General features: G+C 32.2%; 3 protein-coding genes and 1 long non-coding RNA gene across 5 annotated transcripts; 2 read left to right on the top strand and 2 right to left on the bottom strand.

Moving 5' to 3' along the window:
* The first annotated feature begins 15,317 nt into the window (after window positions 1–15,317).
* Window positions 15,318–21,282, top strand: LOC143072640 (complement C1q subcomponent subunit B-like). Its single transcript, XM_076247682.1, has 3 exons — window positions 15,318–15,579; window positions 18,889–18,978; window positions 20,643–21,282. Exons 1-3 carry the CDS (start codon window positions 15,429–15,431, stop codon window positions 21,050–21,052), a joined length of 651 nt encoding a protein of 216 aa, XP_076103797.1. The 5' UTR covers window positions 15,318–15,428; the 3' UTR covers window positions 21,053–21,282.
* A 2,085-nt stretch (window positions 21,283–23,367) lies between these two features.
* On the top strand, window positions 23,368–27,372 carry LOC143072639 (complement C1q-like protein 4). Its single transcript, XM_076247681.1, has 3 exons — window positions 23,368–23,621; window positions 25,487–25,576; window positions 26,822–27,372. The coding sequence occupies exons 1-3, from the start codon at window positions 23,471–23,473 to the stop codon at window positions 27,229–27,231; spliced, it is 651 nt and encodes a 216-aa protein (XP_076103796.1). The 5' UTR covers window positions 23,368–23,470; the 3' UTR covers window positions 27,232–27,372.
* Window positions 27,373–36,868: 9,496 nt separating this feature from the next.
* LOC143072637 (von Willebrand factor D and EGF domain-containing protein-like) lies at window positions 36,869–54,913 on the bottom strand. 2 transcript variants are annotated; one of them, XM_076247679.1, is made up of 12 exons: window positions 54,546–54,913; window positions 53,993–54,142; window positions 51,002–51,217; window positions 50,162–50,367; window positions 49,065–49,455; window positions 47,296–47,448; window positions 45,205–45,391; window positions 43,597–43,781; window positions 41,619–41,870; window positions 40,380–40,407; window positions 39,529–39,637; window positions 36,869–37,894 (listed from the first exon to the last, which is right to left on the bottom strand). In XM_076247679.1, the coding sequence occupies exons 1-12, from the start codon at window positions 54,702–54,704 to the stop codon at window positions 37,774–37,776; spliced, it is 2,157 nt and encodes a 718-aa protein (XP_076103794.1). In that variant the 5' UTR covers window positions 54,705–54,913; the 3' UTR covers window positions 36,869–37,773. The 2 variants fall into 2 exon arrangements, with proteins under 2 accessions (XP_076103794.1, XP_076103795.1); XM_076247680.1 differs by lacking the exons at window positions 51,002–51,217; window positions 53,993–54,142; window positions 54,546–54,913 and having other exon boundaries at window positions 50,162–50,600.
* A 1,896-nt stretch (window positions 54,914–56,809) lies between these two features.
* On the bottom strand, window positions 56,810–59,762 carry LOC143070693 (uncharacterized). The gene is made up of 3 exons (XR_012976645.1): window positions 59,472–59,762; window positions 57,729–57,985; window positions 56,810–56,891 (listed from the first exon to the last, which is right to left on the bottom strand). It is a non-coding gene; the product is annotated as an uncharacterized LOC143070693 (long non-coding RNA).
* Between the last annotated feature and the right edge of the window lie 12,327 nt (window positions 59,763–72,089).

Here is a 72,089-nt window from a genome sequence, read left to right as displayed (position 1 = left end):
AAAGGGTTGTGTCTGCTTGAGATTGAGGAATTCAACACAGAAAGCCATTTGGTGATCTATTAGGGGTGTTAAAAATATCAAGTGTATCTCTAAGGCTAAAGACAATACTAGATATCTTTATAAATACATCTTTTTGCTTGGATATATAATTGTATCTCTAATGTCCGAGACAACGGTAACTATACATCAGTTATTTTTTGGAATAATACTTTTGCCGTATGTTAATACATTTTCATGTGTTGCTGTGAACCGTTTTAAGACTTTATTGTCTCTCTGAATGTTTCTGACCGCCTCAGTGGTCTCGTGGTATCATGTTCGCCTCGAGTGCGTGAGCCTTGGGTTCGAACCTCGGCCGACTTTAAAATTGGTATTTGCTGCTTCTCCGCATCCGTATGCGGCATAAATTAAAGTAGTAACTAGCTAGTCATATCGGAGTCAGAATAATGTGTCCGGATAAGGTGACATGTCTTCCGGTGGACTGTTACCTTGTGAACTTGCATGTTAAAAATCCGGCTCAGCGCGTCGGTCGTACAAAGCAATATTAATATTCATATAACATTAACATGTTCTTGTCCTATATATGCATATCAATTTGCCGCTGGACCTATTATCATTTTCATCTGAATGTTTCTTTCCTTTAAGAAACTACATTTCTTTATTAGTGTGGCTATTTACAATAGACCTATGATACAGTCAATTAGTTAGGAAGAATAGTGACTGCATGTAGCCACACAACCATTGAAAAATAAAATTAATCAGTAAAACAATAGGATAAATGTACAATTGTTTTTACTTGGAAGGTGGCAAACACTGTGCAATGCGGACAGACAAAACCAAAATTTATCTTTTCTCAGTTAAATTCAGTAGAGATCGTGTTAATTCCATTTCATTGATAAATATAAAAACACTCATTGTATTCTTGATGATATTTTTTCTTTAAATATAAATGAAGAATTTTCTTTTCATGCTGCTAAAATTAACCAAGGGAATTTCCTTCAGATAAATCTAACATTATCGTCAATAATGGTCCTTTTTCTAGATTTATATATTTAAGTTTTTCATGCAAAGATTTAAACCAAAAAGTACACCAAAACAAACGATCTTTTGTTCTATATAGTTAATTTTTCTTTTCTGAAACTTGGTGTTCTTTTGGTCCTTCTAACGGTGTATATAAATTTCCTGACTTGTTTTCTATATCCTTGTCTGTAATGACATTTTAAATGTGAATGTTCGAAATCTATACATTACTGGTAAATTATTAAAAACGTATAAAAGGAGTTTCGGGTTATTAAAATATTGAATATCTTTTTAACCAATGTTAAAATCTAAGTAGTATAATCGACAATAAAACTTTTTAATTCTTTGATACTAGTAGTTGATTGGAAATTTTGCCTGCTAATTAACTTTCAGGTTTTGGTGCTGAAGTAATACTATTAAATGAGGAGACCGCATTTTGTGTGTCGCTACTCCTCCATATCTAGCAGATAGGTGCAATATTTTAAAAAATTGAGCACTTCGTGTTAAAAGCACCAAATTTTGTTCAAACAAACTTCTATCTATACTCTTTAATTTTAAATGGAGGCAAGCTGGAAAAATAGTCAATTTCCGGTAAAGTTCAATATGGCGGATGCATGTTCTAGATTTCAACTTTTTTCTTTTTCTTTTAGAAATTTTAATGCGACCTACAAGAACGGATGTTTAAATTCACCAGAATCATATCAGATGGTTTTCATAGTTATTTTATAATGTTGAAGCAGTAATTGGGGAAGTTTGGTCCGCTTCCGGTCGCAACTTTGTATTACTGAAATACTAGAAATATGTCAGAAATTGAAAAGTACTGTTTTGTTTTTATAACACTTAAGAAGCTGGTACGCATGTTTGCCCCTGAACACGTCTCCTTAATTATCCCGGTCCCTCTCTTACTTCTTGTAGCATTCATTAAACTGTTAATCTATGTAGGTATCTCACACAACATCAGCTCGTTGTACACTATCAAGCTAGTTCCTAATGTATAGACAAACTATTGTCCCTGAATATCCATTAAAAGTTCAAGAGGCTCCATGTGTTAACATATTAACAACAGCTGCACCATCAATAACTATAGTTTCTACATTGGGTACATCACTAGTTGATTGTGTCCGTGTCTTTGTAAGCAAGTCAGATTTTTGTTTCCATTCATACGTGATACGATTTAAGTTTCCATTCCGACAAAATTCTGGTAGGTGGATATGATTTTCTTGTTTGAAGAACTCGTCAAAGTTTGCTCCTTGTGGTTGCTCAACTTCTGCTGAGGTAGCTATATCTTTAGTATCTAGTGCAAGCAGTTCGTTGCTGTCTTCGAGAAATGTATTTCCTACCTCGTCTATCACGTCTACCATTAAGGTTACATCAAACGACATTTGAACACTTTCCTTTTGCTCCTGATGGTGATTTATTTCCTTTTCATCATGAAATTAATCTATGCAGCTCTCAAACTCTTTAGCAAGTCTTTCCATTTCTGGTCAAGCAATCATCCATTTCAGAGGGCTGTTGGGTTTTCTGTTAATCCAAAAGCGGCTCTATCTGACTTGACAACATCATTGTTTTGTTCATGCGCATGATCAATAGCTATTGCCGGAAACATTTTCTTTGACTTACTAATTACACTCTTTCCGTTAGAAAATGCTGTGTAAGTGTCAGGAATCGTGTTCATAAGTGTAGCCATGTCACGCACACGAACTGGTAACCACCTGGAAAAATGAATATAGTCAAGGGCAAAAAACCGAGGAAGGATCTTACTGAAAGTTTCTATGTGCAACTTGACATTTCCTTCTCTGATTGCTCTATTAAAAGTCATGCGTCCAGTATAAGTTTAATGGTTTAATTCCAGTAATTAAAATTTGGCTTTTCATTCGCATATACAATTCCTAAAAACTTAGTGTTTCTCCAGGTTTTCTTTTTCAAGAAATTTATTGTACGCAGCCTTGAGAAGAATAAACATACTGTAATAAAATTAACGGTACCAATTTTCTTGCACCAGATGCGCATTTCGACAATACATGTCTCTTCAGTGATGCTCGTGGCCAAAATATTTGAAATCCAAAGCTTATATAAAAGATGAAGAGCTATAATCCAAAAGGTCCAAAAAGTATAGCCAAATCCATGAAAGGAATCAGAGCTTTGCATGAGGGAGATACATTCCTTAATTTATAATAATTTCTAATATTTTGTAACAGCAAATTTTAATAACACAAAAAATCCGTATGTTCATGCCAGTACCGAAGTACTGGCTACTGGGCTGGAGATACCCTCGGGGACTAATAGTCCACCAGCAGAGGCATCGACCCAGTGGTAGTAATAAAATTAACGGTAACAATTTTCTTGCACCAGATGCGCATTTCGACAATACATGTCTCTTCAGTGATGCTCGTGGCCAAAATATTTGAAATCCAAAGCTTATATAAAAGATGAAGAGCTATAATCCAAAAGGTCCAAAAAGTATAGCCAAATCCGTGTAAGCTGTCACTTGATGCGCACGTCGTGTTCTTGTTGAATGGCTAGCTTTAAAAAACGCATCTGCTTTTCCAGATGAAGCAATCTGGGCTTGAGTAATTACACTTGTCCATCCTGAACACTCAAGCCAATGCAATCGCCGATTGTTTTGAATAAAGCCGTCTCTATAAGTCCACCAAACATGATTAAAATTCGATCTTAATCATACCGGCCAATATCATTGAATTTAAGGCTGATCTAATTTTATCACTGATGTCTAGGATTTAATGCTTGAACACTTGTATTGACAACATCAAAGGTGCGTTTCATCATAACTACTGATTTTGCGTCCTCTTAAATATTGGTAATAGAGCTGTTATGGAAGGTTTAATATCTTTAATTGGTTCCTGTTTAGTGTAAAAGACACAACTGACATCTCTTCAATTTGATCTCCTTGTGTACCATGCAATTCAGAAGAAGCTGATATCAGAATCATAGTGCATATTGCAAATGTGATAAGAGAAGGACATACTAGAGTGATGAGTTGACAGCTGATACCGGTGTAGTAGTAATTGTTGTGTCTTGATTTCATGCGAAAAATGCAGCTGAAATATGGGTTGCCTGTGGGATTGGGAATCCGTTAAGATATATTTCTATTTATGAGCTTGCGAACACTTTTGGACTAGAAAAAACATATGCATTACCTGCCTTCCATACATTCACTGGATGCGATACTGTCTCATCGTTCGCGGATAAAGAAAAAAAAAACCAAAAAAACATGGGATACACGAATGGCATTTAATGATGTCAAAATAGCATTCACCGTTATGAGAGACCATGCAAGGACTTTGAATATCGAAACCACTCATGTTTATGCCATTAATCGAATGATTCGTTATTCTGATGTGTGATCGATCAAATATATCAGAGAAGGTCAATGAGGGCCAAAAATATCTTTTCGCTCAAAAATGCAGGTCCATTGAAAGTATTCCACTCACAAAATCAGCCCCTTTCCAGCACACCAAACGTTCTATCTATCACAGTGGATATGTGTTGTGAATGTCTCAGTTAGGAACCACAATTGACTAGCCCAAATGCATTTGGCTGGATAAAAGACAAAAATGATCAATGGCAACCATTTTGGAGCGATATGTCAGAGGCATCATCTTCATGTCAAGAGTATATTCACTTTGGATACAACTAGTCTGCCTTCTCATGCACTGACCTGTGTGCTTGTGGTGGTGATTGTGAATGACAGGTCTCTCAATTTGTTTATTTGACAAAAGAATCATAGTAATATCATTTTATTGGACAACTTGGAAAAACATTACTAATTTTATAAAACATATGTATTAATCCCAGTTTCTTTTGTGATATTTAGAACCGGAAGTGACAAATTCCTAATAAAATATCACGAGGTCTTCAAGAAAATGGGGGAGAAAAACAATTGTCCTGTCCCCAAGTAATTATGACTTTTGATACTTTTCCTGAAATTCTCAAGTCATTAAATATTTTACAAAAATTCTTCCTACAACACTTTACGTACTTTCAACCACGCTCTGAATGCCCGCGTAAATAATAAACTCAGTATATTTGAGCACCTGAACATAAGTGAGATGATAAAGCAATGAATAATTGTTTTTATTTACCTCTTCCATGCGTTTCTATTTGTTAAGTGAACTTTATCAAATTACGGAGCTTTATTCATTACCCCTTTTAAAACTTCATTCTCTGTTCAATTTATGTTTGGAAACCACTATTACAAACCCTTATTCAAACCCATACAAACTTACAGCTATCATTTTGGATATTGCAAGTCACTGACTTTTCAAACTAATGCACATTGGAAAAGATGAAAAAGAGAAAAGATCCTTTCTTATACTTTTCTTTGCCAACAAAGGTCTCGATGACGTCAACTTGGGCAATATCCTTCATCATAAATTAGTTAAATCGGAATATCTCCCTATTTTAATGATCAGTCTGTACCAATCATTTCTTATACCTATATCAAATCAATTGCAACTAAAATTTTCAATTACAAACATGTGTTGCAGGATCCCAAGAATGACGATCGAATGCAAGTCTAAACCTTCTGATTGTACCTGTGGTAGTTCCTCATTTATATATAAGCTGGCTGACCACTTATTACCGGTGACCTCAACATTGTCAATAACACTTCCCAGCGAAATGTGTTATCCGAAAATATCGTTAGCCTAAATCCAACAATCGGAAACACAACTTTAAAATACTGATGGATTCAGTCGAGAGTATGCCAGGCAATGGCGAGAAAGAAGACGTATATACTAGTACTCTTTCCGAATGGATTAAGGCTGTGAGGTCGTTGATACAAAACAGAATGAAGAAACTGAATAGGTCTATCAATACCCATTCTACGTCTTTAAATACCCAAATGTTGCAAAACACTTGGCCTACCTCCATGACAAATATGTTGTTGTCCCCGCAGGTAAAGCCCCAAACAACATCGTTTTGTGTGTAAATAATATTATATAAACTGCTTGATAAATGATTTGGGTATTGATAATTCTCTTGGGAACTCAACATATACGACCATGACACTTACTAAAGAGGAAATCCTGGATAATCATAGGTATGTTCTATGTTCCTTTGGAATTTCAACCAAAGTCGAAGAACTGGATCTTCCATCACTGTATTGGATATCTAAACTACATAAGTGTCCTTACAAACAACTGTATATTGCTGCATATTCCAAGTGCTCCACGAAACATCTTTCTAACTTATTAACAAAATATTTGTCAGCAATCAAAGCCGGGCCGGTTTCAAAGTTATTGTGAAACTGCATATTCTAGAGGTGGTGTGAATCAGATTTGGATACTAAAAAAATCTAAAGATCTTTTTGAGTACATACAAACTAAGACCCTTTCATCTTGCAATAGTATAAAAACATTTAACTTGTCTACACTTTATACACAAGTATTCCCCATTTCAAACTAAAAGACAAATTGACAGAATTGGTATTGCTTTGTTTCATAAAAAGAATGGCAAACGTAGATACAAGTATCTGGTCTTGGGGAGGGATAAATTCTACTTTGTAGAAAATCACTCTGATTCAAACCAAAAATGCTCTGAAACTGACATTATCAAGATGCTTGATTTCTTGATTGACAACATATTTGTTACGTTTGGAGGATGTGTATTTCAACAAACTATTTGCATTCCAATGGGAACCAAGTGTGACCCTATTCTTGCCGACTTGTTCCTTTATTCTAATGAGGCTGACTTCATACAGGAACTTCTTAGGAAGAAAGATAAGAAGTGAGCAATATCCTTTAACTTTACTCTCCGCTGTATAGATGGTGTTCTCACACTAAATAGTTCTAAATTTGGTGACTATGTTGAACGCATCTATCCAATCGAGTTGGAGATCAAGGATACAACAGATACAGTTAAGTCTGCCTCATATTTTGACCTACATTTAAAAATTGACAATGAGTGTCAGCTGAAAACAAAACTTTACGACAAAAGAGATGATTTCAGCTTCCCAATTGTGAACTTTTCATTTCTATGTAGCAACATTCCAGTATCGCTTGCATACGAAGTATATATCTCCCAATTGATACGATATATCCGGGCTTGTATTTCCTATTATGATTTCATGGATAGAGTGTTGCTACTCACAAGGATGCTATTAAACCAAGAGTTTCTATTTTTACAGGTTTTTCTTATGTTTTGCTGTTACACCATTGTTCCAGGTAAGGGAAAGATTGAGCGCTCTCAAACATTCTTTACGCTGCCACATTGCGTATGTGCCTGTCCCAAATCAAGAGCATCTAATGCAGTAGTGAACGTTAGTTGCTGTTTGTTATATCTGTTGTTTGTTTATTGGTTTTTGGTCATAAATCAGAATGTTGTTTGTTTGTATATATAAAAAAAGAAGATGTGGTATGATTGCCAATGAGATAACTATCCACAATAGACCAAATGACACAGAAATTAACAACTATAGGTCACCGTACGGCCTTCAACAATGAGCAAAGCTTATCGCATAGTCAACTACAAAAGGGCCCGAAATGACAAATGTAAAAGAATTCAAATGAGAAAACTAACGGCATATTTCATGTACAAACAATGAACGAAAAACAAATATATGTCACACATTAACAAACGGCAGCCACTGGCGGGGTTGAACATGTTAGCGGGATCCCAACCCTTCCCTTATCTGGGACAGTGGTGTAACAGTACAACATAATAACGAACTATAAAAATCAGTTGAAAAATACTTAACTCATCAGATGGATACAAATAGAAATACGTCTAACAAAAAACCCAGAGTGGACGTGGCCGGGGACCTGTACATCATAACAACAACAAAAACCAAAAGTACAGATCTGAAAGTACTTGCAGTTACTGACTGGTACATTTTGTAATTCAAGGCCACTAACAACTAAGAAAAAATAATCATGCATCTAAGACTAAATTATCAATCAGTACACATCAAACATCCAATGGATTTAGTGTAAAGACGTCATAAACTGTCGGAGAAAAACATGACCTTGAGCAATGCCAAATAAACTCATCATAGATACCAGGATTAAATTTTGTATTTACGCCAGACGCGCGTTTCGTCTGCAAAAGACTCATCAGTGACGCTCAAATAAAAAAAAGTTAAAAAGGCCAACTAAAGCACGAAGTTAAAGATCATTGAGGACCACAATTCCTAAAAGTTTTGCCAAATACGGGTAAGGTAATCTATTTCTGAGGTAAAAAAGCCTTAGGATGTCAAAAATACAAAAGTTTTGTAAACAGTTAATTTATAAATATGACCATATCAATAATAATTTATGTCAGGACAGAAGTGCTGACTACTGGACTGGTGATTCCCTCGGGGAATTTAAACTCCACCAACAGTGGCATAGACCAAGTGGTTGTAAATTAACTCATCATAGACACGTATTTACGCCAGACGCGCGTTTCGTCTACACAGGTTTCGACAGATTGTAGATCAATGAAAGTGTATATGTATATAACAATTATACTTAGTATGTTTTTAATTTACTGATAAAAAAATCAATATTAATACCAATAAAAACAATATTCAAAGATCTAATTACAGTGTTGAATTGGTAACCTTTCAGAATGAGTTTATTCAAAGGATCATTAAGTTTACCAGGATCGTTTCTAAATTTCCGGGCACGGTAAACAACATCTCCGTAAAAATGAGGATGTGCTATCCCGTTTGAAATGAATGAGTTTTAATCGTTTCATTGTTGTTATATCGGGTCCTATCGTAACTGACTGTATAGGGTATTGGCTTGTCTCATTGTTCAAGGCAGTTTCATAATATATAATTGCTTCAATTGGCAAAAGAGGTAGGGCCAATTTCAAAAAGTGCCAACAGAATGAAATTTACTATAAAAATAAAAAATAAAAATGCCTTTTGATCAATATCTCGATTTACATATATTATGATATGTGTGATAAATATTTAATTTAACCCTAAAAAAAGATGAAAGTCCAATATGCGGAATTTAGGGTGTTTTAGGTGGGACAACAGGGAATCCCTCAAGAAGGACATTTTAAACCAAAAAAAGTTATGTTTACGTGACTATGGCAATTTATACTACATTTTCCCTAAAAATTAAAATTGGTTTAGTGTGTCCTTATTATATATATAAAAAAAACTTTTTAATGAAAAAATTGTAACATCTCTGAATTGTACCAATATAGCTCCTTATTAAGAACATTATAGTCAAGTATCGCGGTGGCTCAATCAGTAGAGCATAGAACTACAAATGAAAGATTGTTTTCAAGCTAGTTCGAATCTCGCTCAGACTTTTTGCATTTTTTGTGTTGTTATGTTAAATTTTAATGTTTCTATCATATTTTTTCGGATGTTTGCTTAATTCATAGAGTCATTCTGGTTCATTTTGACTATATTATATAAATAATTTTATCAAAAAAATAATACTATATCGCTTATTTTGTGCATTCCTATGACTGTCCATACTCTTGACTTACTTTCAATATATGTGTTTACCTTGACATTAACATATATGCAAGAAACAACTGCCGTCAAACTGAAGTAGGTGCCTGTACATAACCAATAACACGAAAATTGATTCTATAGCAATGAATCCCAAATGTTGCGTGTGCAATATACACATAACATAAAATAAGCCCATTGTATACAAGTTTCAAAACAACACAAACAATTTTTCGAAACTTTTTTTGAACATGGTATAATATGTAACAAATGCAGTCAACAGCAATCAGTTTTGTCACCAATTCACTAACTGTGTAGATACTAGTACTGAAATTCTTACCACTGTCCCTACACAGGTACCTAAGTCATCAGAAAATAAGACAACACCACAGAACAAATCAATTAGACTACAAATCGTGATTGTAGGTAAAACATCAAGAAGCTGTTGCATCTGTATCACAACGAAGGGCCGATTTGTTAAAATGCCAGAAAAGGCCATATAACATGTGTTAGTAACACAAGGTGTTCTATGGCCAGCTGATGTAAGATGTTCTCCGGTTAAAATATATATTATCTTATCTTATCTAATAGACGATGAAACCTTATATTCAAAATGAGGAAAAAAAACATCATATTTGAATTTGTTCAATAGTATTTGTCTTCTTGACAAGTTACGTGCTATGGTACCTAATGCGCATAAAGGGTGTTAACAATTAGATAAATTCAATATAAAAAAAAATCAATAGTCTTGGCCTTGTTTTTTTGTAGGAATGAAAATAGATGATGTGACGCATTTTAATGTACTATAATAAGCATCTATCGGGCTATTTAAAACATGATTTACCTATCTTACCGAATGAAAAGAATTGAGGGGAAATTGGCCATTCCTCTTTCCCAAAATGCATCTCGTTTGCAAAAAAAAAAAAATGGCTACCCTACATAAAAAAACGGGTTTTCTCGATTCGCTATTTCCACAGACAATGTATGTACTACTGATGTCTACTACAGTACAAAATCCAAAGTAAAAATCTTTTAAAGAAATTATCGACCTGTAGATCAGCAAGAATGTGTATTTATAAGAATTCAAATATTTATTGTCATATAAACTCTGAACAATAAGTTTGTGACAAATAATATAAACATACACAAAATACATTTAACAAACAAAACCATGAAAACAAAAAAAGCAAAAAAGCAAAACAATCTATCTATATGATATATAAATATATTTTATAAATAAATCAAGAGTCCCCTGTCCTCAGTTCTAATGCCTGTTTAAAATAGGACCCTAAGCTTTCTACTTCTTTTGAGGTTGATGGACAAAGAAGATATTTAATTTTTTCATTTTCTTGCCAGGACATAAAATCTGGCATATGTTTAATTACATTTCCTATAAAGTTATCTCTTAGTTTAGCAATTTTTTTGCAGTATAAAATAAAATGGGCTTCATCCTCCATTGTATTACAGGATGTGCATAGTCTTTTTTCTCTAGGTATTTTTAAATGTCTTCCTTTTTCTATCATTAAATTATGATCGCTAATTCTCATTTTTGTTATGTTCCTTCTCTTTTCAAAAGATTTACAGTTTAAGTAGTTTTCCATTTCTAAATTTTGCTTTAAACTTTTATATAAATACAATTTACTTTTTTTATCTATTTTTTCAAATTTTTGTTCAAATATATTTGTGTAGAAATTTAAGAATTGATTTTTGAAGGTTTTTTTTAACAACTTTGAGTAATTTTTTCTTTTGTTTCCCTCAAGAATGGATGCGTCCATGTTTACCTCTTTCAAAATGTTTTTAACATATGTAAACCAGGTATAGCAACCTGAATTATCTAAACTTTTAGAAAGTAAAAAGGATTCGTATAATAATGGATTAATTTCAGAATTTAGTAATCTTGATAAGTAAAGTATACTTTGAGTTTTTATATGCATCTCTAGTGGGTATCTCCCTAGCTCTGTTCTCACAGCTATGTTTGATGAAGATTTTCTTGTTCCGAGGATATATTTACAGAAAGACAAATGTAATTTTTCTAAACTTGATTTATCAGTAAAATTAAGGGGGTCTATATTTGTTTTGGAAATATTTGCACGTTTTTCTGCCCTAAATTTTGTAACATAAGTATCCATATAAGTTATTTCTGAATTATAAGTGGCTATTGGTTTAACTATAGAATCAAAAAGACTGCAAGCTACTTTAACTGGCAGATTATTTAAGGAACCAGTATAAGTTTTAATGGCAAACATCACTTTCCTTGCTTTATTTACAAGCTCTTCAGAGCTATGCAATAAGTTTCCATTTGATTTCACAAGAATTCCAAGAAATGAATACTCAGAGACATTTGACAAACTTTCATTTTTATATTTTGATAAAGATGTTTCCACTTTTTTATTATTTGGCTGCAGAATCATTGTTTTAGTTTTATTAATATTTAAAGTTAATTGCCATTTTTCACAATACTTTTCTAAGTTGTTCAGACTATTTTGTAGGCCTTCTTTACTTTCAGATAATATTAAAAGGTCATCAGCAAATTGTAAAGATCCTACTTTAGTATCAATTAGTTCTAATGGACAGCTATTTTCATTTGAAAACTCTGCATCTAAATCATTAATAAATAAATTAAATAAAGTAGGACTCAATGAATCCCCTTGTTTAACCCCTTGTGTGATTTCAAAATATTCTGAATGCCACTCTTGATGCTTGAAGGCAGATTTTGTTTCCTCATACTGTCCTTTAATAATATTAAATATTTTTTTCCCTGCTCCTGCCTTATACAGTTTATAAAGTAAAGCTTTTCTCCAGACAGAATCAAAAGCCTTTTTTAAATCTACAAAGCAGGCATATATTTTATTTTTATTTTTGTGTAAGTATTTGTTTATTAAAGACTTAAGCACAAATATACTATCAGAGGTTCTGTGATTTTTTCTAAAGCCAAATTGAGTATTACTTATAGTATTTTCCATCAGTTTAATCAATCTTTCATTTAATACAGCATTAAACAATTTTGGTAAGCAACTTATCAGAGATATTCCCCTGTAATTATTAGGATCAGTTTTTACTCCTGATTTATGCAATAAAATTAAGTATGAGTATTTCCATTTTGATGGGTAAATACCTGTATTCAAAATAAGGTTAAACAGTTTAACAATACTTTTGATAGATACATTTTTACTAAATTTTACTATTTCATTTATAATGGTATCTGGCCCAGGCACTTTTTCTTTTTTTAGCTTACTAATAACATTTTTTATTTCAGAGTATTTTATTGGAGCATCTGTTTTCTATTAGATATTATGTTCTTTTCAATATTAACAAGTTGTTTTTCTATTTCCTCTTTCCATTTTATATTTACAAATGTGGGTTTTTCTTGGTCCTGAATATGCTTCGTAATTATTTCTTCATCTTTTAAAATTTCTGGCACTTCATTACCAGTATTTTTTTTGTTTTTCATTCCTTTAAGTATTTCCCAATAATCTTTAGGTTTCTTATCAAAACTATCTGTTAATGAGTTAAACATTTTCTCTCTGTATTTTGCTTTTTTAAATTTTACCATTTTTTTTAAAACTTTTTAACAATTCAAAATATTTCTGTTTAAGTTGATTATTTGGACATTTTTTAAGTTTATTTCCAATCCTGTTTATTTCTTTTTTTGTCTCATATACACAATTGTCTGACCATGCCTGTCTATATTTTTTTCTCTTACTTTTAATTATTTTTGTAATTTTACAAGTAATATCAGAGATATTTTCAAAAATGTTAGTTAAATTTTCAGTTGCACCATCAACCCCTTTTTGATTTTCCTGATACTCATTTAATTCAAACTTCATTATATCATTTTTTATATGCTCTGACATAAGAGCTTTAAGTAGTAAGTTATGTGAATTTTCAGTCCATTTATATCTTTTCAAATATTTCCATTTTTTTTCTATATGACTTTTAAGGTCAAAAGTTTGTTTTATATTACAATTTAATGTTAACTGAATCTGTACATGATCTGACAAGTAAGTAAAATCATCAGTTTTAAAGTATTTCACTGAGGACAGGAGACTTTCACTTATTAATGCATAATCTACAGCACTGTATCCATTTATTGACATATAAGTATAGTAGCTTAGGCTGTCCCCTATAAATCTACCATTTAATATGCGTAACCTTGAGGCAATACATAATTCTAATAAGGATTTACCTTGTACATTTGTTACATTATCTTGATTGTTTCTAGAAATTTCAGTGTCAACTTCATAATAATTTGGTATTAGATTTTTAGCATCAAAATTATTTATTTGACAAGAATCTCCTGTAATAAAATCAGGACATTTACCAGTCCTTGCATTCATGTCCCCCATTAAAAGTATTTTTCCTTGTCTTGCAAAAGTACTGATCTCATTTTCTAAAAAGCTATAATCATTTTCAAAATAGTTTGAATTTATAGGGGGAATGTATAATGCACATAAATATAAGTCTTCTTTGAAACCAAAGAATTCCTTTTCAAGTTTTAGCCATAATCTATTTTGTGATTTTGTACCATTAATATTGGTTATACCTTTTGCTATTTCTTTTTTGTAATAGACAATAATTCCTCCACTATGTCGACGTGCTTTTTTTTTCTTTTTGCGTATTTTTGAGAAAGTATTATAATTTGATATTTTATAATCTTTACACTCCCCTTTCCAGGTTTCAAGTAATATATTTATGTCACTTTGAATTTTATCTATAAAAAAATCATCTTGAATTTTGTCCCCAAGGCCACGCACATTCCAAGCAGAAATAGTTAAATAGCGTTTATTCTCATGAGTTCCCATGATCAAATTCCTTCCTCTTTTTTTTTTGGTAAACTAAATGTTTTTGTAAAATAATTAAATAAATGGTCTGAAAATAAATCATTATAAGTTTCATTGTTATAGTTTTCATTTGAGTTTTTCTACTGCCAATTATTGACTTAAGAAGATGACTTTGGTTTATCTTTAAAATATAAAACTCTTCATTGTCATATATATGATATATTCATATTTCAAAACATTTACCATACATTTGTACATATAAGAAATATCAAGCAATAAACAATATGTCATCATTTAAACAATATCTGAGGACAAAGAAAGATAACTCAAAATTTTTGAACAAGCAAGTAAAAAATGTTTGTTTTTTTTTCTTTTCTATTTTCTGTTTTAAAATTATTTCTTTACACTTACATCCAAATATATTGATTAAACATGTTGAATTCCAACTTTAAAATGATTGTTTATGAATTACTTTTTTAATATATATTAAATATGGTAAATTTTGTCATTGCCTTATGATTTATGGTAAACAATTAACATATAAAATAACACTTTTAAGTTTCTCTTTTGTCAGTTTGATCTCAGTTATCCAATTTTACCAACCTTCTTATTTTTAACTGTTCCCAGGTATATTATATGTATACACATTATAATATCTATCATATTTCTTTTAACACATCTACATGATAATATGAAAAATATTAAAAAAACTTAATTTCTTACAAATATTCTTAGGCTTATCTATTTTGCCTAGTTTAACATGTTTAACCAAAAATCAAATATTTAAAAATGTCAACAAAAAGACCTTTATTTCTTATTACTTAATAATGTCCATCTCTCATTCCACTAAACATGTATTCAAACATTTTGTACATGTTGTCCCTATCATTGTTCATGTACATGTGACTAGTATTTGTATTATCTGTATATCTGTTATTTGTATTAGATACATTATGTAGAAACTGACCTAAAATATCGTAATGCTGCGGTTAGAAAATGTAAATCTAGAAACTAATTAATGTTTTCCGTCGTCTGCACTAAAAATTAGTATTAACATGAATTACTTATAAATCATATGAAGTACAAAGTACTCTTAATTACTTCATGTGGCTTTCTTAATGTCGCACGTATTTATTTAGGAAAAACCTGATTAATATGATACACGCAGAAGTCAGCTACAAGCATCACGGATAGTTATTATACAAGCACCAAACATGGGGCGAATACAGACATTTTGGACCAACAATCGTACGTTGGTATATACAGTCAGCGGATTAATTCTAGGATATTCGTTTGCGATCGGAATGAGCTATCTTCTATTTTCTATAGGGCAAGAAAAAGGAAAAGGGCATATCCAGTCTTTTGGTAAGCATAAACATGTATATTCAGCCTATTGAGAATAAATTAAAATGCCTCACTGGTCTCGTGTTTGTGTGCTGGTGCATGCTTGGACTTGCTATAATTCCCTTTCTATTATTTCTCTCTTACTAATTTATATGTTTACTGATAAGTGCCAGCCTACTGATGGCCCTTGGAGCAGATGTCAGAATAATTGTAATCTCCTAGTTAGAGCAGTAAAATTATTAAAGGGGCAAATTGAAAAAAAAAAGAAAAAAACATAATTAGGAAGGGACAGGTAGCAAGTCTAGTGCATGCCCTGAATACTGAAAATTGTGTTTTCGGTCCCCATCAAGATGAAACTAAATTGTTCAAAATTGTGTTTTTTTTTAGCGCTACTGGAAAGCATGCATAATTTAGAAGTAATGTTCCTTGATGCAAATATTTTTGGGTAAGGTGTAATCTCTTCTAACGTACGTAACATTATGAGGTAACTTTGTAAATAAATAAACTCATCAAAGATACCAGGACTATATACGCCAGACGCGCGTTTCGTCTACAAAAGACTCATCAGTGACGCTCGAATCCAAAAATGTTAAAAAGGCCAAATAAAGTAAAAACTGAAGTTGAAGAGCATTGAGGACCAAAATTCCTAAAAGTATTGCCAAATACAGCTGAGGTAATCGTATTCAGGGAGTTGGTGGTGTAAATATTAGAGTTATTATATATATAGCAATCAGGCAAAGGGATCCCTAATCAAACTCGTCTATCTATTGTAAAAGAAAAACAAAGAATCTTTGGAATTAAACCATGACACAGATTTAGTGCATGCACAGCTGTACCTTCTATTACATAACTGAATTCCGAATATCACCTCAGTGGATATAAGATAAGCTGTCAACAGAGCAGAATGCCGTCATTACATTTTGTATCATGAACTATTTCAACAGGTCAACAGTAAGTGAATTTGAAGGATACTGACATAGATATATACATTACATATATTCAGGATTATTATGATTTTTACACTTGCATATATACTTAGTATCCGCTAAACATTTCACTGAGATAGGTTTTGGCGATCAGCATTACACTTTTATATGGACAGCAGCAATCTAAGGCGAGACACTATATACACCTTGTAGAACGCCACATGCGGGGTGTCGGCTATGATCGACACGAGGTGGCAATTTCGAAGCGAAGAAATACTATCAAAGAAAGTTCAATTATCAAAATTTTTTTTCTTTCTAGAATTCTTATTACCATATAATGTATTGCACGGAAGGAACTGAAACATAATCGATTTCCTGCAAACAGAAGCAGTCGTTTTCAGTGCTCTTTTTCCTCAAACACCTCTCCTTAGTTTTCCGTGTTGCAGACTTTGAGGCTTCATATGCAAATTTCTTGATAAAAACTACTTTAGACGACTTCCTCCCGAATCAATTATATAGAATTGAATTCCTATCATGGAATTTAAACCAAATACCAGCTTCTTACTTAAAATTAATTGGTTTTAAAACTAGTTTTACATCAAAATATAAAAGTGTTGCTCGGGGTGTCAGATTTTGCGTCTCAAGGGGTAGAGGCTTTTAATAATAAAAAAAATAGAATAGATTTGCATATAAATCGGTCTATATCTGATGCTTTTTAGTTAAAAAACATCTACTATATTATGATGATACATTACAAACTAAATGTTTGCCTTTTTTTTAGTCTTATAAGACATGTGCTTTTGATTTCATAAAAAGTAAAAAATATTTTGTTTTAAATCTGGAAAATGATTTCTTTTCTCTTTCAGTTACTATCATGGTCAGAAAATAGTCACGGCTGTGGCTCAATTCACTGAAACATGGAGGAAATTCACAGAGCAGACCTCCAGCTGTGACTTTTTCTGATCATGCTAGTAACTGACAAGGAAAAGAAATAATTTTCAAGCTTTAAAACAAAATATTTTGAGTCATTTTTTACTTTTTATGAAATCAAAAGCACATGTCTTATAAGACTAAAAAAATGGCAAAATGAAGTACCTTTAGTTTGTAATGTGTTATCATAATACAGTAGATGTGTGTTAACTAAAAAGTATCAGATACAGACCGATTTATATGCAAATCTGCTCTATTTTTTTTTTCATTAAAAGCCTCTACCCCTTGAGACGCAAAATCTGACACCCCTAAAACACTTAATATTTTGATGAAAAACTAGTTTTATAACCAGTTAATTTTAAGTAAGAAGCTGGTATTTGGTTGAATTCCATAATAGGAATTCAATTCTATATAAATGATTCGAGAGGATGTCGTCTTAAGTAGTTTTTTATCAAGAAATTTGCATATGAAGCCTCAAAATCTACAACACGGAAAACTAAGGAGAGGTGTTTGAGGAAACAGAGCACTGAAAACAACTGCTTCTGCTTGCAGGAAATGGATTATGTCTCAGTTCCTTCCATTCAATACATTATATGGTACGAGGAATTAAAAAAAAAATAAAAAAAAATTGATACTTGAACTTTAAGTTACTTTGATAGTTATTCTTCGCTTCGAAATTTACACCCCGTGTCCAACATAACCGACACCCTGCATGTGGTCCGAGAACACAATTATTTCGTAGTGCATTTCTTTTAGAACATAAATAAAAAATGCTTTCTCAATGAAATTTTTAAAATGTGTGTTGTACTACATTTTGGAGAAATTATATCAAAATTATAGAAAACTTCATCGGCTCTAACTCAAAATATGGACAATTCTATGTTTAGGGCGTCTTGAAATCTTTTGACAGCTTCCGAAGTGCTAATTTTCAACCTTTTTCAGCTGGACCAAATCACTACTTTCCTTTAAAATTCTGGACCCAATTTTTTTACAGTGTAGTTTCACCCCCTACTTGCAATTTGAGGCATAAAATGTGGAGAAATAAATTTGGAAGGGGTATAAAAACATTGGCAATTAACCCACTGTCAACACTAGGGACTATATTCGTTCGAAAATCAATCAAGGGACGTTGTGGTCTCGGACCATGTGGCGCGCAACACGGTGCTATAGGTTCCGAGGATTTTGTTTTGATTTGGTTAATATCCAAAGGACGACAACATAATTCCTTTCCATATTGTATTTTGAATTGAAGATGGACAAAGTTAAAACTAGGTGTTTCTGGCTACAGGTTTGTGAACATACAAACCAAATAACTGTACTCTGTTCACATTGGTTTTGTAATGTATTAACATTCGCAATAATTGTTTTGAAATACACAGTCTATACGTGTGGTACCAATAAATCTTTTAGGAGACATACATAAACTTTTCATGGCACTTTTCTAAAAATATATTAGAATCATGTTTACTTTTAGAAATAACTCAACTTATAAAAGATTCAAAAGAGGAGATATTAAATGTGATACGGGACTCGAGGAACTCTACAAGCAACGAAAATATTAACGGTAGGTGATTACACTACAGCAACTCTGCTGTCTTCCTCCTTATTTTATATTATATCTTACATGAAAAAATAAGAATATGTGGTATGCTTGTAAATGAGATAATTTCACCAGAGAGCAATTCATGCGGGAATTAGGGACAAAAAAAGGGTAAAAAACAAGCATTTTTATAGTTTCCAGACAATAACTCGTGTTAAAGAATATGGATCTCTCTGAAATCGTACTACAAGGTTCTATACTACAAAGGAAAGGCTGGGTTTGAATGTGGGATTAATTGCTCCAAGGAGGGATTCAAAAACAATTTAAGGGGTTCCAATCTTTTAAGGGGTTCCATTTTTTTTTCAAATTTTTTCAAATTTTTATTTTTTTTTCAAATACGGCTAAGGTAATCTATTCCTGGGATAAGAACATCCTTAGTTTTCCAAACAAATCAAAGTTTTGTCAACAAGAAATTTATAAAATGACCATATAATTGATATTCATGTCAATACCGAAGTGCTGACTACTGGGTTGGTGATAGCCTGGGGGTCGAAACGTTATTCAGCAGCGGCATCGACCCAGTGGTGTAAATAGTTATCAAAGGTATCATGATTACAATTTTATACACCAAACGCGCGTTTCGTCTACATAAGACTCATCAGTGACGCTCAGATAAAAATAGTTATGAAGCCAACAAGTACAAAGTTGAAGAGCAATTAGGACCCAAAATTTCAAAAAGTTGTGCAAAATACGGCTAAGGTAATCTATTCCTGGGGGAAAAAAATCCTTAGTTTTCCGAAAAAATCAAAGTTTTGTCAACAGGAAATTCATAAAATGACGATATAATTGATATTAATGTCAACACCGAAGTGCTGACTACTGGGCTAATGATACTCTCGAGGACGAAACGTCCACCAGCAGTGGCATCGACCCAGTGGTGTAAATATTTATCAAAGGTACCAGGATTACAATTTAATACGCCAAACATACTCTGTTTTAGTGATTTTACAAAACAAAATTCATGAGCTTAATATGACATACTTACTTTTCAAGAAAATCTTACAAGTTCGGTGTTTGTGTGATCATAGTGTTGGATCCATCCATTTGAAACTTTACAAACGTAAATCTTTTTCATTTTAAATATCAGAGTTAACGAACTATTTGAATTTAAATAATTTATTTAACTATAGAAATTTTAGTAAAACTATATGTAAGGTCCTTTTTTGGTAATATAGCTCTTCAACGTTTAGTTTTTATACAATCTTGGCTTTCAAGTATTCAACTTTGGGAGTTCCTGGTGAAGGTAAAACCAGAAAAGCAGGTTAGACGCATACAATTTATAAAGTGTTGTTTTTTGTGGTTTTGTGTAAATGACAAAGAATATCAAGTATTAATAAAGAGATAGTACTCATTGTAGATTATTGATTCACTTCTTACAGTGAATGTGATTCAAAAGATGAACAGCAGACAGAGATATAAAGTTTAACGCTGTTCGATTGGTCTTTGTTGTATTTGCCTGTATCGTGTTTCCAGTTATCCACATAATATCAATTTACTCATACTGTTGATAAAAAAACCAAACCATTATGATCTAATCGTATGATTCCACGTTTAAATATAACTTTTATCATTCTATATATTGTTGCCATGAATTTGCTATTTTGATGTGTTTTTTTTCTTCTTTTTAGCTGTGAGTAAGCAAGGAATCATCGCTTTCTATGCAATCGCAACCAGATCTATCGACCTCGAGCATAGCCAGACAATAGTTTTTGATCATGTATACACTAACATTGGTAAAAGTTATAATCCGAAAACAGGAAAATTCATTGTGCCTTTAAATGGATTGTATCGTTTCGGAAGTACAGGGATGTCGCAAAGTGATGATGTAGTTCATTTGCAAATGAACAAAAACAGTGTTGAAGTCGCCCGTAGCACTGCACAACAAAATTATAACACTGCTGACATGGAAGCCATTTTAGAACTCAAGAAGGGTGATATTATTGACGTCACACGTAGAACAAACAACAATAAACAGACAGAACGACTCCATGGTAACAGAATGGCGTCATTTACGGGGTTCCTAATAGCAACAATGTAGATTATGTAAAACGGACAAAAAATATTGGAAATACACTTCATAGAGCTATTACTTTGACTTATGTATAAAACAGAGACCTAAAAACTTACGTCTTTCAATCTATTGAAAATTTGCAGAGTCTCTTGTTACTAAGAATTTGACAATTTCTGCATTTCTTCTTTTTAGAGAATGTGTTGTTATTCATGTTGAATATCACCATAGATTTATATTACATCTGAATGTATTTTGTACTACGTTTATATATTGGGCCATTTTTATAAGTATAACTCGCCAAAGGTACCAGGCTTATTATTTTCCACACATGGCGCGAGTTTCTTCAGAAACTTATATAAAAAAAAATTAACAGGCCAATAAAAAACAGAAGTAATTACAGCTAAGGCAACCTGTTTCTGTGTTAATTTATCCATAGTATTTCGAATAAATTAATTTTTGAAATCAGCTTATGTATAAATATGAAAAAAGCATGAATCAATGATTATTCATGTCAACACAAATTCATTTTAAAAATGTTATGTTTTGAGTTTGTTAACGTGTATTATGTTGAAAAAAAACCAAATATATGCATTCTTCTAAAGAAGGTATATTAAGCTCTACTCACAGCTGTGAACCTAAATATGAGGATAAGATGTTTTACCTGAAGATATTTAAGAATGTGTTTACAGAATGGTAAGTGAACCCTTTTTACAAGGGTTTATTTTTTTTTCGAAAAATATTACAAATCATCTTTTGCACAAGGCTCGTATTAAGAACACTCTTTGAAAAGGCACTGGATACAATATGCCCCTTCCAGTGTAACTGAAACGATAAAAATTCGAATATCACCCTGTAGAATACAATAACAAAAACGGGGGGCATATAGACAAAGCACATTAACAAACATGAAAGACAAGAAAACAAAAAATTACCATAGCACAATAACGGGATGTATAAAACACAGATCGATATCACCAAAAATAGACTAAACAGTAAAAGTAATATTCAAAAAGACAAATAAGTCTAACATTAGCTACTAGTATGTCCACTCACGTTAGTCTAACATCATACATGTCCACTAATGTTAGTCCGTCATTAGACATGTCCACTCATGTTAGTATGACATCAGACAAGTCCACTAATGGTAGTCTGACATCAGATATGTCCAAAAATGTTAGTTTGACATCAGACATGTTCACTAATGTTCGTCTAACATGAGATATGTCCACAAATGTATGCTGGCATCTTACATGTCCACTAATGTTAGTCTGACATCAATCATGTCACTTAAAAGAGAGGGACGAAAGATACCAGAGGGACAGTCAATCTCATAAATCGAAAATAAACTGACAACACCATGGCTAAAAATGAAAAGGTCAAACAGACAAACAATAGTACACATGACACAACATAGAAAACTAAAGAATAAACAACACGAACTAATTTAAGTTAGTCTAACATCCGCATAGTGTGATATTGGAACGGTATGACTAGTGATATATGCACAACAATAGATAACTACAAATCCGTATCATTCTCTTTGGGGTTAAAGAAATTACTATTTCATAGTTTGGATGTTTTATACTTTAATGTATGACATTAGCATTACATAAACATCGGTATACTTGCGTTTTATTACGCCCTCGGAAAAAAATTAATACTGTTTTAAGTAACAAATCTGTATAATTGTGATCTATGATTTTTAATGTATTGTCTTGTTTACCACAAGTATCTGTAAATTGCTTGTATTCTTATTTTCCTCTATTTTTTTTTATTAAGTACCAGTTTAAAGAAAGTTCTTGTGTTTCGCATATAATCTTACATGAGAAGAAAATTCAATACACATTAGTTTCAATTAACAATTTTTTATAACCATCCCACTACAAAACTATATAATACCCATTACCTTTCTACAAATTGTTCTAACAAAGGAGGCATTTTTTTCAATTTTAGTATTTTTTGAAAGGGCAAGGAAATTATTGAGATATTTTTTTTCAAAAGTTAGAAAACTGTATTTTTTTTTATAAACATGCTACCGTAATAGAACACATGTGGACAATTGTGTTCTAAATGCCTTTCTAGACGATTCTTTAAAATCCGGATTGTTACTGAATAACTGAATACTAGTTATCTGAAAATAATCTTACATTCATACATGTACATGTTGAAATATATAGAATGAGAAGGACAGCCATTGTTCATACAGTATGCACATATAATAAAGAAAACTGTCGAGTGTTAATTAAAGCAAACCATTTCTTGCACTTGAAATTGATATTATAAACTACTTTAAATTATATAAACATATGAAGTACAAAGAACTCTAATTACTTTTTGTGTCTGTCTTTACGTTGTACTTGTTTATTTGGAAAAACCAGATTAATTGAATGAACGTTTGAAGTCATATTTCAGCTTCACAGATAGTTTATTGTCAACGCACCAAACATGAGCGGATTACAGACATTTTGGAGCAGAAATCGTACGTTGGTATATACAGTCAGCGGATTAATTCTGGGATATTCAATCGCGATTGGAATGAGCTATCTTTTATTTTCGATAGGGCAAGAAAAAGGAAGAGGGAATATCCAGAATTTTAGTAAGTGTGACAGTGATGTTTTCCATTTTACTTCAAATGTGAACCTATAGAAACACTAAGAATTATTTATTTAATTTCATTTATTTTTTAATTTATGGTATCCGAATTGATGCTTTATCTACTAAGAACAATATAAACTGTCTCACTGGTCTCTTGTTAGTTTGCTGTTCTTTGATTTAAATTCTGAAATACGTGTTTTCGGTCCCCGTAAAGATGATCGAAACCGAATATTTCAAAAATGTTTTTATCAGCAAGAATTTAGAAGTGATCAAGGCTTTTAGATGTAAACATCTGTTGGGTAGGGTGTTATGTGTTAACTTACGTAGCATTGTGATCTACCACGTTCAAAGAAGCCTTCAGGGAGTTGGTGTTGAAATGGTTTGGGTAATTATAGCCATCAAGTAACGTAAAAGTCACTATCAAGCGATAATTGAAAAAAAATCGGAATTTATAACTCGTACAAGTAAACTCCTTATCATGAAATTTGCCAGATTTCATGAAACTTCTTTTTTCATAATGCCGTTAATAGTGCCCAAGACATTAGAATACATCGTCGTCAAACTCATATAAGATATTTTAATAAAAAAAAACACAGGATATTTGTTATCCATCCATGACACAAAAGTAGTAAACATTTGTCCTTCTTATTACAAAACTAAATTCAAAGTATCACCTCATGAATACCAAACATAAAAGCTGGCAAATAGAGCAGAATACCGTCATTTTCATGATCTGTTTCAACAGGTCAACAGTAAGTCAATATGAAGGCAATTAACACACATACATACATACAGGGTTATCATGATCATAACAAATGTATAAGTACTCCGTATCCGCTAAATAATACATGAGATATACTTTAAATTTCACCTTTTTCTGAGCATGTGGAAAAACGCCACCTAAGCGGGATATAGCGATCTTACATTCATTGGTTGGTCGTTGTCAATTTTTAGGTTTAGTCTGCATTTAATTTGTTTTTCAACATCAATATCTTTATCAACCATTCCTGGAATTTTATGAAACTTAGACAGTAGATATTTTATGATCAAAATAAAGCATCCAGAGTAAAATTTTCAACATATGTTGTCATTTCCCGTATTCTATCAATTATTTAATGACTTAGTGTTTTTGCAGTATATATTCAGATAACGCCTCGGATAAAAGTTATATAGACATCAATAACTATGTTCAACCTTCATTTAATTATTCGGAAATTTTGGCAGAGTACATTTTATGATAATATATATATGGCACAGTGCAGGCGGTGTTGTCTCGATATCCTAATAGCATCAGTTCGAATCCCAGCGAGGGAACAACAAAAATTTCTTCGGCAAATTGGTGTGCTGATATTTAGAGTAATGATATATAATATACAATGTATTATAAAAGATAATGTCCGAATCTAGATTTTCCTATATGTTTTGACTTAGTTTTTTGGCGATCAAATTACACTTTTACCCAGACATCATCAATCGCAGGCAAAACACTACGATCTGCGGAAACTTTATTTTGTTTGTTGTAAAGGGCAAGTCTATGTGCAACCTGATTTTGTCCACATTGTATTTTGGACTGAATGATGGATTGAGATAAAACTAGGTGTTTTAGTCTCTAGGTTTATGAGCATGCAAACCAAATAAATGTATTGTTTTCTTCACTGATATTGTATCAATAGTTATCAAAGGTACCAGGATTATAATTTAGTACGTCAGACGCGCGTTTCGTCTACACAAGACTCATCAGTGACGCTCACAACTCTCGCAATAATTGATTTGAAAAACACAGGCTCTATATATGATACCAATAAACTGTTTAGGAAACATACACAAACATATCATGGCACGATAATGTATCATGTTTTCTTTTAGAAATAGCTCAGCTTATAAAAGATTCAAAAGACGAGATATTGAATGTCATTAGGGACTCGAAGAACTCAACAAGCAACGAAAAGTCTAACGGTAAGTGATTTCACAACAGGAACAGTGCTCTCTTATTCCTTTTTCTCTTTCATTTTTTACATTTGAAAATACGATCTGCGGTATGCTTGTAAATGAGACAACTACATTTGCAAACTCCGAACAGTGATCGTTTCCGTTCCGGAACTATTTTCCTTTACTCCATCATTAGTGTAGAGTAGTATGCGGACCCGTATGCGGATCGGAACTGGAACTGCCGGGGAGTTTGCTACATTTGTATCCACCATAAACCAATGCAGAACCATACTTGATTTTTAGCTCTTCTGTGGTTTAATTCCTCGAAATCTAAATTAACATTACAATATTAAGATTAAAATATCCATTGCCTACTATAAGCATTTAAGACAGATACTATAATCTTGTAAGAAAACTACAGTGTTGTAGGCAGATACAGTAAATCACATTTAACTATAATGAACACTTTTTCAACTAATTTGTGTAGTTTGTTCCTATGTTGTACCGGTTCACCACTGTCGAAGATTAGGGGGAAATGTTTGGCTCCAACAAACATGCTTAGCACCACCATATTTTGCATGTGCTATTCCAAGTAAACCAACCTGAAATTCAGTGATTGTCGTTTGTTCCTGTTTCTTTTTTTACAAGTTCGGTACATGTGTGATCACACTGTTGGATCCATCCATTTGCAACATTGCAAACGCAAACTTTTTTCATTTTAGATATCAAGGTACTTTACTTTTTAAATTCATTAATTTATTTAACTCTATATAATTTAGCAAAACAAATTAGGTCCTTTTTTTGACAAGTAGCTCTTCAACTGATTTGTTTCGTATACATTCTTTGCTTTGAGAGTTCCTGATGAAGGTTTATTCAGAAAACGCGTCGGACACATATAATTTATAAACTGTTGTTTTTATTTTGTAGTATTCAATGAACTTCGTTTTAGTGGTTATCGGTGAATATCAAATAAAATAAAAAAACGTAAAAAAAGAATTGCTCAGTGCAGGTTATTGTTTCAGTTCTTCCAGTGACTGTGATCCAGATGATGAACAGCACCAATAAAAACGCTATACGATTGATATTGCTCATAATTTCCAGTATCATGGGATTGTTGTAAATTGTTTCCAGTTATCCACATAATGTCTATTTCCTCATACCATTGACAAAAAACCATTATAATCGGACGATTATATGTCTTAATCTAAGGTAAATATTTTTATATATTACTGCCACTAAATGTCTATTTTGATGTGTTTTCTTTCTCTTTAGATGGGACTAAGCAAGGAATCATCGCTTTCTACGCAATCTCAACCAGAGATCTCGACCTTGAGTTTAGTCAAACAGTAGTTTTTGATCAGGTATACACTAACATTGGTAAAGGTTATAATCCGAAAACAGGAAAATTCATTGCGCCTTTTGATGGATTGTATCGTTTCGGAAGTACTGGGATGTCGCAAAGTTATCATAGTGTTTTTCTGCAAATGAACAAAAACGGGATTGAAGTCGCTCGTAGTACTGCAGCACAAAATTATAATACTGCTGACATGGAAGCGATTTTAGAACTAAAGAAAGGTGATATCATTGAAGTGACCCGTAGAACAAACAGCAATAAACAGACAGAACGACTCCATGGTAATAGACTGGCATCATTTACAGGGTTCCTAATAGCAACAATGTAAATTGTTTTTTTTCGTGCAAATGTATTGTTACGTTTTTGACAGATAGCAGTGCCTAATATTATTGATATTGTCTTCATAGTTTTGTCTGTAATTCTGTCAACTTTAGTTTGTATTACCGTAATTAAAAAACACCTCATAATTTTCCTGAATTGGAATTTCTTTTCAATAGGGTCCACCAATTCTCCTCATAAAAAACTTTTAAGTGCAACGTACTCCACTCTTCTTCTGCCAAATCTTCACTGTCATGTTTGTGACTAAAACGCTGCCGTTTTTTTCTGTTCAGATTCAAGGCTGTACAAGGCTTCGGTTCCTACTTACCCCTAAACACCGTAAAAAAAGCTACAGTTTCTACATTTAATCACCTGCATTGATAAAATTAAACTATTTAAACTATATTGTTTTTGACAAAAAAAAAAAACCACACTTAAAATCAGATTAAATCATATAACTACAAATCAAGATTGAAAAGGCTTGTCTCCTGATCTCATTCCCCATGACTGTGTTATGAGGACAATTGTTTTAATTTAACTGTGAGATTTTGTGTTGATTTTATCGATTTTTGAATTTATGTTTGACAGTTAAGAAATAAATATTTTACGTACTCTAAGGTAGTTTCTGGATTGCTTTGCTTTAAAAAAAAAAAAGAAAAAAATGTGTAATAATTCATATAAAAAATTCCCATGGGTTTATATTCCATCTAAATTTATTTGGCACTACGCTTATATATTATATATATTTAAATAAAATTAACACATCAAAGATACCAGGCTTATGTTTTTCGACACAAGACGCGAGTTTTCGTCTACAAATAAACTCATCAAAGATACCAGGAATGAAATTTGATATTTACGCCAGACGCGCGTTTCGTCTTCAAAAGACTCATCAGTGACACTCGAATCAATAATTGGTTAAAAGGCAAAATAAGTACAAAGTTGAAGAGCATTGAAAATTCCTAAAAGTTTTGCCAAATACAGCTAAGGTTATCTTTTCCTGAGGCAGAAAAGCCTTAGTATTTAAATTTTTTTTTATTAACAGTTAATTCATACTTATAAACATATCATTGATAACTCAGGTCAACTCAGAAGTGCTGACTACTGGGCTGGTGATATCCTCTGGAAATAAATGTCCACCAGCAGTGGCATCGACCCAGTGGTTGTACATATACTCATCAAAGATACTAAGATTAAAATTTCGTATTTACGCCAGACGCGCGTTTCGTCTACAAAAGACTCATCAACGCTCAAATAAAAAATTGTTAAAAAGGCCAAATAGAGTACGAAGTTGAAGAGCATGAGGAAAAAAAATTCCTAAATTGTTTTTCCAAATACAGCTAAGGTATTCCTGAGGTAGAAAAGCCTTAATGTTTCAAAAATTCAAAATATACCCTCAAGACACTTACCAAAGAGGAAATCCTGGATAATCATAGGTCTGTTCCTTTGTAATTTAAATCAAAGATGAAGAACTGGATCTTCCATCACTGTATTGGATACCGAAACTGCATAAGTGTCCTCACAAACAACGGTATATTGCTGGGTCTTCCAAGTGCTCCACGAAACCTCTTTCTAAATTGTTAACATCTATTTTATCAGCAATCAAAGATGGGCTTCAAAGTTATTGTGAAACTGCCTATTCTAGAGGTGGCGTGAATCAGATGTGGATACTTAAAAAATTCCAAAGATCTTTTAGAGTAAATACAATCTAACTCTCTTTTATCCTGTAATAGTATTAAAACATTTGACTTTTCTACACTTTACACAAGTATTCCACATTCCATACTTAAAGAAAAATTAAAAGAGTTGGTATTGCTTTGTTTCATAAAAAAGAATGGACAACGTAGATACAAGTGTCTTGTCTTAGGGAGGGACACATCCTTCTTTGTAAAGGATCACTCTGATTCAAACAAAAAATTCTCTAAAACTGACATTAGCAAGATGCTTAATTTCTTGATTGACAACATATTTGTTACGTTCGGAGGACGTGTTTTTTCAACAGACTGTCGACATTCCAATGGGAACAAATTGTGCCTCTCTTCTTGCCGACTTGTTTCTTTATTATTATGAGGTTGACTTCATTCATCAACTTCTTAACTCTACTTTCCGCTATATAGATGATGTTCTTTCACTAAATAATCCAAAATTTGGTGACTATGTTGAACTCATCTATCCCTTCGAACTAGAGATAAAGGATACTTCAGACACAGTTAAGTTGGCCTCATATCTTGACTTACATCTAGAAATAGACAATGAGGGTACGTTGAAAACAAAACTTTACGACAAAAGAGATGATTTCAGCTTTCCAATTGTAAACTTTCCATTTCTAAGTAGCAGCATTCCGGCAGCACCTGCATACGGGGTATATATCTCGCAATTGATACGATATTCTCGGGCTTTCATTTCCTATCATGATAATCTTAATAGAGGGTTGCTGCTCACAAGGAAGCTATTAAACCAAGAGTTCCAAATGTTAAAGTTGAAATCATCCCTTCAGAAATTTTACGGACGCCATCACGAGTTGGTTGACCGTTATGGAATAACCGTTTAACAAATGATATCGGACATGTTCCTTGCGTCGTACTACAATCCCCTTCTCTTTCATGAATGTGATCTACCGAGTTAGACTATTTACCGGATTTGTTACCACATGAGCAACACGACGGGTGCCACATGTGGAACATGATCTGCTTACCCTTCCGGAGCACCTGAGATCACCCCTAGTTTTTGGTCGGGTTCGTGTTGCCTATTCTTTAGTTTTCCATGTTGTGTCATGTGGTCTATTGTTTGTCTGTTTGTCTTTTTCATTTGTAGACATGGCGTTGTCAGTTTATTTTCAATTTATGATTTTGACTGTCCCTCTGGTACCTTTCGTCCCTCTTTTATAATTATGAAAATATCTATGACTCAAGTCATTTCCAGTAGCATCTCAATAACTGAAGTCAACACAGAAGTGCTGACTACTTTGCTGGAGATACCTTTGGGAAAATTAATCTTCACCAACAGTTGCATCGACCCAGTGGTTGTACATATACTGATCAAAGATACCAGGATTGAAATTTCGTATTTACGAGAAACGCACGTTTCGTCTACAAAAGACTCGCCAGTGGCGCTCGAATTAAAAGGCAAAATAAAGTAAGTACCACATAATAGCACTATTAAGGTAATATATTTCTTGGAAAGAAAACCCGTATCATTTCTATTGTTTCAGAATATGAAGTGACATTTTGCACAAGGGATTTTATTGTACAATGTTACAAATCATCTGTAGCACATGTACGTGTACCATGATCGGACTGAGATTACTTTCTGAAAAGGCACAAGAAACAGTTCTGCTCAAAATGTACATAAAACAAGAAAATTTGAGTTCCAGTCCTAAAAAAAAAATAATTAGAAAACAAAAGGAGTAGAGGAAAATATCACCTGAATGTATTTTACAATATCGTCATTTAAAAAAAATAGTGACATTAAGTCGCACTAAACAACAAATGGGTCTATGCCATCAACTTTGGCAATATCTTTCTTTAACATTAAGTTCATTCGAATGTACCTTCTCTCATTGAAGATCCATATGTACAGATTATCTCTTATACATATACCAATTCAATTGCAGCTAAAACTTTCTATTAAAAACAAGTGTTGCAGGATTTCAATATTAACTACTTCAAGTATATACCTCCTGATTGCACTTGTTTTAGTTCCCCTTTCATAATATATATCCTGACTTGCTACTTTATCACTGGTGACATGAAAACTCTATGCACAATGTGTTATCCAAAGGCCCTAAATATCATGAGCCTAAATCCATTTATTGGAAACACAACTGTCAAAAACTGATAAGTTTAGTATGAGATTGAGACCGTCAATGTACTAAACACAAAAATGTGTACACACTATTCCAGAATGAGGTTGTAGAAATCCCGTAGTACAATTTGATATGGAGACCATTACATTTGGATATCAAACATATGCATGTAGCTATCCCCATTTTGATCAAAAGTGGGCATATAACACTTCAATATTCACACGACGATGTGTATTTGTAATCCATTCGGTTTTAATTCTTATGTGTATCAACGAAAACACAGCCATGACAGTCACGACAGCCTTAACCAATCCCCACACTCTCGTTTGTCTGTTCATTTAGTTAGTTAAGAGAAATGTATGTATCTGCACTATTCATGCCATTCTTCGGGTATTTGTGCTGTAAAATAAATTTTATCAAAATGATCTTAACAGTCATATGCCTAAATGTAATGCATAGTATGAGCTCCATCTATAAACAATTCTTTGCAAATTCCAGCAGTCCAGAATTGGGAATTTTACATAGTGGACAAAAAAATCCATTATTTATCCCTAATAGAATAAAAGGATAATTTCATATAACAACATTATTTATAGTGAAGTGGGTAGGTAAGGTGTATACCAGATCTATTGCAGAATATAGAATGACGACGGATAAATACCAATTGTAACCACAATCCTGTCTTTTTTTCCTCGATTGTGACCTACCAAAAACGTCTTATCGATGGGTTTGTACGTGCACAAGCAACACGACGGGTGTTCTTTTTTTAGCAGGAAATGTCTACCCTTCCAGAGCAACTGAAATCTAGCCACCAAGTAAGAAGTCTGTCATTCATCGGTTGTCGTTTTTAGCTGAGTATCATATTTGTTTTCGTTTCGTACATTAATCAGGCCGTAGTTTTCTCGTTTAAATTGTTTTACATTTGTCATTCCGGGGCCTTTCATAGCTTACTATGCGGTATGGGGTTTGTTCGATGTTGAAGGTTTTACAGTGACATATAGTTGTTGATTTCGGTGTCATTTGGTCTCTTGTGGAGAGTTATCTCATTGGCAATCATACCACGTCTTCTTATTTTCATAATCATTGGCCGTGTCGTCTATGGTGCTAGAAGCAGTACGGAGATAAATGAAAAACCCTGAAACAGGAATAATGTTGTTATATAATCCCCTCTTACACGTTAAATATAACTGCTGTCCCCGAGAGTATTATCAGCTCAGAAGGCAGCACTATAGTACTGACATGATTGAGAACAAACCTTTCTCAAATTGTCCGTTTATAAATTATGAAATTATACAGAAACTAAGGTTTCAAATCCCTCGCACATAGTTTACTTTGATAAATTTGGCTATTTTGTATATGCTTTGGGGTAATGTTACTCTTCCACTGTTTTGGTTCTTGTACATCCTCGGCTTTCGAATATTCGACTTTGAGCGTTCCTGATGAAAGGGCGTCGGACGCATGAAACTATTAACTTGTTGCTTTGATTTTTTAGCACAAATTGTGAAAACAAAGTTTAATATATATCTAATTATAAAAGATAATACATTTATTCCCTCGTAACTACAAAAAAGATCTTGAGATACATTTATACGGTTTCCTTGACAAAAAACACAACTTTATCATAACATTTAGCTGAAATTGCAGATGTGTGTAACATTTCGCTATATCGTACATGTATATATATATTTCTATTCATTATATCGGTCAAAAGTTAGTGTGTTCTTATATAAGAATAGATTTGTTTGTTATTTTGTCAATCCAAAGAAAACAACGAATAAAAAATAACATTTTATAATATTACTTTTCAAATTTCTTTAGATTCATTTTTATTATTCAAATTCGGTATCAGTCTTGATTTATCGAACTCGCAAAACATATTAAGTATAATCGTAAGTTTGTTTCAAAGCAAGTTGACGTTAATAAATAAACTAGACACATATAATGCCCCTGCTGCATGCATAAATATATTGCCACAAATTTTTTTTTAAAAGTAAGCAGTTGGAAATGGATATGACTCAAAAACACATTATATGGCCCATAGTAGTTATGATATTTATATTATATAGGAAATATTACTGTTGTTAATCTTTCAAGATTTCAAATCTCAAATTTTGCAGGGTTACCAGGAAGTAAAAAGGGTGAATGTTATTAATACAAAATGTACATGTGAGTGTCATTTCCAGTTACAAAATGATCAAGTTGTCTTGATGGATATGGGAGTGATGTGACAATATTTACAGAAAATAATAAATTTTACAAAATGGTGAAGTCTTTATAAATGAATTTTTATTTCATTATGTAACGACAAAAGTAAACGACACAACTTTTTGACCCGGGACATAAACATGACTAACAAGTTAAACATCCTGTCATATATGGTAAATTTCTGATATCTCCCACTAATAGTATATGTACTAACACCATGCATAACGTTCTAGCTCGGAAACATAGGAAGTTTAAGTTGGACAAACCATCTATGAAAACTTTAACGAAAATAGAAATTCTAATAATAAGTTTAACCTTATCTAGTATATGTACAAACATCATATATAATATAGATTTAAGCTTGGAAACTGTATGAGGTTTTTAGCCGGAAAACCATATACCCGGTTTGACAAAATCCACCAAAATAAAATTAAATCCTGTAATATCTTAAAACTCTAGGGAAAATCAAAATTATGACAATATTCAAATCATTATAATAATATCTTTAACATTTTGTTATTATGGAAATCCTTGTTTAAGCAGAAAAAAAAACATGTAACCTATATCTGTACAGGAGTAAAATTATTAGCCATTGACATTTTGTTGCGGGTTCATACATATGCCGTTTGAATTACAGCTGATGAAAACCTTTATATCAAGAATTTTACATGATAACAGTTCTCGAAATCCTCTTTTGTTAACATACAACTATTTCTATTATAATAAATTGATGAGAAAATGAAAATAATGATACGAATAAAAGACATTAATAATAATGGTTTATTTTACAAATGGATAGACTAATAAATAAACTATAAATCTTCCTGGATATATTTAGTTAATATACGTCTCATCGAAAACAAATTGTTTGTTTCGATTCGTTTAATTACAGATATATACAATTTGGTCAATACCTAGTTTTGAATTTCGTAAAAGAATACATAGGGAATAATACATGGCAAAATCCGTATCATATGTCGTATCATCCCGAGATACGGCATGTCATGTGATACGGATTTTGCCATGCTTTTTACACTTTATCATATATTTCAACAGGAGAGTATTATATGATATGAATTGTTTTCTGATCCATAGCACTGGGTAACCTTCAGTTCTACTTTTGTCTTGTTTTAAAAAAAAGCCTTTTAAAAGAACTGCTCAATTACTTATCCGAAGCACCTGGGTTACATTACAATTTGCGTGCTGTTGTTTTAAAAATACTTTGTTTATTGTATTTTTTTGTGTGTTTTGTATTTTTTATAGTTGCATTTAGTGTGCCAAAAAATATGAAAACTTGACGTTCGTGACGTCACATGCCAATCAATGACGTTATTCAATAAATTAAGTCACGCCCGAATGACCGTTCATTTTGGACCTATTTTGAGGAAAATTATTTCTTAAGTTTACATAAATAAAAACTGACTTTATGTAAAAAAAAAAATAATAATTTTTTTTTAGGGGTGTGATAAAGGTTGTGATAAAGGATAGGAGTTTGGTATAGTAAAGGGTGCGCATCAAAGTTGCGCGATATGGATTAAACAGCATATTCAAAACTACTGTATCTACTACTAAATATATTATGATAAATGTATATAATTAAAAATATGATAATATTAAAAAAAGTAAAACTCAATGGAAAGATAGAATTTTGTTGCAAAATATTCGGAAGCAAGTCATTTTGTACCTTGACCGTTTCGTACATCTGCCAGTTCGTACCCAAATTTGCCTTTCATACCCAACATTTACCATTTAGTACACACAATAATATCAATTTCGTAGCCATGATAATATCAACTTCGTACCCACGATAATATCAATTTCGTACCAACGATAATATCAATTTCGTACCCTATGGGCCAAATGCATCTACCATCTCATACCTAATGGACTTAATACATGTTAACTATTTCATATCATATTTGGACTTTTTTTTTTAAGAATATAACATTAATAAAATTATTGCAATAGACTTAGACCCCCCGTTCACACTAGGACATTTTTATTCATTTAAACTAGACCGGTTCACTTTAGATCGGTTTAAGGGCTAATGTGAACGCTTAGAATCGATCTTCAATCGGTCTAAACTAAAACACCAAAAGAGGTAGGTTAGTTTGAATCGATCTAAAGTAAACCGATCTTACTTTAAATGTGAACGCAGAGATCGGTTTTAACTAGTACGATTGTTTAACCCATATTTCTGTCTTAAAGGATCTTTAAAACAAACTGCAAACATATTGTCTTCGCCGTAGCATAAATTTGCGAAATCTGTGTCTTCTTTTCTTATGTTGATTTTTTTTTGCAGGAACCGCAGTATTTCCGGCGTCGTGTTGGAACTTCGTTGCTACAGCTATATTTTTTTTTAAAATTCAAGAAAACTGCAATAACACCAGTATCAAAATTTAACTTGTGATTCAAGAGAAACAATAACTTTATCCATTTTTTTTCAAGAGTGTGTATCAGTGTATCAACACATGAATTTGATAAATCAGTTCTATTTATACACAATGTTTACAGTTTTACGGATAGAAAGGTTAGATCGATTGCGTTTTTAATTGTAGTGTGAACGCAGTGGTTCATATTAGACCGATAGAGATCGTTATGATTTTAAGATAATGTGAACGCTTACTGGTTTTATTTAGATCGGTTCAAATTAGATCGATAAAAAAATGCTAGTGTGAACGGGGTCTAACAATTTTATAAAGACCGATAATTGGTTTGATTAAGCAGCACTTGGAAACTTCAATAGTGTTATTAACACTTTGTTTGTTTACAGGATTTGTCATGTAACTGTTTTCTAGTTATAAATATTTTTTTTGTCTGGCGTATTAAATTTTAAATCTGGTACCTTTTGTTAGCTCCTATTCGTGTGTTTCTCTGTCCTATATGTTCTCTCATTTATTTGTTTTGTAGTCCTATCATGTAATGTTGTCATTTGAATGTTATATTTAACATTGGCAGCCATAAAAGCGGGAGGTTTGGCATGCCACAAAACTAGTTTCAAACCACAATTTTTTTCTTAAAATGTCCTGTGTCAAGTCAGGAAAATGGCCATTGTTATATTATAGTTCGTTTCTATGAGTGTTACATTTTAATGTTGTGTTTCTGTTGTGTCGTAGTTCTCCTCTTATAATTGATGTGTTTGGCTTAGTTTTTGTTTGTAACCCGGATTTATTTTTTTCTCAATCCATTTATGAATTTCGAACAGCAGTATACTACTGTTGCCTTTATTTTTGTCAGGAAATGCAGTAACAGATAAAAAAACTCAGGGTCAAAATTCATAGAACAGAAAAGGGGCAGTGGCAAATATTTCATGTATATTTTGAACACCGAGAGAATTACCTCGGCACCCTTTGCCAAAAAAAAAACAACCTTTCTTTTTTCTTATTTGTGCCTTCGGACTTTATGTTTTGAATTGTAGTTTCACTTTCCATATTCGGTATTTATTCAAATCTAAGCTCCACGTGGTAAAAATCACGTGATGCAGGAATATAGTATCTTGGAGTTTGGGCTATTTCTTTCTTTTCGGGAAGGGACTCCAAGCAAACAACATGCATTTGTATAACGGCACTGTAGATTTTCGTATTAAATAAAGAAAGTTACCGGTCCGGTACATGAATAGATTCAATTTGGTTAGAAAGCAAGGTTTTAATTTTAATTAGATTGGAAAGCTTAATTCGAGGGTTAAACATAGAGAGCACAAAAAAAAGGGGGGAGGTGTTCCACAGGGAATATTTTTTATCTTATGATCTGTACATTTGAAAGGTTTATTATTTTTTTTATTTAATTAAAAAAGAGAAAAACAATTATCAGACAAATTGTGAATGGTCTTTCTTCCTTTCTCCCATGCCAAGAAATTGCCTCCGTTGAAATTCTGCAAACACCCCATAGAGCAAATTACATGGATGATTAATTTTGACCATTTGGTATATGGCCGTGTTCTAAGCGACACGTACATGAAGGTCATACATTAATTTCTTGAATGAAATCAAATCTTTAGCTACTAATGACTGCCGTAGGGGGTCGACCGGAATTTTTAGCGAGGATTGCTTGGCATGTTAAAGTGACACAAGGAATATACGTCTATGAACTTTTTCACCCAGACATCTTACACATGAAAAATCTTCCATGAGTACGAATTAGCATACATAAAAATACATCCTCAATGAGGTACGAAATGACATACATGTAAATCTTCCATGGGGTACGAAAAAGCATACATATAAACTTACAAGATGTACTAAATGACATACATTAAAATCTTCCATCAGGTACGAAATGGTATACATGTTAATATTCCATTAGGTATATGATGGTCATGGTACTAAACGGTCAAAGTACGAATTTGATTTTGCCAGGGTACGAAATTATGGGTACGAAATGGTAAGGGTACGAAATGACTACAATTTAAATCTTCAATTATCATGATATAGAAAAAACGGTTCAATTGTCATAGAATTCTTTATAAACGACATGAATGTTAACATTGTTTTTTTTTAATTGGTTGCACTGTTCTTGCTGTTGGATTCTTCATGAACCTTTACTCTACTTTACTTTAAACAGTTCTACTGGTGTTCTAGACCTATTCTCATCTGCGTGATTCTCTAGTTTTTCAAACATTGACTGTCGTCCATTTTTTTCTTCCTTCTCAGCATTTATCCTTTTCCTGTGAATAACAAATGTTTTATGATTATTTTTTTTTATTATCCCATATGGAATTAATCATAATGATAACTAATTTTATATTTTAGTGATATAGTATGACAATATTTCGGTCATAATTGATGTCTCTGCAGTGATTCTTGAAGAACAAATATATCAAAAAAACTTTCAAGAGCAAAATTAAATCACCGATATATTATAAAAAGATTGATTTTGCAAACCAAATCGTTTGGTACACAGGTTGTGTACTGTTATATTTTGCAGTATGTTTAGTCTAATGGCCAAGATGGTCTGCCAGTTAAGTTTAGACAATTTACTGATAAATGCTGATACATTAACCGTGTAAACAACAGAATGGGAATATGTAACACAAATATTGTGAATATTTCATTTCTTTTTAAAATTCAACATTAAATTCACATTAGTTCAGTTTTTGAGATACATTTAGTATCTTTTCCTTATGTTAACTTCCCTTTTATAAATTTTGAAAAAAGAGAAAGATCTAAACATGTACTTTACTTTGTTCGATTTTCAATAAAATGTGAGATCGATTTGAAGGGTATCATGTCCATGTTTTGATATGCATACTTATCATCGTTGCAAAAGATTCTTAAATTAACAAACAGCTGAAAATGATTATAGAATTTCACTCAGTAACACTTTTCAATTATCAGATAAATTATAATAATAACCTAAGAGGAACAACTCTGAGATTTTACCCAACTTAGATAATTTTTACGTTTTTATATAGGTTGCATTTCTGTAAATATAGAAAAGGCAATTTCCTATTATGGCTAAAACTGCACCAATATCTTAGGATGAAATCATTAGCTCATGTGCAATACTATTTTTTTTAAATGACAAAATATACATAAAAATCTTGTACTACCCCTCCCTCCGCTTTGAGTCTTCCTCAGAATTCAAGGCGGCCGCTATCCATGTTTATTTATACTGGTAATATTCCCAAGTAATGTATCTATGATATGAAATATAGAGATTATATCTGGGAACGAAACAAAATATCTATAAATAGTATATATCTCCTAAAAAAAGTCGTGGTTTGTGTAACAGCTGATTCTACAAAGAGCAACCTGTAAACGTGAAATAATGCACATACAACCAAGAAAAGATTTTAACTTCCTGTAAAACAAAGTAGATTTAAGGGCATACGATACAGTTACAATGCAGTTCTTTTTCTAAAATCGTGATACTTTGATAAAAACAATCATTTTAAAGAATTGTTAAACAAACTTAGAGCATACTTTTGTAAAGAAGATTTTCTAAATGTTTGTACAAAAGTCCTGTTTTTTTATATATCTTTTTAGTAAATGTTTAAAGTTTCGATACCATTTTAATAAATGTTTAAAATTTCGATACCATTAAGGTATATTTTTTATTACAAATTTGAATTGACTAGTTGAAAAATAGTTTGTATGCAAATTTTCGTAAAAAAGCACCGTGGGATGCAACCTGTTTCATATGTCCTTAATATTTATTTACATAGTTCTAAAGCTCTTACATATCGTATCAATCCAAAGATGTATACTCTATTTGTAGATGCTGTTGGAATGTTGCATATTCTAATTTCTAAAAATTTACGTATACAGTCATAACCATTGACATCTCATTAATACTCACAGTGATTTTGTATGTTTTACTCTGTAGATAATAACAACCAAAACAATCAGTATAATTGCAAGTACAACTCCAAGAGCTACACCTATTGTTACGTAGATTTTATTATTATCTGAAAGAAATTAAGAAAAAAAATATCAACACCTCTTTCTATCTTCGATTCAACCAATATTTGCTCATATTCCTAAATATACCTCATGTTTGGATGAGAAATAAAAAAAAAATGCCAATTTGAGTCTTTGCGTTGACTGGACTTCTGACTGAACAAAACTGATGGCACATTATGACTATATATATAATGCATTAAACCGACATGAATTAATATATGTAAGATTTAAGCAACAGCCTAGTTCTTTGGGAAAATATTTTGGCTAATCAACAGAAAATACAAAAGTCGCACAATATTTTTTGTCAGCACGCAAATAATTACGAAATGTTTGATTCTTCGAATGACTTTGTGTGTCGCCAGTCGTGTTCAAATTATATATTAAGAAATCTATCAGATCAAACATTAAAAAGCAGGTTGATAAATTCGTGTCCTGAATACGAATCTATATCTATTAGTTTGGTCGAATTCCGTCAAGCTGTTTTTAAGGAGCTAAAGATTTATATTAACAGTGACGCGGACTACGTAGAGGATAAAAGATTTCCCGTTGTGATGTTAAAGGCAGCTGCACAAAAACGCACTATCTGTGTAGATATTTTGTGCTTTTATTTTGGTTCTTGTTACCAAACACATAATTCATTGTTTTATTAGGACATCTTAAGTATCACTACTTTATTTTGAATAGATTGAATAAGTTTGAAAATGCAATCGGTGTCTTTAAAAGAGTAATCTAAATATCAAAGCTTACCGTCTTTATTGCTTTGTTTACATCTTTCCTGAAATTGGAAATGGATTATTCTGTGAAATTGTTTCGGACATTTTTTGGCATACAGTTAATACGAAAAATTGCACTAAAGACTATTTAATGAAACTCTTAATGGAACAACATTAAAAGAAAATTGCGCTATTCCATTCGTAGAATATTTATTTCATTGGAACAACAATTTTCTATGTTCAACAAAAATACATCTCTTGAGGTCTATATGGATGGTTTTTAATATAACAAAACTAACTATTGACGAAAAACGTGTTTTCTTTTACCAATGAAAATATTGGTTTTGACGAAAATAGAAAAAAAACAACGGTTCCAGAAATACATTTCCCCCTCGAAATCAAATGATTCATTGCAACATATTTAGTATTCAAATCGAATATTGTGATACCATCTTACAAATGTGAATGGCTCTCAATTTACACTTTATTCACTTAATTAACCTGTATTGTATTTGTAAATAATTTCTTCTGCGTCATGTACAATGAGCATGACATATACAAATTGCATCAGTTTTTAATTATACAATAAAAGTACGGCATCTCTAATGAAATATTTCACCTGTTACAGGATCTGACATGTAAAAGATGTTGTCTACCTTGGATACGACGGACAAGGCGGATATCGCATGCGGAGCATGTATTGAGCATTGAAGCACTCGGGATAACACTCTCAATCTTTAGGGTTAGGAGTCATAAATTAAATTATAATTAAAATGATTTGTTTCTTACTTAAACATACTCTGGTATTATGTAAAATGTTTTATCATTTGTAAGATTGTTTTGATATGTTGTTTTAACGTATTTAATATTGAAATTACTTATTTAAGTTTCTATCTAGAATAAATAAAGGCAACAGTAGTATACCGATGTTCAAACTCATAAATCCATGGACAAAAAACAAAATCGGGGTAACAAACTAAAACTGAGGGAAACGCATTAAATATAAGAGGAGAACAACGACACAACACTGCAATGTAACACACACAGAAACGGACCAAGCAACAGACAAAATCCCACGAGAATAACAAATATAACATCAAAACCATATACATGAATAAACCATTTGATGCAATCAATAAATACACCCAAACCGCGTATAATAAATGTTTTTTTTATGAAAGACAAACCTATTACTAAAACAATCAGTGAATGCTGACTAGTACAACTTCTCTGTGAATGAATAACTTATAATGTAAGTATAAATATAACATACCAAGGCAACACAAGTTACTGATGTTGAGTTACAAGTGAAACAATTTTCGTCATACACAATCATGTTGAAAGATTCTCCAAAATTACTGCCGTCATTTGACAAGCTAATTTCATATCCTTCTGGTGAATGCATCGACTCGGTAGATCTTTTACGTCTTGATATCTTAAGCGGTACAGTTACCATGAACAAATGCCGATATTCTGCAGTGGCCGTTTCATTTCCAGATGTGTAGACTGTACCATTTTCGGTAATCTGAATGTAGATACACATCAACACACTTTATATATAACGTTTAAATGAAAAAAGCAGTGAAAAAACGTAATCTTTGTGTCTCTCTTAATCACTTCACTGAATACATATTATATGGTTATACCGCCTGAAAAATTCGCTTATCCAGCTTAAATTCTATTTGACCAAGTTTTGTTCTCCCAATGAAGTTTCAAAAATAAGTAAACTTACATTTATGTATAACTTATAGCCATTTGGACATTTCCGTAACAATTTGTAACATGACAATATGCAAACTTTCAACGTCATTTTTTTTTTACATATTATGTTATCAATGTGATTTCGTTTAAATCATAATCTTATATTTAAATACTATACCAGAAGGTTTATGTTTTGGTTATTCCTAGAATTGTCAGTCTGGAATCAATTTGCGAAATGTTCTTGATGGTTAATTTCCTAATTAAACTTTGTTGTTTTGAAGTTTTCACCCATTTTACACAATTAAATATAAGAACTCCACCCGTCCCCGTCCACTTGTATTTTTGTCCATCTGATGAGTTTAGACTTTTTCAACTGATTTTTATTGTTCGTTCTTGTGGTGTACTGTCCCAGGTTAGGGGGAAGGTTCGGATCACACTAACATGTTTAACCCCGCTACATTCTGTATGTATGTGCCTGTCCCAAGTCAGGAACTTGTAATTCAGTTTGTTTTTATGTTTCATATTTTTTTTCTTTCAATTTTTACATAAACTAGGCCGTGAGTTTTCTCGTTTGAATTGTTTTACATTGTCATTTCGGGGCCTTTTATAGGTGACTATGCGGTATGGGCTTTGCTCATTGTTGTAGGCCTTACGGTGACCTATATTTGTTAATTTCTGAGTTATGTTGGTCTCTTGTGGAGAGTTGTCTCATTGGTAATCACACCACATCTTCCCTTTTTATATGTAAGGCTTTTCGACCCTTATGGTCAGAGGCTACATGTTTCTGCTTTATTTATTTCAAAATAGCCCGTTAACTTTATTCGGTTTACTATTGAATGAATTATTATACCTGCCTTCATACAAAATAACAAGTTTCCCTCCGGTTTTGACTATACATTTCATATCCTATGATGGCTTCGACAGCTGATGCCATTATTATATAGATATTGAGTTGATTAAACCTGCTATTTAAACATTTATTGAAAACGATATTCCGATGATCACTAATGAAGGAACATTCCTGATTAATATTTAAAAAATGTAATTGATATTTAAGTTTATTTGGGATTTGAATAAAATAACCAAAATAATACAAATCAATGATGTTGTTATTTTCGATTAAAAAAATAATTGAAATAAATGAATAGATTTTTGTTTTAGAATTTGTGTAATGTGGACAATATGAAAGAACTTAAGAAAGGCGGATGTCAAAAGGTGGACCACTAAGTAAGTAAGTAAGTAATATTATAAATATATGCTTGAAGTATTATGTATGCATTGTACACTCGCTTGTACGACGAACTAACTCATACATATATTCATTCTAAAACTTTCAAATTGTGAATATTTTAATCAATTTTGTAAAAAAAGGGTATTTCTAGCTTCAAAAATCTTTTGTTAAAACATGAGAACAAAATCAATAATGTTCCATTTTTAAAGATTTAATCATCTAGAAATTCATACTCTTTATGAACCAATAAGAAATTAATTGAAATGCTATTTAGATATGTTTTCCCCCTAAAGATTTATCTATCCTTTAAATTAATCACCTGGAAACTTCTCTTTTTATACCACACAGTCGTTGACTGAAAATTGCCATACACATTGGTTGTTATACATGACTTTGTGCTTATAGAACACAGCCCATCATTCGGTAAACTTGTGTCAGACGGTGGCGAAGATGTCTGTTCAGCACAGCTATCACCCATGTATCCTTTATAACAAGCACAAACACCTTAAAGGTATAATAACATGAGTTTAGAAATGGGGAAAAATCTTCAGATAAAGTGCATGATAAGGAGCAACAGTGGTTTACTGATTTTAACACTACGGGTACCTCTTGTCGAGCAAGATATCTTTACCTTCCAGAGCATAGAATATCATTCCCTATTTGTATGTGAGGTTAGTGCTGCTCAGTGTTTAGTTTACTATTATCTGTTTTGTAGACATAACGAAGTCAGCATTTCTTTCACTAATAAGTTTGTATATATACCTTTAATATCTTCCACCTCTCTTTTAAAGATTTTCATGTTCGTCAATGCAAGTCATCTTCTGATTGTATAGTTGGGAATCATGGATATTAAATATCTGCATCTCAAACTTTGGATACGATAAATCTTATCAACTTAGTTAATATCAAAATGCTGGATGTATGCCAAAAACAAAATATCTAGATGTGGCTGTTATGACAGGAAAGTCCAGGAAAGTAATTGTTGTTCAACTCAAACAACACAAAAAGCCAAGATTTAATTTAACTTAAACATACAGCATAAAAAAGCCCATTATATATTAGCAATGTGATATGTTTGAATAAGACCATCTCAAAGAATTTTTTTCTTATGTCGAAGATATTCTGAGTGGTTATCGTTGTCAGTAAGAAATGTCTTTCCTTTGAAATCACAAAGATCATTTCCGTCCCATACTGTCATTTGCTTTCAATGAATCTTAAATATAAAAATAAGAAGGTGTCGTATGAATTCCAGACAACTCTCCACTAGAGACTAAATGACAAAGAAGTTAACAATTATAGGTACCGAACGGCCTTCAACAATGAGCAAAATTCATACCGCACAGTCAGCTATAAAAGTCGCGGGAATGACAAGTAACAAAATTTAAACAAGAAAACTAACACCCGGATTTGCGTACAAACAATGAACGGAAACCAAATATGATATACAGCAAAAACGACAACCCCTGAATAATAGGCTCCTGATTTGGGACAGGCATATACAGAATTTGGCGGGGTTAAACTAATTTGTTGGCGCCAAACCTTCTACTTAACCTGGGACACTGATATAACTGTACAACACAAGAAGGCACTACTAGTATTTAGATCGATACAAAGCAGAAAGACTTCTGATACAAACACAGACCGGACGTAGAAGGATATTTCTACATTCGACAACAAAAAAGACACTGAGTACATATCAGAGAATAATCGCAGTTACTCAGAGCTAGTTCGATCAATTCAAAGCCAATGACAAGTAATGTAAAGTTGATTAAAAGTTCAAAATATTGTATCATACACAATTACGTCAATTAATGTAAAAATACAGTGCTTACAATATTATAATTGGTTTTAGTACAACAGTGTCTACAGCAAGTCTTTTATAAATGTAGTGATTTAGTAAACATATAACAATCTTCCAAATACTAACCTGACACACAATTACCGTTGTCATTACAGTTATTAGGACAAAGGAAACCAGTAATATAATCCAGTACCGTTTGGTTTCCTTCGGTCATGTTTTTGATATGTATATATTCATTCCGTGAAAGCTCCACGAGTATGATTGTTGCCATGGCATCAATGGTATCTACAATGTAGGTTGTATCTCCAGTAGCCTACAATAGTGAAATACATCGTTCAAGTTGATATGTGAGTTTTAATGTATATACCTGTTGTAGAAATTAAAAACACTCAATATGTTGACGGCAACAGTTGATTTCAGGTTGAACTAAAATATGCAGTTATGGAGAACCTTTATTTGGGACCAAAACGAGAGATGAAAATAAATAGAAATATTTGTGATGGTTCAATAAGGGCATAGACAGCAAACGAACCCGTTTAAAGACTATTTTCCATGGGAACTTGTCGACGAAGGACAGTTCAAGAACAAGAATAACAAATAAACTAAGCGTCAAAAGGAAAGTAGATGGTATAGCATGTTAGATATTAAAAACATAAGCCTGCCAAAGGAAAGTTCTTCAAACGCTGATTATTGAAACAAATGGTGATTAATTGTCATAAACCTGACTTTATATTGACTGATATTTCCATACGCGATCATTCTACTACTTTTATGGCAGATATTTCAAAAATATTGAAAAATCTAGGAGTTTGTGTACGTGTAATGGAAGTGTATCTACACTTATCGTTATAAGCAGCTACAAAGGCGTTTCACGTTGTTTGGTTTATCCAATCGATGCATATAAGAGAAGGTACGAAATAGTTTTGGACGTTGCTTCGTATACACGTATGGTAGGATCATATGAGTATATACTCGTTTGGTTATCAACAAAACGGCCCATATGAGTACATAGACCATATATGTATTTTTGAATAAATTCTAAATTTCTTCATAGGAACTCATAGCTCGTTCTCCGAACTAGAATTTCTGACTAAAATTCTTTATCTTTGACATCCTGTTTGTTCTTGGTATATCTGCTGTATATCTAGAACCTATATTAAGCGCATTTATCGGGTCTACAATTTCTTCCGTAAGAGAAAACACGTGCGTTTGGGGTAGGGACCTTTTTTGTTTGTTCCCGTCGTTCTTTTTTCTCTTTAATTACCATTCATTTTCACTTAATTGACGTGTTCATGCTCCTACAATAACAGTAGTTACTAATGCTGCGCCTCTGTTCTTATTTTTTGTTATTCTGATAGTAAAATATAAATGTTGCTATTAAAAGAGCAATACTTTAGTTTGCAAGTGTTACACAATATTCAAAGTCAATGAACCATGCCTGAAGGTACAAGGCCAAAAAAATCCAATGTAAATGAGATGTTTCAAAACTTATGGAACTGAATTCAAAATATCATTGACCTACCACCAGGGGTTCCCGATAAACTTACTTAGTTACAAACTTATACATGTAAACAAGCAAAAGTTCAAAGTCAATAAACAATGACTGACGGGCCCCGGGTCTGAATTATATCCATGAAAATGAGATGTGAGAATGCCAATACCACTGCATACTAAATATCATTGATATACCACTAGTGGATCCCTTTAAACTGAACTAATCCCAAACAAATACATTGACGACGCCACCAACTCCGTCAAGGTAAGACAAAAATTACAACTAATAGAAGCAAACAAAATTTATGTAAATAAACTCATCAAAGATACCAGAATTGAAAATTTGTATTTGCGCCAGACGCGCGTTTATTAAATTAAAAAAGAAGATGCAGTTGACAAATTGCAAGATTCGCCTATTTTTTAGAATTCCACTACTTGAACGATAAGCAATATAAGAAAATTCTGATATTTTAGTTCATGTTAATATTGAATATAAATTCGTCCAAAGGAGTTACTCACTACCAACGACAATGCATTATTATACAAAAAGATATACAATAAAGTAAAGGCAAGTGGTTATACAATAAAAAATGAAGACAAAATAAAAAAGTAATAGAATAAAATGATGCAAGGAAACGAAGACATGGATCTGTGTGTCCTTTTATCTCAAAGTATTTATATCGAAAACTAAACATATTCCAACTTTCTTTGCTGTCGACTCACCATTATATCCAAAACACAAGACTCTACAAACTCATCTTCTGATAGTTCTACATACTCGCTGTATATGTGTGACGGGAGGGCATTTTGTATACTTTCCCTGCACGTGTTTGTAGCATTTTCTTCTGTCCAACTATTTTTGAAAGCAGCTGGAGCCTTTAAATATAAAACGAGCCACTTAACCATTTACTATAACTGGATCCACATATATTTTATAGGACGAAAGTCACTTTAAAGAACTGCTATAATCAATTTCAGAATTTTTCTTATATATAAAATTTACATAATATTACTTGCAATTTTCTTTGGACAATGCACGAATATAGCAAGGAATATAGCAATTGTTTTTCATTATTTCGACTTTCCCCTTTTAAAATTTGAGTATGAGCTCGGTACTTTTATATAAATCTTCATTTAGATAACTGTAACAATCTGGATATTTATCTGGAATTTCTTGTGTAATTCTACATTTGAAGGTTAAAAGATCAGGTAGTAATTTTGATAGGTCGGTCTACATTTGACTTTATGTCGATGAATGAAAAGAGTTGTGGGGTTAATGTTAGTAATATATCTTTTAGTACCTATCAACACGAAAAAAAATAATCTTAGTTCTAGTTCTTCGCATAATACGTCTCGTATCAAAGCATATATCTTATAAGTACAATTTTCGGTTTACCTTGATTGGAAAAGCAAGGAAACTGAAAACAAAACTGTTCGGAGTGGAATTATAAAAATTTGTAAGGGTTCCGCGGAACCCAGTGTCTCGCCTACTTTTGCTGTTTATCACACACTCATCAAAAATAATGAAAAAAATCAATAAAATTATTCCTCTCGATACTATCTTTTGATTGTCAGAAGCTTCTGTCCAAGTTTGGTAAAAATCCAGGCTAGTTTAAGAATCTTAAAAATGTTTTAAATACTTTAACTGCAGACTGTATGTAATGTTAGCTGGAAGAAAAACAAAGTCCATTTATAAGTAAAATACGGGAAAAATGGAATTTTATTTTTACAAAATTTACATCTGGATGCTATCTTCTGATCATAAACAAGCTTCTGGCCAAGTTTCTTACAATTCCAGGATAGTTTAAGAAAGTTATTAAAATTTTAAAAACTTTAACCACAGAGTGAATGTAATGTTTCCTGGCAGAAAAACTAAGTCCATTTATAAGTAAAATACGGAAAAAATGGAATTTTATTTTTACAAAATTTACTTCTGGATACTATCTCCTGATCATAAACAAGCTTCTGGCCAAATTTTGTACATTTCCAGGATAGTTTAAGAAAGTTATTAAAATTTTAAAAACTTAAACCATAGAGTGAATGTAATGTTTCCCCGCAGAAAAAACTAAGTCCATTTATAAGTAAAATACGGAAAAAATGGAATTTTATTTTTACAAAATTTACTTCTGGATACTATCTCCTGATCATAAACAAGCTTCTGTCAAAGTTTCGTACAATTCAAGGATAGTTTAAAAAAGTTATTAAAATTTCAAAAACTTTAACCACAGAGTGAATAATTGTGGACGCCACCGACGACGACGACGACGACGGAATGTAGGATCGCTATGTCTCGCTTTTTCGACTAAAGTCGAAGGCTCGACAAAAATCATATAAAAGAACCAATCACCCAAATAACCGAAATCAATGATTTGCATATGAACTCGTAAAGCGATATTTTCGACTCTTAGTATATTATATACTATAATTTGCCTCGAGAATTGCTGTTAACATAAAAAAAAATATTCAAAACACAACATCACAAAATATCCTACCGTTAGATTTTCGCTGTATACATCATCGTCGTAAGTTAAAGGGTGAAATTCTAATCCGTCATCGCTTTCAATGCTGCGCCGATTAAATGATTTCGAGCTGACAGAGCGTTTCCTTATACGACCTGAGGCTAAACAGTTCAGAGACTCAGTAGGCAATCTGCTGTCTATAGTTGCACTTGATTCTACGCAATAATCTGTAGTGGATGTCAGCTGACATTGAGCAGTATTCAAATCATCTAATGAAAGAGGGTTTGTTTCCTTTTTTCCACACACACAGAAATGATCTAAAGTCAAGGGTGGCGTCTGGTTGATTTCTGTCACTTTAAAATTTTCAGTTAGAAAAATTGGAATTTGAAAAAAGAGCTGTTCATTCACCATAGTGTCATTGATTCTGAAACAATTAGTAATGGTCATTTAAAAGATTTCGATTGAAAGAAAGTAAACAATACTGGTTATTGCTATCCCTCATAACATACATACGAATATGTTCTTATCTTATGAATCTGGAGGAAACAGTTATGAAAAGTAATATATTTAGGCAAGCATTTGACTTCTAAGTTTCAACTGCTTTTTAACACATGCTTTTATTTTCTGCCGAGTATTCAATATCAATAATCAAATTTCGTTCAATTATTCAATTTGAATATATTATATTCTTACTTTCTTTTTTATTATGAATAACATAACTTGTAATATGACTTTCGACTGTTCATTTTATGTGAATTTATTCTTTGATACTTACAGATATACATGTTAAAACAATATTTTTGTTTAGAAAGAGCTAATGATATCTAAAAAAATAAACGAATCTCTCCAAAAAAACAATATTACACCAAACAAAAATAAAAAAATCGCAATATGGTTATATCACGACGTTACTTGATATGCATATGAAATGATATAATATGTTAAAAGAAAGGCTTTAAAACAAAGGATAGTGAAAAAAATACGACAGAAACACTTATATATGTCTCCCTCAGTTGTTCTGTCAGTTTATTTGAAAAAAAAGTAAATTATTTTACATCCCCGATTGTGTTATCACATAGAGAAGAAAACGACTATGTAGGGTTCGTTTTTTCTTCAGATTATACAAATACCTCCATGAATCTGCAAACGTCCGTTGATTCTGCACCACTCCATAATACCTATGCATGAAATCGTCAGTTGTGTCTTTGGTTGTGCTTGGAAATCCGCAGAGTCCTTTCGCCATGTTTATGTCATGATATGAAGGTTTAATTATTATACTGCTAATGAACAACCGTTGAAATGTAATAATTATTTCAGTTCCTATTGGCAACGTTACCTGAGATTATAAAACAAACAATTATAAATAAGTAGAAACTCAGTAATCAGAGAGAGTTAAAAAATAAGGTATTTCCTTTTCCAGTTCACAATTGTTTAGAATATTGTTTTAAAAACCACAGGCAAAAGCATATCGATTTTGAAATCTGAATATTTCGAATTTGCTGTCAGTTATCACAACTTTGTTTTCAGAATTGTATTTAAAAAAAACCCAACACAAAATTATAAAAAAACAAAAAAAAAAAAAAACAAAACAAACCCCACGCGGTATGAATTTCGCGCGTTTGTAACATTTTTCTTGAAGTTAGGCAATCAATTCAAAATTTTCCACATAATAAGAAAAGATTAAAATGAACAAATCATCTCTCATTATATATAATTCCTACCCTAGTCTAGTTTATATGTTCACTTATCGACAAATGAAAGACACTTTTAGATGCAAGTATTGCTTTATCATAATATTGAATAAATGAAACATTGAATGAAACCACAAGAGCACTATGGTTTACACATATTGTGGTTCATATAATACTTGCGTATTTACCTTGCATGAAATTATATTTCACGAAAATGCTAGATATTATATTTTTTTTATATTATGCATGCTACATTATAAATATTTTCTTTATACATACCTTATATTTAGTAATTGACAACGGTTGAATGAACATATCACTAGGATCACATTGTTTTATATAAACAAGAGGCGTTTTCAGGCTATATCTCTTACTTCTTGAAATTGTTTGACAGGTTCGTAAAACGAAAAGGGAATTTCGGCTTCTAATTGCTACACCACAATGGCATGCGGCTCCTGGAAATCCGTCATTGCAATTGGTGAACAATGCATGCACCTTAAAGTAAAGAACAAAAACCTTTGATTTGAAATTGAAGTTTTGCTATTAAATAAGGAATATTTCAAGCTTGAGATAGTCATTAAAAACCGTTTGATTCAAATCTGTAGACGCTATTCTTAACAATGACACTATTTAAACCAGATTAATTTAAAACTCATATGGTTTGAATACAGATTGACTAATTAAGGTAGCACTACAGTCAGAATTTTCTGACTCCAATCAACAGTCTTTAAAGATTAATTTCTCCAAAACTACTCAATGGATTTTTAAAATCTTTAACTCATTTTAAAGCTGAAATATAACTCTTTCTTAATTTATATATAAATTTATTTTTGGTTTGATTTATCTCAAAATATAGCTTATTAATTGTCAAAAAAGTGGTCTTCCAACTTGGATGAAAATGGCACTTTCATGTCAAATGGTAGTAAAAATTTGTTTTCATCCCTGTAATCAACCATATACAATCTCCAAAACCGTGTCTCAGATTTTTGATATATGCCTCCAGTAAGAAGATATATTGATTTAACTGCTGGGTGCCAAACCTCATTTCACCTTTCATCTTTGGAGACCTATAAATTCATTTAGAAAAAATTATCCAAAAACTGGGACACGGTATTGTAGAAAATACACTCTTTAATCATATATATCAAAGTCAAGCCAAAGGGGGCACCTATAAAGTTTCTATTTTCATTTTTTCCTTACAATTCTCATGAAAAATTGTTCTGAGAAATGACCTAAAAACTGAATTTTCCCCTTAGAACCCCTATAAAGTCAATATAAATACAAACGTTCCACTGGGAACACACCAGGAGTGTTCTGATACCATTACTATATCAATATAACCACACACTTTGTGTCTTTGATGCTCTAATGCTGTAAATTTTGCATTATATGTGAACTGTCCAACACTAACTTGGCATTTGGCGGGAGTTTGACGTCACAGATATGACCAACATCTGTGATCAAGTAATTAAATATCGACAAAGCTCCGCCTCTTTCAAGACAGTCTCAGATAAGAGAATAACATTCTTGACCAGCTGCATTTAATAAATGTATAAAGAATAATTTTCATTTGAATTTTAAAAAAGAAATAAACTATGTCTGAAATTAGCTAAACATTAAAAGTGTGCATAAAAAAACATGTTCATAAAAAGATCAAGACCACCCTTTTCTTGAAAATACATTTAATTAAATGGGACTGAAAAAATACACATCAACTGAAAATTAGTTAAAATTCATAAAACTGTATTTAGATGAAGAAGATCTAAGAGAAGAAATTTAAACAGGCAGTCAGAGGCTTTCAAAAATACTTCCCCACTCTTTTCCATAGTACTTTTTTTCTTTTTTGGTAGATTTTTTCCCTTTAGTTTTTTTTTTCTTTTTCTTTGTTCACTTCCATGTTATATAAATAATTTGTGTTGCAAAACAATGACATGATGATAAGACTACAATATTTATCTTGTGGTCAGGGATTAACAGCTGGACACTGGTATCAACAGATGATTGACATATAAGCCCCTCCCAAATGCCTATATATTTAGATTAATTACCATGTGCTTTTATTTACATAAATTCATTATCAATTTACTCCCTGATGTGATATGACAATAACTTTGGGATTTTTACAAACTGTGCAGAATAATACTTATTTCAAAATTATGTGATAAAAAAAATATGATCAAAAAATCATTGTTAGACTGTAGTGCTACCTTAAGTTCTACATAAGTAGAAACAATAGAAATACATTTTTGTAACTATCATAAGAAAGAAACTTCTTTATTAACAGTAAATGTAAAGCAAAATCATGCTTTCTTTTACCTACCACAAATCTGGTTAAATTTATTTGAAATCTTCCAGCTTCATAACTTTTAAATAATTTCGATAAATTATATCAAAACAATCACAAACCTTTTATAATTGATACTTATAGATTATCGTTGATCATCTCAACGAGATTAATTTTCTCGCTTGAGCAATGATATCAGTTAATCCAACAAACATTTAAATAATACATGTATATATACGAAGGGGGACAGAATATATAATCTGTCATTGCACACCTTATTGGGGTAATATGTTTTTGGACGCACATTGTTTAGAACTTTCATTTTGTAATGACATATGTTGCAATCCCACTGTAATGATATATCTGTGAATGATTGATAAGAAATATCAAGTCACACTGAATGGACCAGTGCAATTTTCTTTAACATGATTTTACATATATTATATAAAAACAGTATTTTGTTTTATTGTGAATTGCAAAGAGATGATATCTTCTTTGTAATATTCAAAACAAATGTTGGTCTTTTTATGCAGTTTACAAAGCAAACCAATAATATTGCAAGGAAGTTTGACGTCCAAAGTGGTTATTGTTTATTGGACAGTTTAGAATACGGATATCAGCTATTGATTAGCAGCGAATGAATAACAGGTGGAAGAAAAATAAATGTGATAGGAAGTAGAGACTTTAACATATCGTTTAAGTAAAACCGTAACAAGGCATTCTTAAATCAAGGGCTTATAGTTATAATTTCAGTTTTTTTTCAATCTTCAAACATCAATACTCAATACCTCACACAACGTACTAAACTGTTTAATAATTTTTAGAATGTGTCATTGCAAGCAAAAGTAATTTATTGTTGTAGTACGGATGAATGAATAACAGAAGTTGTATTGTTTTCTTTAGTCCCTTTAACTTTATTTAACTATTCAGTCTAATATGATATCACATAAGAGTATTTCGTTTCTAATTTCAGATATGATTCTTACCCAATATGGACCTTTGTCATTTCTGTACATGACAAATTCTCCAACTTCATGGTAATGATAGGTCTTTCCATCAAAAGTGGTGATGTGAGGATCATTATACGAACGGCAACATCTATTTTTCACCAAAGCATCTCCATCTTTTACAGTTACCTTTCACAGAAGATAGTTAGAATTTTCGTTTATTTTTTTTTATATAAATAAGGCCGTTAGTTTGTCGTTTAAATTGTTTTACATTGTCATTTAGGGGTCTTTTATAGCTGGCTATGCGGTATGGGCTTTGCTCATTGTTGAAGGCCGTACGGTGACCTATAGTTGTTAATTTCTGCATCATTTTGGTCTCTTGTGGAGAGTTGTCTCATTGGCAATCATACCACATCTTCTTTTATATATATATATATATAAACGATATAAAAATATTTTGATGACATAAGAAAGTTATGAATTTTATCTTATGGAATACATGAATATTAAAAAAACGAGGCATAAAATGGTAGCTTATTTAACCTTCAAATATATAGAATTTACTGATTTATGGATTTACATATGAGCATACCTTTATATCTCTGATGTTGAAATTTTGCCAAACAGCATTTGGCGTTGACACCGATGTTGTATACATGCTAATATAGGTCGACCGATCTCTGTAATTGTACAAACCATCACTGAATCCATATACTTCTAAATTTTTTACGTTCTTTCCCGAATCTGTCATTCTTATTCCACAAACTTCATTTTTAAAGACAATATTTCTACTCCCATAGAGATTAGAGCATTGCAGTACACTTTTGTCGAAACTCGGTTGAAAGATATGAAAATCTTGAAAACATTTTGATCTTATTTCATCATTTGATGCTATACATCCGATAGGAACAGTTGCAGTCAAAGTTATGTTAATTGACTCTCCTTCCACCACGATGTACTCCGACTGGTCAGCCTAAAAAATAATTTCAATACAATGCATTGAACTTCAATAGTCATTAAGTCAAATTAGCACAATAGATATTGGAAAATGTGGTATGAGTGCCAATGAGACAACGACATAATGTTTAGATATTATTAAGAATGTGTTATGGCAAACATATTGAATAATTGATTGTTGAATGCAACTGTCGGCACTTTTGTCTACATCATAATGATCAGTTTGTATTGTTGAAGGAAGCCTACCTGAGTACCCTGCGATTATTTATGACAGGAAGATCCGAACCAGTAGGAAGGGAAGAGACTGATAATATTTGTCGCATTACTTGATAACGCGAACCTTGACTTTTATTTGATAGATAAATTGAAAGGTGGCTGCGTATCGTCCATATCTAAATTTTGCTTCACAATCCGGACGATGAGATATTTCTGAAATATGAGTATAAATATGTTTCGTACTCGAATCGAATTGTTAACTCCCTAATCCACAGGGTATATGATCCAATTCAGTCATGTTGACAAACCTGAATACATTCGACTGACTCTGACATCAAGTCTTTTCTGCGACGCCTTTAAAATAATCATGTTTGGTGAAAAGCAACAAATTCACATTTTTGCTATTTGTTTCAATTGAGATTCACGTCATCTTAGAATTATTACTTAACAGACATATGTAAATTCTACCACTGCATCGAGTGTAATACGATATCTATCCACAGATATCTGACGAGCGTTTAAAAATATTTAAAATTTATCTGTCGGTAGTGGTTACATATGAATTGCACGATATTTTAGTGTGGAATCTGTTACTCTAATGATTTAAGACGATATGCAAACAATCTTTAGCCGTCCTTTTGAACGACAATTAGAAGATATTTGTGTTTTTTCTACGTGATGTCATCAGACATGGTCATCTTTTTTCGTGACGTCACAATAGGCATTTTAAAGGAAAGCAAGAAAATAAGAATGTCATAATCGAATTTTGACCAATTCAGACCTCAGATCAAATGACCAGCAATGCATTTAATCAACAGGTCAGAAAATGGATAAATCGAGTAAGATTGTTTTTATAGGATTTCATTATTCACATTAAAATTTAATAAACTATAGTTTTTGAGCTTGTTCTAAATTCAAAATTACTAAGAAAGCGATGAATGTAGATACAAGGGGTTCAAATGGCATCCTAAATCATAAAGGTTACATATTTGTCCCCCTTATATCTGACCCGTCTATATATAAATCTCATAAACAGTCATAAGATTGTCAAATGGCGTATCTGTTTCTTCAACACAAAAAACGAAAAAAAATTGTGTGAACGAATACAAGCAATAATACGTTTGGTTTCAATAAATAGTTTGTTTCTATCATTAATGTAGCATAAGCGATAGCCTGGTGGAGGGTTTACATAATATGGTATGGTGATCCAGTAACATTGAACGTGGCATTTTGGTCTTGATTCCTTGATTTCTTTTAGCCTGTTTTATAGTTTCGCCGTATTATTAACGTTCACCCGGTATTCAATTCTAACATTGTTATGATATAAAGTTAAACGTATAATACTATACCAACATCATTGACTATTATGTATATGAAGCTAAAAAATTAAGCGAAACAATTTCGATGAAACATTCAAACTAAGACAAATTTTAACATCAATTCTCTGTAATAATAGACCAAATATGAAAACTTTTGGCCAGATTATTTTTTTTCGATTACTTTTTTTTTAAGTTTAAATGGTCCAAATAAACAATCAAATTAAAAAAAAATCATTGTTTTGGAGAACAATTCTGCCATGTCAAGTAATTATTTACTACAATCAGAAGATTGTTGCTGGCAAAGCAGTACTGATAAAATCATGTAAAGAAGTGAAAAGATACAAGTTTTTTCATGTTCCACTTACGAAAATCCCAGCTCTGAAATCTGAACTAAAAATAAACTGGTTATCATGTTCAGAATCGTTGACTCTTATTCCACATCGAACCTAAAAATATACGTTAACCCAACTTTATCACTTGATCTCTTCACTATGCATTCTCGCGAATGTTGAGTTTAACTCATAGTTAAACATTTGAAAAGAGTAACAATATATACAATAGTTAGATATGTTAATATTTGTGCTTGTCGCCAGTTTTCTTTTATTTGCTATGTTTTTTTCGAAATTTGTATGTTTTTTTTTTTTATTTCGATGACGTACCGGAAAACGGTAATACATGTCATCCATGTTTGACAATACTAACATATCTCTGAATTTGCTCTTTTTTAAAATGTAATCCAGAATAAAACAGCTATGTGTGATATTAGTACTAAGATCTATTCTATTATGAAAACTGATGCCAAATGTGACATCATCATCTTGTCAGTGAGTTTGTATACAAGATGGACGAAAGATACCAGAGGGACAGTCAAACTCATAAATCGAAAATAAACTGACAACGCCATGGCTTAAAATGAAAAAGACAAACAGACAAACAATAGTACACATGACACCATAGAAAACTAAAGAATAAGCAATACGAACCCCAACAAAAACTAGGGGTGATCTCAGGTGCTCTGGAAGGGTAAGCAGATCCTGCTCCACATGTGGCACCCGTCATTTTACATCAAATCTATATAATAATTGGAAGCCTTTTCGAGCAATCATCAAAATAAATATTTCTATGTTTCAAACATAATGAGTGTAAACATCAGGGCCTTTATTTTGCTAATAAAAGAAGTACTTTTTCTTTTTTGTAATTACTCTTGATTTATAGTTTATGCTGACATATATGCAGTTGAAATGATGGACTAGCTAAATCGTTTTTATTTTTTTTACCCTTACCACCATGTTCATGTTATGGGTATCTGTCCAATCAGAATCTCGAAGAAAGGTCGTGTTAATATTCATTACGGAAACGTTTAAATACGTTTTTATTTCATCCTCATCAATCTCCCACTTTACATCATAGTTGTATCTTCCCGTCCATTTGTCGTCGAAGCTACATCTGAAGACTGGAACCAGACTAGGAGTTGGAATAGTATTTTGAATTGGATATATTGGCCCTTCAGTGAGTATTGAGTTAACAAAAGGCACGTTGGCTAACAATATAATTATAAAGAAAATGGTAATTATTTTAATTTTAGTTTCTTGTGTACAATTTGGAAATTATTATGACGTTCATTATCACTGGACTAGTATATATTTGTTTAGGGGCCAGCTGAAGGACGCCTCCGGGTGCGGGAATTTCTCGCTACATTGAAGACCTGTTGGTGACATTCTGCTGTTGTTTTTTATTGGTCGGGTTGTTGTCTCTTTGACACATTCCCCATTTTCATTCTCAATTTTATTAAACGTTAGAGACCCTGACAAGCTTTTATAATTGTTCTTTTTAATTGTATGCATTTCGTATCGTTTGATTTCATTATACAACCGTATGAAACTTGACACTTTTTGCATCATTGCTTAGTAAATTGATTTAAAAATTATTCATCTTTTGTCGTAAACTAGTTGAATATTGCAATGAATGGGACGGACTAATACTCACTTCCGTTTACATAGGTGTCAAGACTTAACAAACTTTACATTTTGACGCGTAAGACACTTTTTTTTTTATCTTATTTTGTAATTCTAAATGACACCCACGGAAAAACTTGAACATTGTCCTCTTATAGCTAATGTGTTTCTCTCAGTTGAAGTTTGTGACCCGGATTTGTCTTTTCTCAATCGATTTAACCTTTAAACACCGGTATACTACTCTTTGGTTGATCTATATGTTCGACTAGAAAGGGAAAAATCCACATCCTTCCGAGCTACATTTTCGATTGACATCTTTTTCGTTAAACTTTCTTCAACCACAAACCGCAAAAAGTTGACATATATGAGGTATAAGAATAGTTCAATATCTGATTTATTTCTATGTATATGTTATATCAAATGAATAACGTTAGTTTGATAAGAACTAATAAGAAAAATCCGAAATTTCATCCATTTCAACAGCCATCCATCGTGAGTGAGAAAAAATAGATGTTCGACGCTTGGGTTCTGCCTAGAAACATTACAAGGACCAATGCAGAAACAGCAATATCAGGACAATTTTGAAAAATGTTACCCGCTCAATTCTTGAATCTTTACAATTTGCTAATTGTTTACATATTAGTATTTGTAGTAAGTATTAAGTTTGAAAAAGATAACTATAAATATAAATTGCCAAAGAAGATCTGGTGTGGGGGATTTTTCTTATTCAAATTGTTAGTGCAAACATCTAAACAAATTTGAAGAGAATTTGTTTTAAATGATCAATTCAAATCAGTTCTCACGATGGGAGAAGCTGTCCTGATCCTACTCATAATAAAAAGTAATAACTGATGAAAATCTAATTAATTCTTTTTCAAATTAAATTAAAGTGTAATATAGTGAATTTTATTGTTTTGTTATAATTAGTACTCATAATGTTTTATATAGGACTAACTTAAATTTTGTAGATTATTTAGTTTGGTATGTAATATTTTGTACATTCATGTTTGAACCATATGACTACAACAAGAAAAGCACAATCATGGTAGTACAATGTATATAACAACTTACGACATTCATATGGGTAGTCGGTGACATTGAATTCCGAGTCTCTACAACTTTCAATTATATAGTAGACATATCGGTTCTGTTTCTGATTTGCACCCACTGGTCCAGTAAATGGACCAAAATAATGGTTAGTGGTTTTATTCAGCCATTCTGCAAACTTGTAAAGACCACAGTCACATATCAATGATGTTCCACTCAAATCCCTGGTTTTAATGAAATATTATAATCATTATCAGATGCCTTCATGTCAAAATATAAACAAACAAAGGAATAAATCGAAATAAAATTGAAAAGAATTGAAACGCTTAAAGGAAAGTCTAGAATTTTTAATTTACACAACGTTAAATATCAATATCAGGGCGCATGACGTGTGAAACATGTTTCATCAATTAAGTTCATCGAACATTATTAAAAGTGTGAAACGCATAATAAGGGAAATACTGTTGAACCCAAAAATTCAATGACAATAATATAATAAAAACAAAGGTCTATTTTATCTAGGGGATATGTAAACTTAATTGAGTAAATTTACACAATTCATTCAAAGCAAACTTGCAGAAAACAAATGTACACTTGAAATCATGCAGGTACCGATTCAATGGCTTTTTGGTAGATAATATCCGCAGTGAAAATTCACCAGGATATGTAATGTCAATATGATGGTGATTTCAAGTCGAACTAAACGTGATTAAAGAATAACCTTCATCGAGTACTCTCGAGATAACAAGTATGGAAAACCTAATTCTTTATACATTTGTATTGGTATCCACCCGAAGATTCTAGATTAAATGTAAATAAAAATAAAGATGAATATGTTTATATATATTCCGCCCATCTACAGATCTATCATTGTTGTGCTTGTATCTAGACAAATTACATATACAGAATGTATTTTCAGCCTTCTATCACCATCACTGGTGATCCACTGGATGAAATCAGTTGTAGAGTTGTCACTGGTTTAGACGTACTTATAATATATTTATTTATGTGACTGCATCCTACATTAATTTGTAAGATGCTGTACGACAGATAATTAAGCTGATCTGTTAAAAAAATCATCTTCATGCCTTATATAGCATGGACGATGTTACGACGCTAGATTAAAACTGACGAGAACAGGTAACACCCGGCCACTGAAATCTTTATTTTTGGAGAGCCAAGGTGATCAAGATGTCTAGCGTGTCGGTCTTAGTGCAAGGCGATTTGGAGCCACGATATCTCAGTAGCATGAGTTCGAATCCCAGCCAGTGAAGAACAAAAAAACAAATTAACAGATCTAACATTGTTGGGCTGATATTAAGACGAAATATATTTAGGCTATTACAGGTAGCTTAGTAAGGTTAACTGCTCAAATACCGATCCATCTAGTGTAGTCATTGATGTCATGTTCTTAAGAAACCTAAAATATAAATAAAGATTAGATAAATTTATTCTGTCGAAGATCAGGTTTTATTAATAACTTATTTTTAAATCGAACAAAATTTGCTGTCAACATGTTTCCTTTCTTTTATCAATTTAAAGTATTTCATTCAGTTGGAATATTTTAAACTACTAGAAAGGTGTTATAAATAAAGGTAGACTTATTATAGTGGTCCTTGTAGCTCATTTACAACAAGTTTGTAAAAAATTAAAAGTCAAACTATTGACAGAGTTTTTAAATGTTAAACATGATATCTTTAAGAAGTACTTAGGAACACTTTCGTATACGCGTAGGCTCTGTCGTATGTTTTATATTTCATATTTTTGTGTGAGGACATATCTCGTTTGATGTAATAATGCAATTTTAAAGGTCTGACTTCTTGGTTCAGTTTTTTAAATAATGCATTGTGCAAATTACATGCAATTATATATAATTTGATGCACTATATGTGCCTTTCGAACTTTATTTCTCATTAAGGGTCCTCCTAAAGAAACATAAATACAAATGTTTAAAAAGTTGAAGAACATCAAATTGATATAACGCAAAGATTATTTAAATAGCATGTCCTATTTTTTATATAAAAGATAAAACATGCATCATCTCCACCTTAATCAATAAGTTGTTTGTCATATATCTAAATTATGCCAGTATCCCTCCATAACGTCGAATGCTAATTTTACATAAATAGGAAGTCTGATTTATTTAAATATTTAAATTTATAAATAGATTAACCCCAAAGAAAAATCAATCATTATAAAGATCCTGAAGATGTCACCTATAGAAAACACTACAAATGTTTAGAAATCATTTAACTACATACAATGTGTATAAACCTGATACGTGTTGGAAAGTACGTCTTTTAATGACTGTCAACTTTGTTCCACTTAAATCTCTGTAATAAATGAAAAAAATTACTTTAGAATTAAAAATGGAAATGGGGAATGTGTCAAAGAGACAACAACCCGACCATAGAAAAGACAACAGCAGACAGTCACCAACAGGTTTTCAATGTAGCGAGAAATTCCCGCACCCGGAGGCGTCCTTCAGCTGGCCCCTAAACAAATATATACAAGTTTAGTGATAATGAACGCCATACTAAACTCCAAATTGTACACAAGAAACTAGAATTAAAAATGATACAAGACTAACAAAAGCCAAAGGCTTCTGACTTGGGACAGGCGCAAAAGTGCGGCGGGGTTAAACATGTTTATGAGATCTCAACCCTCCCCCTATACTGCTAGCCAATGTAGAAAAGTAAACGTTTAGTCTTTTTGTGATCATTAACAGAGTATCTTTAACACGTTTGATGTTATTTTTTAAAACACATTTTGTTGGTCATTTCCAACGGATGACCCTATTATATTTTAAGTTCCTGTATATTTTTCATCTCTAACGACGTACTTAATTTGGGGTTTGATTTGTATGATTCGAGCATAACTGATATGTCTTTTGCAGACAAAACACGCGGCTGGCGTACAAGGCGAAATATATCGAAGGGACATTCTAACTTAATAACGCCGTGGCAAAATATGAAAAAGGACAAAGGACAAACAGCAGTATACTAAACACAACATAGAAAACTAAAAACTAAGCACCCCCAACCCTTCTAACAAAAAAACAACCCGGATGGTATCTCCGGAAATGAAAAAGGGTAGATCTTGCTACATATGCAAAGATTCAATTACCAAAAATATAACTCCAAGTAAAATTCAAAACGGAATGTCTCTTATCTAAGGCAAAATCAAAAGCTCAAACAGATCAACGAATGAAAAGAAAACCACAGACATATTCCTGACTTGGAATAGGCATTTCCTTTTGTAAAAAATATGAAATAAACCTGGTTTTATAGCAAATCTAACCTCTGAATTTTATGACAGTCGCTTAAAATTAAAAAACAAATGTAAAAAAATAAGGGTACAACAGCGAACATTATGTAATAACTTATAAACTATAAAGACAAACTAATACGTCATTGTAGAAACACAAAATTGGCAAATAAACAAAGCACATAAGCAATAATGAAAGACAAGAATACAAAAATTACCGTAGCACAATAACACAATGACAGGATGAATAAGTACCGAGGCACGACAGACAGAGATCACCAAAAATGAGCAAAGCAGTAAAGGTAATAATAATATAACACATATAAAAGAACAATATAATACGTATTTAAGATGATAAACAACGTCAGGATATAGAATCGATACTTCAAGAGCATCATGTATTATTTGTGAAGTTGATACGGAATATTTATTTACAAGGTCGTTATATCTTCCGATGAAATTTTTTTTCCGAAAGAGGACTAGACTTTCTTTAACATAACCCTGGTTCGTCAACTTTCTGCTCAGACACTAGTCATGGTTAGTACAAACCCGGGTGATATATCTAATTCGATAGGTCACATTCTGGAAAAGGAGAGTTTGGTAAAAACAATTCCTTGGAACAGGTTTTTTTTTTTTTATAAAGGTCAACCAATTCGTGATGGCATACAAAGTAATAATATGTTATCATTGATGTGTTTTTTTCTTCATAAACATATACCCTTATTTATCTATAGTGATCACTATCACAGCAGCGCTGATGCTGGGATTTCGAATCCCTCTCGATGTCATTCCGTCAGACCCCGATCTTAATTGGTTAAAAATTTTCCTGCAGAAGGCAGTTGATCTATCTAGGACTAGCAAATCAAATGCATATTCAGGACGGGACCATGCTGATATAATATGAATGTAAGCCCTGTTCTGTGATAAACGGACACGTAAGATTAACGTACTAGATTAAAAGTGACAGTTCGAAGTTCGATACCCATTTTTTTTGGGGCTGGAAATAGATAATTCGAAAGCATTGATGCATTTGTAATGATTGAAATCTAAACCTGAAATTTCATCATAATGTGAAACAACATGATGACATTTTTTATGAATGGAAAACTTGTAATGCCTTGCATTTCAGCATATTGTCTAGTTAAATACTTTTGCTATTTGTATTTTATATTATTCTACGATATAGGCAAAACGCGTTAAATCCTTTTATGGTTTTACCCAAATTTTAATACAAATTGATAGCACTTACAGTGTTCTGAGATTAGGTAAGCCAATAAAGGCGTTTTCATCCAGTTCTGTTATTGGATTGAATCCTATATTCCTGAAAAAAATCATGCTTTGTTTAATTAAAGAGTATCTATTGAATATCCAATTTATGTTTCCATGTATGTGTGGAGAAAAAATTCACAACATTCAGAAACTGATACGATGTGCATTGAATTGCTGATATACTAAATAATGAATTAAATTTCAATAAGATTTTTTAACGAATAACTCCCTTCATATCATCGACACAGAAAACTGGGTATAACACCGAAACCACTTCCATCGATTTGATGTGGGAAAGGTTTTTGAATATTTTTTTTATATATAATTTTTTTTCTTCCAAAGAGTACAAAACAAAGATCAGCCATTTCCTAAAGTAGGACCGAGATTTAAGTGCCAGTCTTTGTAAGAATCAGGCAATTTAGGTAAAAATTAAAACATGATAAGAAAAAACTCACCGAGCTAATCATGCTATTTAATACTAACCATCATCCTGAGTTAAAAAGTGTTAGTCTTTCGTTTGTGTGTGTCTGGTAATATCAAATAACTTGGTTAGAAAATTGGTTAGAATGATAGCAAATTACAGAATTATCTCCCCTTATTCGTTAATTTCTAGTGCATTTCAACCAAATTTTATCTTCTATTACCAGAGCAGAAAACAGAAATGAATGTTATTTTTGTGCATAACTACATATTATGAACTAAAATCAATGTCAAATTGAGTGGGGTTTTTTGGTTATGTTTTCACCACTGCCTGATTCTTAGGCAGACTGGCACTTAAATTAATATTAATTTGAAATGGCTTGTCTTATCACACCGTCAAAGCACGGTCTCGCTCGTTCATCTGCTGTTTTGGTTTGGTACCTTGAATTGTATAATATCAATGTATTTGCGAAATTTGAACATCGGTGGACTTCTGTTGTTAAAAATAATTATCAGACCAGTTGTAACGATAAAACCAATTTGATACGGTGATTTCATAAGGAAAATTTTCCTTCATTTTGTGATTTTTTTTTAATGATTTCATGTTACAGTTCATGGATTGATACACACTCTTGGATATCATATCTATATTTTAAGACAAAATATCGTCTCTATTTGTGTAATATGAATTTTTGGGTGATATGGATTAATACCATAATATACTTACAAACTCGAAAGTGAAGAGGAATGAATAAAAGCTCCATCGTTAATATCAGAAATCATGTTGCCACTTACATCGCTGAAAAAAGTAAATATTTATCGTAACATCCATTATAAAACTGATCACCTATATCGAAATGTTGAACATTTAACAGTAAATATAAAAATGTTAAAGAATTATATTAAAATATTTCAAAAATTGAAATTTTTTATTTTTTTTATTAATTTACTTGTTATAATCATGAAGTAATTAATGTGAGTGTGACACTTTTCCACTTAATATCAACACCTTGTTGTATTGTGTTTTGATTCTGTTAATAATAAGGACCATTACTTGACCCAAATCATTTTACAAGAACCGGTTATCATCTATGTATCATCTCATCTTTATTCCACAGTGTATAAATATTGATAGTTTAGGGAGTACATGTCCTTGATTGGCTGAAACTATCCCTTGTCACTTAAAAAGAATCACATTCCCGTCTGAGAATCAATTGTCCTTTTATAACGGTTTATGTAAAATTTTATTGCGAAATTATCGCCAATATGATGTTTTTGTTGTTTTTTCCCCCCTCTTATAATTGATGTGTTTCCAATTATTACTCATTCAAATGCTAATTTATAAGAAAATAATATTCAATGGACATAAAACACAAAGTTGGATAAGAGCCTAACTTGTTTACCAGTCAATAAAAAAATGGTTCTACTGTATGGCAGGTTGATTAAATTTAATTAAAAATGCAATATGTACAATATTTACAACCCTGATTTGACGTTCAAATTTTACCTGAAAGAAAAAGGAACTAAAATTCTATAAGAGAAACTCACTAAATCAAAATACAAAATCAGCTTAGATCTTACAAACAGATTGTTTCTAACTAAACAAACGTTAATTAATTAGGCCGTTAGCTTTTTTGTTTGAATGGTTTTACATTTGTGATTTCGAGGTCTTTTATAGCTGACTATGAGGTATTAGTTCTGTTCATTGTTGAAGGCCGTATGGTAGCCTATAGCTGTTAATTTCTGTGTCATAAGGTCTCCTGTGGAGAATTTTCTCATTGGCAATCATACCACATCATCTTTTTTTATATATCATAAACCAATGCAAAGATCGCTGAATGCTTTTTTTTTATTGTTACACTCACAAGTGTCTCTGCTGAGAATGAAACCTTGTGCATATTTAATTTGAGTAAACTCCCTAAATTCTTGTTATTTGTTTTAACCATCTTCATAAGATACCGATATATTTTAATTTAAGATAGTTGGACATCATATAAATCTGGTTTGTCAGTTAAAAGAATATTGCCTCATTCAAACTAAATATCGTGATATTGGGAAAATAATTTCTAAACTGACAAGAGCATGGGTAATACATAATACACTTAAGAAATTATTAAAAAACAGAAATCCGATGCATAATGAGATGATAAAAATAGACGATATATTTGGTAGTGCATAGCAAAACTCACTTGAGACTCTAATCATTACAAAATATAGGATAACACATCTTCGCTAGCCAAGGGTTACGATCCACTCCCGCTCTCTTCACCCTTGGCGGATTGAGCTAAGATTTGTGATATCAATGTTGCGCCATCTATCGGAAGATTAAAGTCAACCCATTTCGAATACATTATTCTTGACCAATGGTAGCACTTGAACTCTTCAATTTGGAGGTAAAAACACTGTAGCGTCTAAATTCTACACACTTGGTAAAGCCGGAAACGAAAATATACGTCAACATTCATGCATTTGTGCATGAAACATACACAGGAACTTCTATTAGTTGATTAAAACATTCCAGTTGTCACTAAATATAGTCGTATGTTAAGTGATGTAAAGACTTTTTGCGCAATAAACACGTGGCAATTGTTTACAAACACTTTCTACATCTACACGTGATCATTTTATAGGCGCTTTTTGATTGGATGCAGCGAGTTTCTACTGCAACCAATAAAAATCCTTACCTTGTGTCTCCGAAATTTTATCTCAATCCGCCAAGGGTGAAGAGAGCGGGAGTGGATCGTAACCCTTGGCTAGCGAAGATGAGGATAACATCGTTGCAGTGATCTCTCATATAATTGGGAAAAGTTGTCAAATTGCAATTGATTCTTACTTAAATAATTATTTTTCCATGTTTTATAATATTTAGGAAAAAAATGTCTATACAATACATACAGCAAGTAAAGTCTAGTCAAATTATCGAACATTCCATTTCTTATTCCAGTCAATGAGTTGTTACGAAGATAACTAAAAAAAAAAACAAGTTAGTGAAGTTAAATTTGTGAGTAATTTGCAATTATATAGTTTAATGAAGAAAAAAACTAGCACATTAGTTTAATACTGTATTAAATACATGCATAATCATGTAGTAGTATCATCAATTTTTCTCAAGACAGCAACCCAATCAAAGTGTTGTTTTTGTTTCTATCTAGCATTATTGCAGTTGGTTTTCTGTTATTAACTTGAATCGTTGTTGTCCATTTTTTAAACAACAAGAATGTGTCCAAAGTACACGGATGCCCCACTCGCACTATCCTTTTCCATGTTCTATGGACTGTAAAAATTGGGTAATAATCTAATTTGGCATTAAAATAAGAAAGATTATACTATAGGGAACATATGTACTAAGTTTCAAGATGATTGGACTTCAATTTCATCAAAAACTACCTTGACCAAAAACTACCTTGACCAAAAACTTTAACCTGAAACTCCAACTTTCATTTTCTATGTTAAGTGGACCGTGAAATCGGGATCAAAAGTCTAATTTAGCTTTAAAATTAGAAAGATCATATCATAAGCAACAAGTGTATTAAGTTTGAAGTTGATTGGACTTCAGCTTCATCAAAAGCTACCTTGACCAAAAACTTTAACCTGAACGGACGCACAGACGAACGAACGGACGGACGGACGGACGGACGGACGGACGGACGGACGAACGAACGAACGCACGAACGGAAGCACAGACCAGAAAACATAATGCCCCTCTACTATCGTAGGTGGGGCATAAAAATCATCCCTTATTCTTATATTTATATTGACAAAATATCAGATGTATATGTATAATGTATAGTGATATGAACAAGTTATAGAATGTACTTACATATAAAAAAGTGAAGAGGAACGAAAAAAAGCTTCATTGTCTATATGAGATATCTTGTTATCGCTTAGATCTCTGAAAAAATAGAAAGAATTCATAACTACTATTAATCTGAAAACATATGAAATTGGGCAAAACTAAACTATGCAAAAAAAAATTACAAACACGAACATTTTTTTGTTAAGTATCATCATATTCAAATCTAGATTTTCACTATTTAATTCTTAAATAAATAAGGACCTACGATCATACTTTCTTTGACATCTACGCACCAATGCCAATTCTAAACATAGGGACATAATGAAAAAGGAATTCAACTTTGTTTCATAAAAAATATTAGCAAACGTGTTTATATCTTGTTTGAGAAGGCAAACAAATCTTTGATTCTGTAATCGAGAGAACTGCTGCTTTCAAAAATGTTGTTCAATAAAAAATTCATAATAAGAAAGTTGAAGGCATCCCTTCGAAAATTAAATGAGCGCTATCTTGATGTATTTATACCTATTATAAGTATTCAATATCTAATATAAAGATAACCTCTTTTCCATGGAGGTGATCTTTTATAAGAATGAGGATTTATCTTTTTTTTTATAAGTTAATAAGTTTCAAGATTGTGGTGACAAAAAAAGGACTTTCAAAACTTTATTGTGTAACGCCCCAGTCACATTAGACCACGATCGCACACCACGATCACCATGATATTAAATACATTAAGATCGTAGTGAGGTCGTGCTATGAGCGTCATGAAAATGTTAACTTTCGTTGATTTCACGATGATACTATGTCCTCATGACGCTTCTATAACTATCCCGTTACGATTATACCATGTACTCGCAACGCTTTTTTTACGATAACCATGAGCTTACAACGCTTACCACTTTCTCACTACGACCGTACTACGAGTTTACAACACGATCTAACCACGCTTCTACTGCGATTAAGTAGATAAATAGACAGAGGGAGCGGAGCTATGATAGTAAATGAAATCATCATAGATACCAGGATTTAAATTTTTTATTTACGTCAGACGCGCGTTTCGTCTACAAAAGACTCATCAGTGACGCTCGAACCAAAAATGTTTAAAGGGCCAAATAAAGTACGAAGTTGAAGAGCATTAATGACCGAAAATTTCTAAACGTTTTGCCAAATACAGCTAAGGTAATCTATTCCTGAGGTAGAAAAACCTTAGTATTTCAACGAATCCTGAGATGTCGGACAGACCAATCCAACCTGATTCACAACATATTGCTGGTCCATCAAGCTCTAATGAAGATGTTTTAGTGAACGATAGCAGGGATGCGACAGATGTGTCAAGCATGGTTGAGCCGTTTGAGAAAAAGACAAAAGGTCCAAATTACATACGGACAAAAACAAAAGCTGGAGAACTTTTATATATTTCATGTGAAAACGACAATAAGTTGTTTTACGTTGTCATTTCGGGGCCTTTTATAGTTGACTATGCGATATGGGTTTTGCTCATTGTTGAAGGCCGTACTGTGACCATTAGTTGTTAATTTCTGTGTCTCTTATGGAGAGTTGTCTCATTGGCAATCAAACCAAATCTTCCTTTTTATATGATCTTGAACAGCGTAGTAACGTCGCAGTGAAATTGTAGTGCAGTCTCTTCGAATAAAATCATGCTTTTTCTACGCTCTCGCTACGAGGATACAGCGACCTTTGCGAGCTTACCACAACCTTACTGCGCTCACACTACGCTTCTACTACGACCAGATTTCGCCACGACCGCAACACGATTGTTTTGAAAATGTTCAAAGTTGGCCACGCTTATCACGATCTTGAAGACCTCTCTAAACGATCGTATTACTATCTACACGATCGCACTACGATCTTAAACATTTTAAATTTTTCGCAGATCATAGTGCGATCGTGGCCTAGTGTGACTGCGGTATTATATATTGTCTAAGTTTTGAAGAGAATTGGCCACAATGAAAATGAAGTAAAATTCGTGAATTAAGGAAAATAACTCATATCAGATGTCATCTGACAGTTTTTATGTAAACGAACAGTAAATCGATCGCGGAGTATTCTTAAAATTGTTGCTGCTTTCAGATTTTCTTTATCTATGAAAGTTTCAAGATATAAGACACAACTTATTTACACTATGTTCCTTTTTCTAACCAAGTCGGCCATTTTGGTTTTTTTTTACCGACAGGATTAACTGGCACTTTTCTTATACAAAATACTTAAATGAAATTGAAGCCAAATTTGGTTATATTTGGATCATTAGTGTCGACGAAAAAACTAATATAAAAGGTGTTTGACAACTGACAACGAAGACGACTGACGACGAAGGCGACAGACTGCAGACGTCAAGTAATAGTAATAGCTTAAACTTGCCCTAAGGACCAGATAAACTAGAATAGCGAAACATTATTTAATTATCTTTCAGCAATGGAAATAATTGTCAATATGCAATCATGTTTGATATAAAAGTAACTCTAACGTGTTTACAATATTTTGTAAAAAATACATACAGCCAGTAAAGTGCTTTCAAATTGTCGAAGATACCATTCCTTATTTCTGTCAACGAATTGCTACGCAGATACCTATAAAATATAAAATAAGTCAAATAGAGGTTACCATGTTAATAATTCATGTTTTATTTAAATATTGCACAGCGTGTCTAATTAAGGAATAACAGTACTGTAGTTGAAGAGTTGCCACCGTCAATTGTAGATTTGACGGTCGCAAATGCAGTTTTACTGGCGAAGCGTAGCGGAGACAGTAAAACGGAGATTTGCGACCGTCAAATCAAAATTGACGGTGAAACTCTTCAACTACAGTACTGTTATTCCGATTCTAATGCATTACCAAAAGAAAAAATACGATAAAACTTGAAAAAATTTCTAGATTTGTCAAATAAAAAAAAATCCGCGAAACTTCATGAATGATTTTGGCACAAAGACGTCATGGCTAAACGTGACGTCATACAAATGAAAACTTACAAACTGGAGGTTATTACGTTACCTGTACGCTTCAAATTCGGATAGAATTACATTAAAACGGCGAATTCGAGGTAGGTGTTGTTTTATTTTCGATTATATAGTAGTAATCGAACATTTGTTGATGCATCAATTCAAAATGGCGGGTCCCTCCTTAGTTACGCCTGGTCAACTGTGGATTTGACGGCAACTTTTAGCCAATGAAAAAAATTGTTACATCCAAATTGCATTAGAATTACGTATTGATATTACAAACAAACATAAACACAGTACATGTGCCTGTTCCATTGATTAACACAACTTATAACTCTCTTGTGCTATTTTATGGAGGTCAGTTTTTATTGGCAGATGAAGCTGGAATGCACAGGGAGAAACATCGACCATCGGTAGGAAAAGTAATAATCTCAGTCAATTAAGATTGGAGACGAATACACCTACCACGTGCGGGATTCGAAGTCACAACCTCAGTTTAATACGCTAGTGATACAGTAGTTCGACTACGTAAACTACTCGGTCACCGAGGCCCTGTTTTAAGCCAGGGACCTATTCTATTTCGTTGTTTTGACGCCCTTTTTAAATAACAGATATCAAACAATTTTTGGTTTGGTTCGATTAATCTTATGTTTATATTCATGGACTTTAGATAACTAATGATTGTTGTAAAAAACACCGTACTGTGACCCATAGTGTTGTTTAAATATCTTTTTAATTTTTTTATCCTGTGAATTTTCCTCATTGGCAATGGCACATTATCTTCTTGTACTTACTTAAATCCACTTCGATTGGTTACATGTATGGCCGTACCTGATATAATTTTGCTTAAAACCGATTTGTAGTAGAAAAGTTTCTACTTATTTCATTGCCGAATTCAATGATGATTTATTTATTGCATGGCTTATTTCGGAA

This window comes from Mytilus galloprovincialis, chromosome 4 (genome assembly GCF_965363235.1).
Source record: "Mytilus galloprovincialis chromosome 4, xbMytGall1.hap1.1, whole genome shotgun sequence".
Classification (NCBI taxonomy): domain Eukaryota; kingdom Metazoa; phylum Mollusca; class Bivalvia; order Mytilida; family Mytilidae; genus Mytilus; species Mytilus galloprovincialis.
Note: the sequence above shows the minus strand (reverse complement) of the source record. Positions and strands in the feature narration are given on the sequence as shown.

Excerpts from the sequence above, each read along its gene's own strand:
- LOC143072640 (XM_076247682.1), top strand. The coding sequence starts at position 15,429 with ATGGGGCGAATACAGACATTTTGGACCAACAATCGTACGTTGGTATAT. Across the intron at positions 15,580-18,888 it reads AGGGCATATCCAGTCTTTTG|AAATAACTCAACTTATAAAA; the intron begins GTAAGCATAAAC and ends GTTTACTTTTAG. Across the intron at positions 18,979-20,642 it reads AAGCAACGAAAATATTAACG|CTGTGAGTAAGCAAGGAATC; the intron begins GTAGGTGATTAC and ends TCTTCTTTTTAG.
- LOC143072639 (XM_076247681.1), top strand. The coding sequence starts at position 23,471 with ATGAGCGGATTACAGACATTTTGGAGCAGAAATCGTACGTTGGTATAT. Across the intron at positions 23,622-25,486 it reads AGGGAATATCCAGAATTTTA|AAATAGCTCAGCTTATAAAA; the intron begins GTAAGTGTGACA and ends GTTTTCTTTTAG. Across the intron at positions 25,577-26,821 it reads AAGCAACGAAAAGTCTAACG|ATGGGACTAAGCAAGGAATC; the intron begins GTAAGTGATTTC and ends CTTTCTCTTTAG.
- LOC143072637 (XM_076247679.1), bottom strand. The coding sequence starts at position 54,704 with ATGACAGATTCGGGAAAGAACGTAAAAAATTTAGAAGTATATGGATTC. Across the intron at positions 47,449-49,064 it reads TATACAGCGAAAATCTAACG|GCTCCAGCTGCTTTCAAAAA; the intron begins GTAGGATATTTT and ends TTATATTTAAAG. Across the intron at positions 37,895-39,528 it reads GTAAAACATACAAAATCACT|GAAAAGGATAAATGCTGAGA; the intron begins GTGAGTATTAAT and ends TGTTATTCACAG.